The 72,089-nt window shown below is 37.6% G+C and overlaps 1 protein-coding gene across 3 annotated transcripts; it reads left to right on the plus strand.

The window, feature by feature from the left end:
* Window positions 1-591: 591 nt before the first annotated feature.
* On the plus strand, window positions 592-35,003 carry ADSS2 (adenylosuccinate synthase 2). Of its 3 annotated transcripts, XM_058165371.1 has the most exons (13): window positions 593-943; window positions 18,111-18,213; window positions 20,422-20,490; window positions 21,374-21,424; window positions 22,808-22,874; window positions 25,368-25,475; window positions 25,689-25,770; window positions 28,050-28,176; window positions 28,975-29,129; window positions 29,862-29,986; window positions 32,809-32,906; window positions 33,367-33,516; window positions 34,467-35,003. In XM_058165371.1, exons 1-13 carry the CDS (start codon window positions 608-610, stop codon window positions 34,517-34,519), a joined length of 1,524 nt encoding a protein of 507 aa, XP_058021354.1. In that variant the 5' UTR covers window positions 593-607; the 3' UTR covers window positions 34,520-35,003. The 3 variants fall into 3 exon arrangements, with proteins under 3 accessions (XP_058021373.1, XP_058021364.1, XP_058021354.1); XM_058165390.1 differs by lacking the exon at window positions 25,368-25,475 and having other exon boundaries at window positions 592-943; XM_058165381.1 differs by lacking the exon at window positions 20,422-20,490 and having other exon boundaries at window positions 592-943.
* The last annotated feature ends 37,086 nt before the right edge of the window (window positions 35,004-72,089 follow it).

The following is a 72,089-nucleotide window of genomic DNA, read 5'->3' on the forward strand; positions in this document are numbered from 1 at the left end:
ATCTGAAAACCAAGACGCTGGTATCTTTGCTTTAAGTAATGAAAATACGTAGAATTCACAAAAAGGTAGAGTGATCATGTGACTGTAAAAGGTAGCTGAAAAGTATAACTTATAAACAGAATTTATACAACACATCCTTATTGGATAGTCCTCAATTATGCCGCCTCTTAGCTCCCACCTTGTTCAACTACAGGCTGAGCAGCAACGAGTTAGCTCAAAAAGGGAGCTATTAACAACCCCATATTATTATTAACAAATTACGGTGCTCCTAAAAGTCTTATTTTTTCCCCAAAAGGGTCTGTTTGAGATTGCAGTAGAATGTAGCCGTATGCTCTTTCTCCAATGGGATGCACGCTAGTATGTACCAGCAGTGCCCCTTGAGATTCTCTCTAGGACAAATTTTGCACAAAAGAACTCATGAACACAAATTCGGCATCAGGACTCAGCAACTACGCTTCCCAGGATGACCCGCGGCGACGTTAGCCCAGTAGCACTCTGGGCAGCGTAGTCCCTTCTTCTATATATGGGCATGAAGCGGCATCCTTTTCACGTTATGCAGATGAGGAGGCGGGTCTCTGGATCTCGCGTACAAGAGGGCTATCGAAGAATGACCAATAGGCGGCGGGCAGCGCAGTTGTCGGATGCGGCAACGGTGTACCTTCTGTATGAGAAGGCGGGGAAGAAGGCGCCTTCACCGGCCGCGCCGTTTCCTCCTTTCCTCCTTGCATGTGTCTTGCAAACGAGGAGGGAACAGTCGCCTGCGGGAGCCATGTCTGAAAGCGGCTCCGCGTCCGCCGCCGCTACCATCCCTAATGGCGGGGGCGCCGCTCGGCATCCCGGCAACCTAGTGACTGTAGTCCTGGGAGCACAATGGGGCGACGAAGGGAAGGGCAAAGTGGTGGATCTGCTCGCGCAGGACGCGGACATCGTCTGCAGGTGCCAGGTGAGCGCCCCGATGGGCCGAAGAGGGGCGTGTGTGTATGTGTGTCACCTTGAGCCTCCTGGAGGCGAAGCCGGCACAAGACAAAGGCGGCAACGGCGGGATCCAGAGGCACCTTTGGAGCCTTTCCCGCCTTTAAATTGCGAGCAAGGCTGCCCAGCGCTGGGTCGATTAATTTTGCCCCTCCATCTCTTCGCGCCTTGCTTGTCCTCCGTCCGCCGGCCCCGCTTTTCTTAACAACGGCTACATTTAGCCGGGTCGCCGCAATCTTGCAGAAGATGCCCCGCGCGCGAGTCCCCGTCTTTCCCATCCATCCACCCACCCCCGACGACGTTGCTTTATGACGGGACCGGGATCGCGGTAACCTCTTCCTCTTTCGGCTTCTCCCACGGTGAGCCCGTTACCGCCATTTCCCGCCTGGGGAGGGTCAGGGATGGCTTTGCCGCCCGCCAGAGTCCGTTGTCCCTTGTTCCTGCAGTGCAGTAGGCGCGCGGTGTGGGCGAGGCAGAAAAGCCTTTGCGGGACCAAACGTAGGAAGAAGGAGTAAGGAGAGCGATGGTGACGGCTGAGGCCTTTGCTCGCCCGTTACCAGGGATCTGCCCTTGTCTCGCTCCCATCCTAAACTCGCCAATGTGCAAAGAATGAATATTTGGGTTCCGTTCCCGTTGGGCATCGATTCCATAGCGAGCAGCAGGTTTCCCTCCCATCTAAATAGGCAACCAGGGATCCGACATGTCTTTGTTTTTTTTCCCTTCAGGTGCGAAAATGTACCGAGATCCCACACCTCCCTATTTGTGATCTTTCTGATGTTATTCCTATCCCTTAGTTACACTGAGGTGTTGTGGAAGTCATATAAGAGTAGACGTTGCAACCCATCAGGATTAATCTTAAAAGAGTTGTCTGCAGTGAGATATTTTGCAGGAATTGAGTTAGTCCATACATAGATCATCAAATGAAATTACAATTTGCAATAGAATTTACTTCTAGACTAAACTCTAGGCTAATATTCAAAGCTAAATCCATCTCTGCCCAAGAAATTTGTAATTTTATTTTCACCGGGTTCCCTAGTCTTCAAAAATGATAAACAGGGGAGATGAATACCTGAAAATTTATGCAGGTTATAAATACCTGAAAATTGATGCAGGTTCTGTGCCTAAGCTGTCATCTGTTTATTTAAAACAGGCTGAGACTAGGAAAAGGTTGTTAGTCATAAGCAATGCAGGGAAATAGTAGTTTCATGCTTTTTGTTTGTTTGTGTGTGCACAGGTGCTTGCGCTTGTGCCCGCCTTTGAGTCAGAGTTGACTTCTGGTGATGCTTGGATTACTCCCTGTGGTTTTCTTGGCAAGGTTTTCTGGAAATGATTTGTCCTTGATTCCTTCCTAGGGCTGAGAGAGAGTGACTAGCCCCAGCTGGCTTTTTGCCTAAGGCAGGAGTAGAACTCACTGTCTTCTGGTCTGTAGCCTGATGCCTCATCCTCTTCACCAAAGTTAGTTGTCTCTCAAATTTCCTGCTTAGAAGTTGAAAACTAGATTGCCTACAATATCTAAATTAATTTTAAAAACTGAGTAGGCTTCATTGTTTGCTTTGTATATCTTAGGACAAAACCTTGACACCCTTTTTTGTTTGTTTTTAAAGAAGAAACAAAAACAAAGCACACAGGCTTGTTTAGGAACACTAGTCTGTTTCGTCGGAGTCCTCTACTTTATGGATTTTTGGCAGTATGGTTGAAAAAAATTCTGTAACTTTACAGAATTGTAGCACTGAAAACTATGGACATTTTGGCAATAGAAACAAAGATCAGAAATCTAAAGGATCAGTTTGAATTAGTCTTTTCTTGTTTGCAGCATCAAGATCAAGCAGGTAATAACGTTTAAAGAATGGACTTAGATATTGGTTCATGTAAGAAATTTTTAATACTTCTCTTGAAAAACATCTCAGAAGGTCAGAGAAGCTTCCAGACCTGCCAGAGTTTTTCGTGTTAATGCAGAAAAGGAAAGAATGTAATTATAATAATGAATCCAGTTTAGGGACCTTGGCATGGAACAAATTTGTGAAATTCTTCAAGGATAAATCACTTGTATAGATATTGACTGCAATGTTGCTTTCAGTACATTGCATACCAACTACAAAGTCTCCAGTACTTTTTGTTTGTGAGATTGAAATATGAGATTGTTTTCAGTTTTTGAAATCTAAGAATGTGTCTGGTCTACCATATGCTGTGTTGACTTCTGATCATTTTGACTTAATAGATGAAACGATGTCTGCATGATGGACTGATAAAGGTAGTATTGATTTGCCCATACCTGTATATGCCCTCTGGCACCAACTTTTTTTTGCTATCCTGATAATAAATACCCCCCTCTTCATCTTTTTGAGGAAATTATACTATTTGAAAAAATGTGTAATGTATTTGTGCAGCTATAGATGTTCTTGAGGAGCCTTGATATAGGTTCAGACATGGTTTGAGGTGGAATCAGCCAAGCCAAATAGTGTACTTCCTGCAAGGTAGAGTCAGAGATTATGTTATTGATCTTACTTGGTCTCTTAATAACCATACCATCTGTTATGCTGTTCTCTGTAAATTACACAGACTGCACTAAAATTAATCTACTACTACTACTTGCAGGGATATCTCAGAGATCAGTTATTTGGCAACTGTCTGCATTCTGGCAACAATCTATAATGTGTTGCAAATCACTGCTTTGTCCCCACTATTATTTAACATCTATAATCAAGCTGCTAGTGGAGACGACTTCCGGTGTCCAGTGGCAACGGACGTCTGGAAGGCTTCTCCTGCCTCCAGCGCCCGAATCCGGCCGCCGCCGAGGCCCTCAGGGGCCAGGTGTTCCGAAAAGGACACCTGCCGCACGGACGGCTCGCCAGGGGTCTCCCAGCCGACATACAGGACTGTGGGGACCGATGCTGGCGCGGCCCTAGGCTTGGCGGGGTTTGAGGCCACAGGCCGCGCCATTATTTTGGTCGCCGCTTGCCGCTGTGCCCGTGACACCGGGCATTGATTTATAACTGCAGCAGCCTGGTGGTGAACAGGAACGGAGAAGAATTGAGGAGGAGAAGGAAGGGAATATCGGTAAACGTGAGTGGAGTGCCCGGAGTGCGGGGTTTTTCTCCCCTGCGGTTGGAAGGAGCACGAGTTATTCTGGAGAGAGGAGAACTTAAAATAAGAAGATTACCGGTTTTGTGGAGCTCTGGAGAGAAGAGGTGATGGAGAAATTTAGGAGGGAAGGTTTGAGGCCCCTCCTTCTGGGGAACAGTGGTGGCGCCCAGCTTCCGCCTTCACTATGAGAATTTTGATGACATCACTTCCCTTCGGCTTCCTGGTTGACTAACTGTACTCTGGACTCGTTGCTCCTGTGAGTGCCCCCTGGTGGATCCGGAGGAAATTACAAGGATACCGTGCCTGCCTGAGGATTTTGTATTTTTTTTTCCTTAATGGCAAAAGGTCAGAGACCAACTGCTGGAGAGATGGAGAGAATTTTGGAAAAGTTATCTAATATGGACAAGAAATTGATGAAATAAGAGCAGAAATTGTGACTATCCAAAAGGATTTAAAGGATACTCAACAAGTTTCAGCAGAAAACAAGCAGAAAGTGGAAGGTTTGAGGGTGAGATGCGGCAGTGCAGAAAAGAGAGGAGACGACAGGCAATGCTGTGCTTGGACCACAGATGGATAAAATGTCTTATTTCCTTAGGTTTCAAAATTTGGAAGAAGTGGACCAAGAAGACTTGAGAGATGTTGTGACTAAATTGTTGGGAGAATTTCTTGGGAGAGGTGTTGATTTCATGAATTGGGATGTGGATCGAGTTTATAGAGTTAATTCGCAATATGCACGCACGCATGCAGTTCCCAGAGAGGTTCATGTCAAATTTGTGAGAAGAGAGACGAGAGATGAAATTCTTAGAAAACATAGGAGTGGGGCACTGATTTACAGGGGCAGGGAGATAGCCATTCTGAGGCAGATTCCCAGACAGGTACGTGAAAAAAGAAAGAAATATTATTTTTTGTCAAGCAAATTGTACCAGAAGGAGTGGGCTTCAGATGGCTGATGCCAGAGGGATTGATGATTTTCCGGGAGGGCATTACGAAAAAATCAGTACAATTATGGAGGCTACGGCCTATGTGGAGGAACACAAAGCCTCCTGGAATCAGATGACCCAGGAATTGAAGAAGGGAGGTTATAGATCATGGGCGAGCGGCTGCCGCTGTTGCGGCCCTGGAGTTGGGTCAGGCTGAACCCAGAGTTCTGAGATCCAAAACTAGGAAGTGATAAAGATATTTGGGATTGTGTTGGTTTTCCTTATTCTCTTTTGTACGATATTCTGTTTATTCTTGACCCTTCTTTATTACGATTTAAAATTTGTAAACTTAGCTACTTCGTGTCACCTGCTTGCCATATGGCTGTTGTATGTGTTAAAAAATTTGAGTAAAATTCTTATTTTAGATAAGAAAAATGAAAATTTACCATACCTGATATGTATTTGTATAAACCTTTTTTGACTAATAAAAACTTTTTGAATAAAAAAAAAAAAAAAAAAATATAATCAAGCTGCTAGAGATGGTTGTCAAGAGTTCAGGGACTAAGTGTAATCAATATGCCAATGATACTCAGTTTCCTTCTTTCCTTCCTTGTACAGGAGAGACTATATGTGTTCTGAAACAGGATAAGTGATGGGGTGGGATGTGAAGTAAACAGTTTGAATCTTGAGAACATGGAGAGCTCATGTGGGTGAGTTTAGGAATTCTAAATGGGATTGCACTTCTTCAGAAAGTGATAAGTAGTTTGGGCATGTGTTTGAAGTCATTGTCATTGGAAGCCTAGGTGATCTGTGCAGCCAGAGATTGCCTGTCATCAGCTTTGGTTAGGGTAGTAGTAATTGTTGTTATAGCAACTTGGACAGAGGCAGCCTAGGCTAATGTTTACACATCAGTACCCTTGCATTTGGATTATTATGCTGAATGCAGAGTTTCCATTTGATCAAATTGTAGCTGTTTGGAATGCAGTAGTAGTCAAGTTGTTGGATGGGACACTTGCCTATATTTTAGTCATGTTACACCTCATTTGAAGCAACTGCACTGACTTCCAATTAGCTATTGAACCAAGTTCAAGGATTTTTTTAATAATATATACTTCACTAAGTAACTTGGGATTGTTACAGATTTGGTTAATCATTAAGATCATTTGGGAGATCCTGCTCTTTGTTAGAGGTCTATCATAACATCTTTTAGATGCTTTTTAAATGCCTATCTCTTCACATTGGTCTTGTTGGAGCATAACAATCAGATGAGTTAATTCTACTTTATTATAGAACTACATTGACTGAATTTTGCAAATCTGAAAATACTTCCCCCCACATCTTCTTTACTGTATGAGAAACTAGGGAGGATCTCTTCTAGGTTCTTGCCCCACCCGCTATCCAGGTGTCGGCTATGCTGTTTCTTATTTGATAGCTCCCTTTATCCTGTCTCCTAACATTTCCACATACCACTACAGGCCCTTTGTGAATATTCTCATTCTCTCTTCCCCCCCCCCTCTCTCTCACACACACACTCATACTCACATAGAGTTTTATTACAAGGTTTTATAGTAAAACACTTTAAAATGCAGTTGTCTGGAAAGGGCTATATAAATATATTTAGTATGTAACATATACATATGATAAATTTGTTCCTGCCATTCTGTCTTTTATCCATTAGTGTATTAGTGGGTTGATCAATCAAATCCTATTGTTGAAATATTTACTTGGTTACAATACTTTTTTTCAATGTTTGCCCTTAAATTTTCTTAGTGTTATTCAATACTTCTTTTGGAATTATTTAATCAATTGCTAATTGAAAAGAATTTTGGTATGGGAAGGCCAGTCTTTTTCTATTCAGTTATTTTGAACAATTTCTATTCAGGACTGCAGTTTTCTTATAGAAGTGATTTGTTCTTGCTTTCTCATGTTTTTTCCAACTTCCCAATCTAGCCTATAATGGTCAGATTCCCAGCCATTCTGCCATGCAAATATTAATCAAAATTAAGCCTGCTTAGCCTCTGATATCAGCCAGAGTCACACGTTTTAAAATGATTTCTGAATCTACAACCTGATTTGAACATGGAACTTAAAAGAACTTGGAAATTAGAGAAGGATTATATTTCTTTTCCAAAAATAATGTGTTATTCAAAGCAACATTTTACAAGGTTATTTTGTCTTTTTCAATTTCAGCTACTTCATGATAGTACTCCCTCTGAATGATATAAATATGCTTTGTTAAAAGTTAGGAAACAAAATTGAGGTGCCTATCCTCTTATTCAAATTCTTTGGAACAAATTTGAGCAGGAAATAACAAGCCATGTCTACGATCTTGTGGAGTTTATTTTGGGTTGGGTGTGTATGTGTTCTTATTTTTTAGAACAGCTCTCCCATATCTACTATCCTATTATAGAATGGTGTTTCATGCAACATTGCTCAAGGACTCTAAATCGTTTTTAGAAATTTACCATAATTATCTTGGGCAATCAATTTTTGTCTGTTGAATAAGATATTAATATTGTACTTTTTTCTTTCATAAAACTTGGTTTTGTAATTCCAAACACAATGTATAAGAAACTGCTATCAGAGGTAAATGATGACATTTTATGCTTTATTTGCCTTTAGTTATTCAAATAATTTTATGCCACGCACTGCTGATAACTCCTTTTCTAATGATACCTGAAACTTTATTATATGCTTGCCCTGAAAAGCTTTTTAATATACTGATAATTTAGGCTGAAATCCAGAATGTTATTTAGAAATGAGCCCTAATGAATACAGGGAAAATATGTATTTCTAATGTAAACATACATGGACTTTGCACTTTACGATACGGCATGCCAATAATGAACTTATTTTCTGTTCTAAAGTGTTAACCTGTGAGATTATTAGATCATTTTCCTTTGAAGCATATTTATGTAACAGTTGTGCATGCTAATGAAACTGGATATCTTAGAACTATCAAGGAGTGTTCAGCTTCTTCAGGTCTAGCAATCTGAGCCAACATTATTTAAAAAAAATGGTTCTGCCAATGTAGTCATAAAGCAAAGCTTTACCATAAGATTTTTTCTTATTAAAATGACATATTAAAATAAATGTGATAGTGCCTTCTAATCAAAGATTGCCTTTATTTAATTGCATTCCTAAGAACTGAGTATGATTATGAGAGTTTTGTTCTAAATTCCAGAGATTTACCGTCTGATATATTTTTAATTAGAGTATCTGTTATGGCTTACAAATGTTATACAGTAGTTGCAATGAGAGAGTAGCTTGTTCTCACAGTTGTATTTCTTTAGATTTGAATTTGGCTATTGATCATTTTAATGTCTCCTGATTATGTTAAACTGATTGCATATAAGTATATGAACTTGACAGGGAAAAGAATTTGGGGATGTTGTCTCAACATCTTTCTGATCCAAGTGAATCAAGCTATTATTGCAGTAATATCATCATTTATTCTCTCTCTCTCTCTCTCTCTCTTTTGCTAATCTACAATAAAAACTGTTGGGGATTCTTTGCATGTTAGGATTTCTATCTGCAAGACCAATATTAGTATCATATGTTAGGCATACATTTTGTGATATAACATTGTGGTCATATTTAGTGGAGAGATAGTAATTAAAAGGTTTCTAGTTTGATTTTTTAAAAGCATGATTTTAAAAGTATAACTAAATTTATTGTGTAGTTTAATAGTTTAAGTTTATAATTTATAATTTTAAATACATTGGCCCCCAACCTTTTGGGTACCAGGGACTGGTTTCATGGAGAAAGGTTTTTTTGTGGACAGGAGGGTGTGTGCTGCCTCCATCCTGCGAATGGGACTTTGCTTATTTGTGTGGACCGGTTGCTGATAGGACTGGGGTTAGGGAACCCGGTTTAATACATAAAATGTTGACCTTCTTCAATATGTCCAAATCTGGGGTGCAGTTTTTTGTTCTAGTGGTGTCAACTGACCTTTAGATTATATTTGGCTGGTACACTCAGAAAATGGAAAAGATTAGAACAAAAACAGACTTGATATATTTTAAATTTATAGTTATAGTTATAAAGCAATGGATGGAAACTAATCAATGAGAGAAGAAATTAGAACTAAGAAGAAATTTCTTGACAGAACAATTAATCAGTGGAACAACTTGCCTCCAGAAGTTGTGAATTCTCCAACATTGGAAGTTTTTAAAAAAAAGATTGGACAACCATTTTTCTGAAATGGCATAGGGTTTCTTGCTTGAGCAGAGCATTGGACTAGAAGACCTCCAAGGTCCCTTTTAACACTGTTATTCTATTCTAAATTAAACACATTTAATATGTGTGGAATGCACTCTTTCCTCTTTTTATGTTATTAATGTGAGACTGATAATAAAGGTTGAAATCTCCTTTCAGAAGTACAATATGGAATGTCAGTAGTTTTAACTAGCTTGCATTCCTCAGAGAGATGGCTAGATTAGACTGTTACTAAAAAGGAGTTAAATGTCATGTGTTTTGCTTTCGTTGTATCAGTGGCTCCACTGAGATTTCAGACAAGTTGCTTATTATTTATTTACAGCTCTTAATAGTTAATTCCTTTGTCTCAAGGAATTAGCTAGAATAATAAACATGGAGATATTTTCGTATGCATTGTAATATTTTTTGGAGTTCTAGCCAGTGAAAATGAATCAATAAAAATAATAATAATAAAAAACCAACCAGAAACCAGATATTTAATTTAAATCAGTTTTATATGTATTCAAGATTTTAATGTTTCATGAAAATAAATGTAGTTGAAAGCATGAAGGTCTTCGAGATTTTGTCAAAATGATGAAAAGAGTGGCATGCTGTTGTGTTATAAGCTCCATCCCTTTTGGATGTGCCTGCCACTTCATGTTGTACATACAAACGCTGTGGGAGTTTGCCACAACTGTGCAATGCTGCTTTTATCTTTCTGCTATCCTGTGGATATTTCTGGGTCAAGGATATAATCAGTAATATCTAATTACATTTTCTTGTACTTGCTATTATCAAGATAAATACATTAACAAACCTAAATTCTGGATTACTGCAATGCTCTCTACATGGGGCTCCCCTTGAGGAGCACCCGGAGGCTCCAGTTGGTCCAGAATGCGGCTGCGCGGGTGATAGAGGGAGCCCCTCGTGGCTCCCATGTGACACCTCTCCTGCGCAGACTGCACTGGCTACCTGTGGCCTTCCGGGTGCGCTTCAAGGTTTTGGTAACTATCTTCAAAGCGCTCCATGGCATAGGGCCGGGTTACTTACGGGACCGTCTGCTGCCACCGATTGCCTCTCACCGACCCGTGCGCTCTTACAGGGAAGGACTCCTCAGGGTGCCGTCGGCCAGGCAGTGCCGACTGGCGACACCCAGGGGAAGGGCCTTTTCTGTGGGGGCTCCCACCCTCTGGAACGAACTTCCCCCAGGACTTTGCCAACTTCCTGACCTTCGAACCTTTCGCCGCGAGCTTAAGACACATCTCTTTATTTGCGCAGGACTGGACTAGAATTTTAAATTTTGAATTTGGTTTTAATTGGGGTTTTTATGGTAAAGTATCTGGATTTAAGGTGAATCAGCAAAAGACAAAGATGATAACTAAAAATATGAATATACAACAAAAAGAAGAGTTAGAAAGAATTACAGGTTTTGAAATCGTTAAAAAGGTTAAATATTTAGGAATATATATTACAGCTTCAAACGTTAAATTATATAAAAATAATTATGAGGTATTGTGGCAGAAGGTATGGAAAGAAATGGAGAGTTGGAAGAAGTTACAACTATCCTTGTTGGGAAGAATAGCGGTTATAAAAATGAATGTTTTGCCCAGGTTTCTATTTTTATTTCAAATGATACCGGTGCTTAAGAATGATATCAAATTACAGGAATGGCAAAAGGGGGTTAATAACTTTGTATGGATGGGCAAAAAACCAAGAATAAAATTAAAAATAATGCAGGATACAAGGGAAAGGGGGGGTCTTAAAATGCCTAACTTGAAATTGTACTATGATGCAGTTGTTTTAACTTTAATTACTGATTGGATTAATTTAACTGAGGAAAGAGTTTTGAATATAGAAGGTTATGGTTTGTTATATGGGTGGCATGCCTATTTATTATATGATAAGAAAGTAGATAAAATATTTAAAAATAATATAATTAGAAATGCATTATTGAGGGTTTGGAGGAAATATCAAAATAATTAGATGGAAAGATTCCAATATGGGCAATCCCGAGACACATGATAGAAAATATAAATATATATCAAAAGATGGAGGTAGTTACCTATAAAGAACTTCTTTGTATGGAAAAGGGGGAATTACAATTAAAATCTAGAGAAAAGATGGGGGAAGAAGGGAAAAATTATACATGGTTCCAATATGGACAATTACAAGCTAGATGGAAATTAGATCAAAAAATAGGTGTTAAGCAAATTGAGGATAATTTGTTAAAACAAATGAGAGATCAAGGCCAACAGCATATTAAGAGGTTGTATAATGTATTAGTAGAAATAGACTCAGAGTCCGAACTAGTTAAGGATTGTATGATTAAGTGGGCACAAAATTTTCAGCAACCAATAATGTTGGAAACTTGGGAAAGAATTTGGGTGAGGAATGTTAAATTTACACAAGCGCAAAATATGAGAGAAAATTTTATAAGATGTTTTATAGATGGCATTTAGACCCCAAAAGTTGTCATGTATGTATCCTAATGTACAGGCTAAATGTTGGAGATGCGATTGTGAAGATGCCACTTATTACCATATATGGTGGACTTGTAAAAAAGTTAAAGCATTTTGGATTAAAGTATGGTGGATCATGCAGAATATTTTGAAAAAGATTAAGTTTACTCCGCAGTTCTTTCTACTAGGAATAATTATGGATTGTACAGCTATAGAGACTAAATTGATTTTGAACTTAATAACAGCCGCAAGACTTTTGATTGCTCAATATTGGAAGAAAGAAGAATTACCTACAATTGAAGAATGGACACTTAAAGTATCAAATCTGGCAGAAATGGCAAAAATCTCGCTTACTTGAAAGACTATACACAAGAAAAATATATTTTAGAATGGAAAATGTGGATTGATTATATTCAAAATAAGTATCAGATAAAAAATATCAATAGCATATGAGTAAATTTAGGAAATATTTTGTATTAGATATATTTTTGAAGGAGAGGGAATTGAGAGTGTGACTGTGTGGTGTGACTAGAGATTATAATTTAGGAATTATTTTAGATTATGATTGTTAGTTTTGATACCCTGCATTTTGTTCTGGGAAGTCGGGGTGGGGGTGGGGGTAAGGGGAGGGAATTGGGGTTTGGTAGAGATGGAGTGATGGTTAATGTACAGGGATTATTGAAGATGTATAAATATAATTAATGCAGGGTCGGGTCTGCCCAGTTACCATTTTAGAACGGTGGGGAGGGAGAAAAGAGAGAGTAGGAGGTAGGAAAGAGGAGAAGAGGAAGGAAGAGGGGTAGAAGAGGGAGAAGGAAGGTGTAGGGTGGAGGGAGGAAAGGATGTAGATAAGAGAAGGAGAGGAAGGTCTGGAAAGTAGAAGAAGGTAGAAGAGGGAAGAGTGTTAAAAAGGGGGGTGGTGACTGGGCAAGCCCGACTAATTGTATATAACTGTACATTGGATGAATTATTTGATATGATTGTAAAAATAAAACTTTTTATAAAAAAAAAAAATTGGGGTTTTTATTATTTTTATTGCTATTTTAAATATTCGGCCTTATTTAATAAGTTTTTTAATCAATGTTTTATTCTGTATTTATATGTATGTTTTTTTATCTGGCTGTAAACTGCCCTGAGTCCTTCGGGAGATAGGGCGGTATAAAAATGTGAATAAATAAATAAATAAATAAATAAATAAATCTTAATTTATCTTTCTATAAAAAAGAAAGAGAAGAAGATCCCTGAATACTGAATTTGAGGTGACAAGAATATTCTGGACAAAGAGGAAGTAATCAGATTCAGGGAAAGTCTTTGTTAAATCAAAATTGATTCCTAGTGAGTTTATAGTCATTTCGGTATAATCTTGGGAGAAAAACAACATGGAAATTGTTCGCTATTGCCACATTTTCAGGACTTTTGTTTCTACTTTCCATTCTAGCCTACAAACAATTTACTTCCAGGTGAACTTCTATCCAAAAATAATCAAGTTTGATTCTGCTTAGTTCCCTTAATCAACCAAGATTAGTTGGTTGGGTAAGGAAGAGTTTGAATATAAATCAGGGTGGATTTGATTTAAATCAAGTCAATTTAAATCATGATTTAAATCATAATTTAAATCACTAGTAAAAAAGCTTGATTTAAATCAACTTGATTTAAATCATAATTTTTAAAGAGCAACTGTCATTTGTGTCCCATAGTAGCTCCTCCTCTGACCCACTGTTGACTCACCGACAGTCTCAATATTGAAGAATATATAGCCTCATGCTACATAATTAAACTCCATTTCATGCTGAATAAACTAAATTATTAATGTATCTTAAATAGAAAACTATATTTAGATAGATTTTTACTCCAGAAACATTTTATGAAAATAAATGTAATAAAAATTTTAAAAATCCATTTTTTTAATTTAAAAAAAATCCACCCTGATATAAATATAAGGGCAAGGTAAAGCTAGAGAATATGAAATTAAAAGTAAGCAGGACACATTCCTGATGATTTGAGGAATATTTTTTTGATCCTGCAATGTATTTTCTATTAAGCATGTTTTTTTGACCATTTATTAATGAAATTCCTGGATGTTGGTATGTACACAGCAAAGAAATTCATATTGTAGCATGTTTACACATATAGAACTTTAAGCTAGTAAATATTTTGTTACTTTTAAGGTCTGTTGGTTATACATAATTGTTTTTGGATATTATTCTCAGAATTCTCATATTTGCTCTTAGAATCCTCATGTCATCAATAAAATGAAAAGTGGTACCATTATGTTTTGGTATTTGAAAAAAAATAATGGGAAAGGAGATGGACCATAGATTTTACCTCAGCAACCTAAGTTTCAGATGTGTTCAGCAGCAAATTCTGAAAAACAAGGCAACTATCACTTAGTTGAATATAAATAGAAAAATAATATTATAAAGAAAGACCTAATATCATAAAACAATACGATAGGTGACACAAATCTTCGGAGAACTCAACCAAATAACCAGTAATAAATAACCTCTTTGCTCTGTAAATCATACTCTAATGTTGATTATCTACAAATATAGTGTTCGTACTTGTAACAAGGAAAGCTTCACATGCAATGCTGTACTGTACATATGACGGCATTCACAGGAGTTTAGATTCTTATAGAGAGAAGAACTTCTTGCCACTGTTTACATTCTGAGTTCTGCCCTGGTCTATGTTACCTGAACAGTATTTTATGCCTGTGCTAAAATAAACAAAAGAGGATCAGTTTTGACATGTCTTCAGAGTGGTTAGCTGTGTTAGTCTTTTACATCAAACCCAATAAATAAAAACTCTTAAAGGTTCCCCATCTCAACACAACACTAACCATCTGAATTTGATGGAGCATGTCCATGGGATGTGGGGGTGAAATTATCATTTGGATCAACCTATCACATACATTAAGCCTCAGATTAGCCCTGCAGAGTGTCGAAGATTCTTATATTTGAATAAAAATTGAGTGTGGTATCAGTTTCATTTGTTAAATGAAAAAAAATGCTTCTCTGTATCTTGATACATCCATTTGTGAAATCTTAGCTCATATCTGTAGTTACAAACAACATATAATGATAGGTGCTAACAAGATTTGTGTGCAAGTGAAAATATGTTGATTTAAATAATTGAGAGGTCATGGACAGAAAATAATAAGGATAACAAGACAGCAAATGCTGCCTCTCCCGCAAACGCCTCAAATATATTAAAATTTTAGCTGTGTAACACTCTGATTCTGTTTGCTGAGACTATAAATGATCAAATGGAAAATTGCTCAAATAGCATGGAATTAAAAGAACATGGAGCAACTTTTTGTTTTTTTCTGATTTATGAGAGATTCTGAGGCAATTATAAGTTAGAAGAAATTTATTATTTATTTAGCGTTTTCAACCTAATTTTTAATTTCTCATTTTTCAGTTTGCCACACGCCAAGAGTTTTAACAAAGCACATAGCCCTAATGGAGGATTATCTCCATCTTTAGATAATAGTGGACAACTGTTTTGTGTGTGTGTAGGGGGGGGGGATTTACACTCTGGGTTTTTTGGATAGCACAACACATCCAAGCAGAATACTTCTGAGTTCCATGTTGGAATTAAATACTTTATTTTGGATAAGAGAAAATATAAAATGAATTAATGAGATTCTCAAATAAAGTGTAGACAAATGCACAAAAGACTTTCTGAATTACTTGTGGTATTAAAGCATGTCACAGATAATGTGGTCTATTTTTATAAATATCCCAGTAAACAATACTGTATTGAAAAATCGGCTTTAGAAATTTTTAGTACTGTCAAATATTCAATGCTTCTTTCTTGGCTTTCTTGGAGGATTTTAATGGCCATGCTGAAGTAGCTACTTACAAATACTCTTTGATTTAGGATCATAATTGAGCTTGGAATTTTGGTTGTAAGTTGTTGTAATAATTAAATGAGACACCCAAATGACCACCTAGCTCAATGACTACAACCCCAGGTTTCTCACTTGCAATTGTTAAGCAATTATGCAGGTTAGGCAAAATTGCTGCCTACAAAGGAAGGGTTCAGGCAGCTTTCTTCTATGGACAGAAGGAAATTGCAGCGTTGGGCTACAGAACAGAAGCTTGGATCTTTGTCATCTGAACTTCTTTTTCTCCAGCCCAGTACTGGAGATTTCTTCCCCTCAGTGCACAGAATGACTGTGTGAGGGTCGATGAGGGGCAAAATCAATCTGACAGGCAGTCCTTCCATTTTGAAAGACAACTGGTGGGAGAAGTCCATGCCAGATTGAATTTTGGCAATTGGGATTTATGGCAAGAAGCATTTGTTGCCAGCCTGGCTCCAAATGTCCCTTGCTGCAAGCCCCTCATGCCACACTCTTTGACAGTAACAGGGCTGCTGGCCAGAGGGACTCCATCTCATGTGGGCTGAAACCAGTCTGGAGGCAGACTCATCTTCCATTCCCAAATAAGCTGCTGAAAACAGTTTGTCCCAAAATGGATCCTGATGGACCTTTTTTCAGTTAGCCCCCTTCCTTCCCAGAGCCAGAAGGAGTCCTGACAGCAGATGGCAGTGGCTGCCCTTCCCTCATTGACCTTCTTACGGAAGATGGAAGCCCCTGGCAAGGAAGATTTCAAATGCAATCTTGTGATTACAGGGCGCTTGGAAATCCATTGTAAGCATGAAAGCTTGCCAAGAGCCCAGAGCTCACTCACCTAACTGCAGGGGCGCTGCAATGGCTGTAAACTTTAAGCATGGGTTGTAAGTCCATACTTTCAACGTCATCATAATTTCAAACAGATGTTGAATGAATGGTCGTTAAGCAAGGATTACCTGTACAAGCAATTCAGGAGTACCCCATCATGACCATGTAACCTTCCTTTTCTGGAACTCTGACACTAGTAAGCCCTGGCACCTCATTGATTTGGAAGGGAACTTTTCACCCTTTTGCCCTGAGTTAGGAACCCAAAACTCTAGGAGTTCACTGTTTAGTCTGGAAATTATTTCTTATTTTGCGTTTGGATTTCCCTCTATATCGCTTTTACCCATTGGTTCTTTCTGCCCTTGGATGTTATCTAGAATAAATCCACACACTTTTTGTTTCGAGAGCCATTCAAATAATGAAAGACTGCTATCCTGTCTCCCCTTAATTGTCTCTTTTGTAGTCTAAATGTACCCCTTATCAATTTTATCAGATGGTAGAGGACTTATATGAAGAACTTGGGGAGAGGGGTGAGAGTGCACTATATTGTCTATATTTCTTGGTAGGTCTTCTTTTTATTATTATTAACTGTAATATCCTTTTGGAAAGCGTGTTGAAATGGGATGGGGGCGGGAGCAGTGTTTTTACAGTTGTTTGGATCCTATCCAGGAAACAGTGGGGACTGTTTTTTGACCCGTGCTGTCTCGGCACATAGGACCTCTGTGAAGATGCAACTATTTTATTGAGCTTTTAACTGTTATATGATTTTAGTATTTGTTTATCTTTAATTTTAATTTATATTGATTTCATTCTGTTTTTCTTAATTTTTTAAGTTTGTCTTGAGTGCTTACCAGATCATTAAGGCAAGCTATAAATCAAGTAAGATAGCTATAAAAATAACTATTGCACTCTTCAATGTTTTTCTTTTCTTTTTTGGTTGTTGCTGTTGTTATTATTATGTGTGTGTCTGTGTGTCTGTTTGTGTGTACTTATCTGAGCAGAAATATTATATTTGATGGCATACTTGCACAAGTGGTTTACCGCACAGTCACTGCTGTAGTATTTGTGAAAAGTTGTTCTATTTTAATGCTGCATTAATTTGTTTATTTAGATGCTTCTCAGACAATAGATAAATAACTTCAGATTGACTCTTGCCAGCTCCCAATGCAAGATAATGTAAAAACAATAATCTACATAAAACAGTAAACAGATGTATTGTGAATGACAATTGTTAATGAGTAGCATGCTAATTCATAGTGTTAAATAGCACCTGGCTGACATCTGCTACAGGAATACTTAAATCAAATAGCAAATATATGCCCCACTTTACTGAGCATTATATTCAATTCTGATTTGCATAGACCACAAACTATAGGCAAAGCTTTTTGATTTTCTTTTAGATGTTTCTGATTTCTGGAGGAACCAACCAGAAATTCTTGATCCAAATGCATATATTTGAAAATATTAAATTAATGGAAGTGTCAGTGCTTTAAAGGATTAGATCTTTCTTTCATGAAAATAACCCACTAGAGTCCTAAATTTATTTCAACTTATTCTCTCCCGTAATAATTTTACTTCTTTATTAATACACATATAAATGAAAAGATAGGTTGGAAGAAGCAGTCAAGTGAATATCGGTGCATTCAAGAATATTCATATTCATATTTGTTTTTGTTACTGAGATACGTGTCTTCTAGCTGTAAAAAGGGACATTGAAAGATGTCATTGAAGTATCTTTAGTGAGAATTTAATTTTTTTAATATTTGTTTTTAAAGCTAACATTTTTATTTTTAACAGGGAGGCAATAATGCTGGACATACGGTTGTTGTAGATTCTGTGGAATATGATTTTCATCTGTTACCCAGTGGTATCATCAATCCAAAAGTCACAGCATTTATTGGTAAGTGATTTTTACTACTGTACAAACATACCATTCTTGTTAGTCAAGATCTTGAAGGTTTTTCAGTGTTTATGAAAAATTTGCAGTACATTGTTTAGTAACTACAGTGAGGAAATACATGTTACAATATTTATGCAATAAAGAAGAAAATACACATTTCTAGACACCACCCATGTTAGTGGTATCTATCGAAATGATTTGTTTGTTTTTGTTTCATCAGAGGACTACACTACTTGTAGTTCTACTTCTGATGTGTAGCTTTATTTATGACTAGATGCAAAAAGTTCTCAAGCTAAAACCGAGGAAAGAACAAAAAGTATCCATATTGTAGTCGGGTATTGCTGTTGTTTTTAATTCCCCGAGTGATACTAATGCTAGGTTTGGGAGAAGGCTTTTTTAGATGAAACAATTTGTTTTACTATTATGCAGTAAGTAGCAGAAGATAAGATTTTTTTCACCAAATATGCTCTTACAAGGATGCTAGGCAAAAAGAATTGCATATCTCTTGCTGTGTGCCACAGGGTGATCATTTTGACCTCAGAATTCAGGGTTGAATGAGTTACCATCTGTCTTCCCTAGCAAATGTAACTGCAATGCCATAGTGGGGAACAGGAGTGGGGTTTTTTCATCTTCTGAGTCATCCCATACATAAATATATTTTTATATCTGCTTTATACATGAAAAATCAAGTTTTTATTGGTTAAAGTGTACAAATAACAGGTCGTCTATGTCTAAGTTAGCTCCCCATGTCTGTTGGAACATTTATAAGTAAAAATCACGATACCCACTCATGCAAGTCTGGCAGTAGGGCAGGCAGGAACCAAATACATTCTTCAAATAGCAGATGCATTCAGCAACAATTTTAGAGGAACCCATCCTAACTTCACATTCCTTTAGCTATCCTGGATTATACCTCACCTTATTCTCAACCATCACAATAGAAGTTGCATTTTGATGAGTCTGGAGAGTACAACTTTCAGGAATACCTGCAAACATTATAACTTTTTCACATTTTTGAAATGTAACAGTAGTTACACCAGACAGATTAAGAAAACATGCCTTGCTTAAAATTCCCATAATGGCATCTGTAAGAACAAATGCTCCCATCTACCCTCCTCCTACACAATGAGAAGCTTGCACAGTATAAAGCAAAGAACTACACGATTAGTTTTATTTTGAGAAAATGTATTTTGACGTTACATAGATACTTTAGACATTCTTAGAAAATTAAAATGCCAGTTGGAAGGTTCTTGTTTGTCCAATATGAACACAAAGTTAAGTTGCTGCTTATAATTGTGAGGCTCATAAAAACAGGTGGGAAATTATGTCTTTTACACATTGGTTGTCACTGATCATATGAACCATGTGATAAATGACATGCCCCTATGTGGCAGCCATTTTGTGAGAGCAATCACAAAAGTCTTAGATGAGTCCTTCATTCCAGAAGCTGTGTGTGTGTTGAGGGAGTGGGAAGATCAGGCACATACCATTGTGGGAGACTATGGAATAGTATTACTGTGCTTACATGAAAGTAATATTAGATTATTTACCCCCAACATATGGGAAGGTTTCTCAGATTCTCCAAAGAAATGGCAGATTCATTTCTATTTATCTATTGGTTTTGGGGGGAAGAAAGTAGTTTTAAATTTGGGTGTTTTTTTTTTCAAAATTACCATTAATGTGGTAGTTTTAAATGTTGATTTCAACAACCTGGAAAAAATGGTATACATACCATTGAAGTAATTCCAGATTAAATTGTAAGCTCTGATACAAGTAATAAGTAGAGGTTAGTTCATATTAACCAGCTATAGTGTAAAAGTAAGATCTTCAAACTCTTTGGTCTGTATCCAATGGCTGGTTTATAGTACTTGAGACTGCTTACGCTTAGGTAAATTGGGTCTCTATATTTGTGTTAATCTCTCTACTGAATGAATAACCACCCTGCCATATCTGTATTATTCCAAAGGGTGCTTTAACTATCTCGAGCTCCAGTGGAGGAGCAATTGGGAGAGAGGGTGAGGAAGTAAAATGACAGCGTTTTGCCTTGCATGAGAAAAAGTACTTCCTTGCAAACCAAAATCACCAATACACGATAAAAATATGATGTGTGTAATAGCATTTGCATTATTTTATCATACTTCAAACTGTGATTTTTGAAAGAGAGCTCACATTATTCTTTAAAACCTTTTTTAAAATGTTTTTTTGCAGGAAATGGTGTAGTAATTCACCTGCCAGGATTGTTTGAAGAAGCAGAGAAAAATGTTAAAAAAGGAAAAGGTGAGAATACCTTGGTAAGCTACTATTTGAAGTAGTTCTCATGGTCTTCTCACAACAGTATACTAGAACTGAGTGTTTAATAAGGTGCTGTTCTCATTCAGTTGCTTTATATTCAATTAGCAATTTGATAAACAATTCCCTTTTGGCTTTTTTAAAAAAGTAAATATTTGTTTCGTGCAGCTAATATCTAGCGATACAGTGCTCCAAAATGGAAATGATGTTAGTATGATGCTAAATTAGATAATATTCAATAGCATATCGTGAAAATAAAAATAGAAATATAGACATTCGAAAAATACAGAAACACATATGTGGAAGAACAGACTTATCTGAACCAATCTTCTAAAGCATCCCACAGTGCTGTTCTCTAACTCCAACTTTATCAGCTAGGGAGATTTTTCAGTTTTGAAAGACATAGGATTTGTAAGAGAAGGAAAGGACGTCTCACTGTGTGAATACAAGTTCATTGATGTGACATTAGAAACTCCACCCAGGTGTTTGGTGAAAGTTCAAGGTTTAGAAGTTTCATTGTGCCACTATGAAAATGGCAATTTTTAGAATGGATTAAAAAAATTAAACACCTCAACTGCAATGGCAATATATCGTTTTCTTAGTAGCAATAAAGAAATGGTTTGCTGCTGTCTTTCTCTGGGATATTCCTTTTTCCTTTCTGCTGTAGCTTAAAGGCCTGGAATTCCCAAATGATCTCCCAACCAAGCACTAGCCCAGACTGGTACTTCATAGTTTTTTGAGATCAGCCCAGATGGTTAGATGGAATCCTATGCATACTTGAATGTAATAACCGTGACTTAGGGGAACGTACTTGCATTATTAAACACTGACAAATAAAATTAATGAGTATTACCTAATATTTCTTCAAAAGGTTTAGAAGGCTGGGAAAAAAGGCTAATTATATCGGACAGAGCCCATATTGGTAAGTAATTATATTAATTGCACTCACATCAATATATGTATACTGGTAATTCTTTACTAAGTGATGATTACTGGATGAACTACTTGTCAATTCTTAAAGTAATTTTGCAATTCCAAAGGCCATTTTTTAGAATCTGTAGCATCCTAGGACATTCAGGGGAAAATATGATTAAGTTAATGCCTCAAGCCATTTTTTTCTGATTATACTTTATCTCACTGAGATTTTGATTCTAAAATTAGCTTAGGGTTGTAGAATAAATGCTGGCTTTTGTCATATTTTCAGATAACTTTTTCAACAGGGTTATTCTTCTCTCCAGTTTGGCAACTACATTGCTCAGCCAGGGAATACTGCCTATTCCCGGCTTATTTCTTCATTCTCATTCTTAGCATCAGATTCACATAGCAAGTGCTGACTTTGATTACATTGCTTAACCAAATCTTGACTCAGACAGATATTTTTTCATCAGAGAAATTTTAAAAGTAATTCTTTAGCACCTTTCACTCATGCAATCAGTTGCAATGAGAACCTTTCAGGAAAAATAAACATTTAGTCAAGAGAAAAAGTGGTATTCTGGGAAATGTAGACTTCCAAAGGTGTCATTTAGTTATTGTGTACTGGGAGTACTATAATGAATGAGGAAGATTTGCCTGCTGGTACTCTAAACAGTCTCAGTCCCAAGATCATAGTTACCCACTTATTACTGATTATGATGTGCAGTCAGGTTATTTTAACCCTACAGATCACATAGATAGATTTTCTCCATGACAATTATCATTTCTGATAAGCTACATTAAAGATTTATTGTTTAACCACGGGTAAGGAATCAGCAGTCTGCCATCTGGAAAGCTTCTTGTTCTGTTTCGTGACATCTCACCCATACCAGTTCATTAAATAGGTTTTTAAAAGTTTTTCACTGGCACCAGAAGTTTTTTTTTAACCGAATAAATGGCTATGCAAGAATGATTTGGGTGTGGATCGTTAACTCTGGAGAAACTTAGAACTAAGCAATCATTACAGCCCGTGAAAGGTTTTTTTATAACTTTAATTTCAGAGGGTTCTTTGTGTTACCTTATGTTTGTATATGAAATTGCATAGGAAAGCCTCACCAATTTAACTCTGAGACTGTTCACAATTATCACATTCTGCTTGAGAAGGAGTTTAAAAAAATATTTGAAAATATATTTTTATTTGCAGCACAGTACAATATAGCTTACAATTGCCACATTTCCAGTCTTGCCAAATTAAAGTGTAGTTTATAAATGATGTTTCTTCTGGTGTTTTCTGTTGGATCTTTTGAACATTTAGTTGTTAATGAAAATAAGGAACTCCAAAATTTATATTTCTATAGAAGTCCATTCATTTTGTACTCTTGAAATTCCTTAGTATTTGACTTCCACCAAGCTGCTGATGGCATTCAAGAACAACAAAGACAAGAGCAAGCAGGGAAAAAGTAGGTTGTGCTTTATCAAATATCTTACTCTTTTTAATGTCATGAAAGGTCTTTTTTGTCAATTCTTCCAGAATAGTTTAAGGACATTTTATAATAAGACGATTTAGAAACTTTTTATAGGATGTCTGAAACATCTATAAATTCCTACTTATTTTTGTATATTGATGACGCAGGCAGTTTAAAGGTTTAAAAAGTAAGATTTTTCGGCAACCCAAATTGTACAACCAGAATACACACAAAGTTTGGTTTGTTCAGTATACTTGGGTTTAAATTATGAGTCTCAACCTAGAGGCTTACATATAATTCAAGGAATATATTAGAAAAACACACTTTTTTCTAATGTAGAACATGATTGTAAAGACCAGTTACCCGTTAAGAATATAAATCTTGTTCTTGATCAGTAATAGAAAATCTACCTGAACCAAGGGTGAAATCCATCAGGTTCTGACAGGTTCTGGAGAACCAATAGCGGAAATTTTGAGTAGTTCGGAGAACCAGCAAATAACACCTCTGGCTGGTCCCAGAGTGGGGTGGGAATGGAGATTTTGCAGTATTCTTCCCCTGCCACAGAACCTGTAGTAAAAAAATTGGGATTTCACCACTGACCTGAACTTCAGGTTAAGAATGCAACATGTTGTTGTAAACAGTGCATTCTAGAGATTAAGGACTCTGAACTAAACTTAATATATACAATCATGAAATCTTGATCAGAATCAGGAAAAAAAGCTGTTATTAAATAAAATTGTTTGAGTGTCTAACTCTGTGCCAAAGTGTTGAAATGGCAGCATTAATTATTAATGATGTATTCAAGGAGGAAAGGGACAGCACTTTTTGTTTGCTTGTTATTTTATTTGTGTATGTTTCTATCTGTCATGCCAAAAACAAATGATCAAATTTGTAGAGCTATTTTTTCTGGATATCTTCCTTCCCATACAGTAGCGCATATATATATATATATATATATATATATAATAAGTCTATTTAAAAAACACCATCGCCATCCTGATGGATTCCCTTTAAAGATGCAAAATAAAAATATGGAAAACTGCTTTTTATCACAAAATAGGAAGAGGTGATATCAAATTATTGGTGATGTGGTATTTTTTGTATCGGTGTTAAATCGTTGCAAACAAAAATCCTATATTAACAATTCTGGCTAGTTAATGTTTTTAATATTTGCTATTTTTTTAAATATAATTTTTATTTGAATAGAAAGCTTTTTAGCTATTGATATCAACTAATGAACAAAATAAAATCCAGTTGCACCTACAAATTGGCAAATGTATTTTTACCATTTGATTCCTGTTAGGCTGGCAACGCATTATATTAGTATACTACATTATTATTTATTAATTACTAAGATTTCTATGTTGGAATAAGGGTTCCCTGTGATCTCACGCTTAAAACTATAGAAGCACAGATAAAAGATTGGTTTTGGGGGTTGGGTTTATATCTCAAGTATATATTAACTTTGACTCAGTGGTCTAAACTAAAATTTAGTAACTGCAAACCCCAGATATTAGAATCTTTTATGCTTAATTTACACTGGCTTAATGCATTAAGCTTTTATTGAATATTGGTAGAGAATAGCTGAGTAATATAGCATTTTGATGCAGAGTATAGTGAACTCTTTCTGCTTTTTATGTACAGCAGCTGAGATCATACATTACATTAATTCAGTATGCGCTTTGTCTGATTGAGGCTTAGAATGATGTGTGAATTCAGACATTGTGGTTTGAAAGACCCAACATTTATATTTTTTAAATGTTGGTTTATTCAAATTATAACTTAAAAACCTTAGTTTAGTACAATATATAAACTGCTTCCTTTATTTGTGGTTAGAGGCCAAAAGCTGAATAGTTTGAGGGTCAGGTGAGGATATAGATAACAGATATAGATGTATGTCCTATATATTGCAGGTCTTAGGACAACAAAACTTTACTTCCAACTGTGAAAGAAGTTTTTTTGACAGTTTGAATGATATCTATATAGTTTTAATTCAAATAACCTTAAAATTTAGCAATATTGCAATTTTTTACACACCACTTTATGTTAAAGCAATCTGTAACATGCTAATAATCATACTATTTAAATTCAGTGAAAATCATGTAAAATTTGTGTAAATTTTCAAGTAATGTAAAATAAATGTGTATTTTTATGTTTATCATTTTTAACAACAGAAAGTTAGTTATTTAAACTGTGCGTGCATACCGGCACACACCTGCATACACATACATACATTTAAATTATTTAAGTCTGCCACTGACAATGGTTGTCTGCCTTTTATCCCAGTTGCCTGCATTTTCCCCTTTTTCAATCCTCCCCTTAGATGCTCACATGAGAGCAATTTTAACTTCTATGAGTGGCGAGTAAAAATACATCAAAATGAATTTTATTTTAAAAAATATTAACAAGAAATCAATTATCACATTTGAGAGTCAATCAGATTGTGTAGTATGTGTGTGTTTTTTTTTATTTTTTTGTGTTTTAAAGCTTGGGAACCACAAAAAAGGGAATTGGTCCAGTGTATTCTTCTAAAGCAGCTCGAAGTGGGCTCAGAATGTGTGATCTAGTTTCTGACTTCAAAGAATTTTCAGAAAGGTAACAATTTCTCTAGTGTAATGTTACATTCTGTGTATATTTATTACTAGGGCAACCAGTTTTCTTATTTGTAGATTCTTATTTTCATACTCCTTGCTGGATTTCTCACCTATAATTTTCTCTCTTTTCACTTTCTAAAAGCAAAGTCTATATCAAAGTTTTGTGTGAATGTTTTACACATATAATAGAATATAAACTTTTTTTACCTTTTAGATTCAAAGTGCTGGCCAATCAATACAAGTCTGTTTACCCTACATTAGAGATTGACATTGAAGGAGAATTGAAAAGATTAAAGGTAAAAACACAGAAATGGCCTGTTAGCTGATGGATTTTCTATGAATGTTTCCTCTAATCAAAGGGCTTTAAAGAAAACAGAAAGCTGCAACAGTAATAAATATATAAAGATTTCAGAGATGCTATGAAAAGATTGTCATTGTATGTTGTTGTGAAAAGGTATTTAGTAATTAAATTGTTTTATAATAAATTCTCTTCTTCAGACAAGTTCGTTTGAGGAAGTTATCTCTTAGAAGCTCATATTTCTTGTAAAAATCTGTGATTGAAATCTTAGGATCCATGTCTTATGGATGGATAGGCATTTTTTTTATAGTATCAGAATACTATACAATCCTTTATAATATTAGAACCCAGAATCACCTAGTGGAGTTGACTGGTAAAAAATTTGGTACAACAAAGTCTGTTTGAGTCTGTCATTTGTACTTCTATAACTGTCTGGTTTAATACAGCAACCAAACAGAACAGGTACAGACTCCAAGAGATCATTAAGATTGCAGAAAGAACAATTGCAACCAGCCTGCCTTCCATAGAAGACCTATATATTGTGCGGGTCAGAAGGAGGGCTGAGAAGATATCTGGAGAACCCTCACACTTGGACATAAACTGTTTCAACTCTTTCCATCAGGATGGCGCTGGAGAGCATTGTATGCCAAAACAACTAGCCCCTGGGACAGTTTTTTCCCTCATGCCATCGCTCTGCCAAACACCCTAATTCTCACAATGCTATCTAATGTCTGTATATTAACTCCTGTAGTGTGGTTGTAGTATTATTTATCCTTCTTATTTTGTTCTTTACTGCCCCCCTTTATTGGTATTATTATTCTGTTACATTTCATGTACGGTGAGTGCTTCTGTACCGGAAACAAATTCCTTGTATATCTAATCTCACTTGGCCAAATATAGTATTCAATTCAATTCAATTCAAGTTTGATAATCCTAAATGGCCAGGAGGAGAAATTGCAGAATTAGAAGCATAACTGACCAATATTACCCAACAGTAAACTTCAGCTCTGAGCCAGGAACCTCATTAAACTAGAACCCCATGAATGGGGCTTGAAAAGACAACCACTGCTAAAAAGAGATTAATACCCTCCTTAGAATAAGATCATTATAATTCATTATATTTTTCTACTGATGGAGACAATGTGTATTAATGAAGATAACTGGGAAGTGACAAAGCACTAAGTTCAAACAGAAGAGTAATAAGGCATTCCACTGTTCTTTAAGAAAGAGGAATGAATAAAAAGCAAGTCCTTAGAGAATGTAATGCTGCAGGATGTGGTGATGACCATTTACTTTAAAGATTACAGGTCATATTTATTAAAGAAATCGAAAATGTCTATAAGATGACACTGAAATCTGGGTTCAGATTTAGAAGAAAAGTACCCCAAAATATTATTTACTATGAGTCAGAGGGGAGGGAATAACTACCATATTTTTCGGACTATAAGACACTCTGGACTTATAAGTTGCACCTAGCTTTTGGGAAGGAAAACAAGAAAAAAAATCTGCCTCTGCCTCGAAAATTGGACACGTGGAGCCAAAAATGGGGCACGCAGGGGCGGTGCTAGGTGGCAGCGGCGATGGGAGCGATGGGCGGTGGTGATTCCTACAGCCTGGAACAGCTGATAGGTGGTATTCTGGGAGGCAGATCCAAGCACCAATCCTGCTAAATCAAGCTGTGCTGAAGCTGATCAGCTGTTTGCTGTTAGGAGGTAAATTGCTGGGAGGTGGAGACCGAAGGGGGGAGGGGGCGGGTAGGCTGGGCTTTGGCAACATTCAATGTATAAGACGCACAGACATTTCCACCCACTTTTTTTTGGGGGGGGGGGAGTGCGCTATACACTGAAAAATACGGTAATTGCGTTCCTGTTGTTTGCAATTTTGTTGAGAGTATTTGATTGGCAAATATTGTTAGTTTGATCATATAGACTTTTTATTTGACCCTGTGGGGATGTTCTTAATTTTTAATACAAGAAAGAACATACTTGTTTTCTTTAAATATTTTACTATTTAGTCATACTCATACATACCTATTTCTTTCATACAAAGAGTAACTCATTGGTGGCATACATAACTTCATTTACAGCAGGGCACTTAAAACAGCTTTCGCCAAACTGGCACAATCCAGTGCTCTGAATTTCAAAGGATATCTTGTTGGGAAGACATATGACTATTATTATTATATTTAGCGCAATGTCTACATTGCATTTTACTATTTATTGCACATCACAATGTACTAATTTAATTCTAATCTGTGCAACACTCTTATTTGTCTAGGGCTATAGTGAAAGAATCAAACCGATGGTGAAGGATGGGGTATATTTTATGCATGAAGCTTTGCATGGCTCTCCAAAGAAAATTTTAGTGGAAGGTGCAAATGCAACATTATTGGACATTGATTTTGGTAAGTATAAATAACAAAATGTGTTCTGAAAAGTGACTATTATGTAAATAACATCTCAAATTACTTTTCATGTCCTTAGGAGATGAGTGGTTTTATCCCACACAGGATAATGTATTCTATTAAAGCTTATATTACAGCTTAGTCTTTAATGTGCCATAGAACTCTTCATTTCAGTAGTATTATAAATTCTAAGTAATGTAAATAGTTTTGAAAAACTTATTTTTAACTAGAACATATTGAAAGTGATTGTTAACTCTGTGATTTTTTTTCCTATTCTAATGATGATAGAGATGAAAATACGCTTTAATAAAATTGTCTAGAATTTGGAATGTAAAATGTTGAGATGAATTTCCTCAAATGGAACTAGTCTTGCCCTTCAAATTTAAACCTAGAAATATACTTTAAATATCCTGCATTCCAAAAGCTGAGAAATAGATGTACCATTCTTCTGATAGATACTGTGATGATATGATGGAACATAATTAAATACGTGCATCAGTTAGATAGCACATATAATACATGTTCAGATAGTGCACATAACTTAAAATTTTTACTAGAAAGCATTTCTGAATTAAGCAGAAGTGTAAAAATATCCTTGCAGCTGTAAATTTTGTATGGAATAAATAGGTGCTAAACAAAGCATGAATAAGAGCTACAGCTATATATCTCAGTGGAAATGTTTCTTGGTGTAAAAAGCAGCACTGTGAATAAGACACAATTTATGCACTGTTCAAGAGCTTTTGTTGTAACAATACAGATCTTACAATTTATGTACCCTTTATTAACCTGTGTTGATAGGCACTTATCCTTTTGTGACCTCGTCAAATTGCACTGTGGGAGGTGTTTGCACTGGCTTAGGTATGCCACCTCAGAATGTGGGTGAAGTATATGGAGTTGTGAAAGCATATACAACTAGAGTTGGGATTGGTGCCTTTCCTACAGAACAAAACAATGTAAGTATAACGTTAAAATAAATATACATGGCCTCAAGTGTCATACATGTCATTTTCCATTAAATTAAGTAAATATTTTAATAGCCATCTCCCCAATAGTAAAGATGTCTGTGAAGATTCTCAGTCATGCAAGTCATGGTTGTCCCAAAGACAACCATGTTGTTGAGGCCACTTGGAGGTTTTACCTTTACCCTCAGGGACACCTAAATCAGAATGCGAATGGGACTGCTTCTTGAGACTGCTGAAAAGACTGTGTTGTAGACAGGGAATAAGTAGTGTCATACCACCACCCCACGTTGAGAGAGGACTGTTCGATCTTAATAAATTTGGCCTCCTTTCCCCCTCTTTCAAACCAGTGGTCCCCTCTGTCCAGAACCTAGATTTTGCTGTCTTCAAAAGAGTGACTTTTGTCTTTTAGAATCTTGTCCCAATTGAAATGTCCCATCAGGACAAGATTCAGCAGCCCATTTAAATTTGAAAGACAAAGGTCACTCTTAGTATATAGACATTAAATGCAATTAATAGCTTTGTGAGAAAATTGCTTATTCTGCTAGTATTTTTAAATTGCCTGACATTAATAAAGGTAGCTTCTATATTTTTATCTTGTTTCATATATGTTAACTTGGGTAGAATGTAAAATATACTTTATTTTGTTACAAATAGATTGGGTTTATAAGTTGATAAAATTGTTCCAAGATAGTATCAATACTGTGTTGTTGTTGTTGTTTTTAGGAAATTGGGGAATTGCTACAGACACGAGGAAAAGAGTTTGGTGTGACCACAGGCCGAAAGAGAAGATGCGGCTGGCTTGATCTCGTATTGCTTAGATATGCTCATATGATCAATGGATTCACTGCGTGAGTAATGTGTACTGGTTTATACGGCCTTATTGATGGATATATATTGTATATATTACATGTTTTGTAAAATATTCCAAGGGGACGCTCAGTGGCTAAGACAGTTTGAATCCCTAGTGCCACGTAACAGGGTGAGCTTCCGTTACTTGTCCCAGCTTCTGCACAACCTAGCAGTTTGAAAGCACATAAAAAATGCAAGTAGGAAAATAGGGACCACCTTTAGTGGGAAGGTAACAGCGTTCTGTTCACCTTTGGCATTTAGCATGCCGGCCACATGACCATGGAGATGTCTTTGGACAGCGCTGCTCTTTGGCTTTGAAATGGAGATGAGCACTGCCCCCTAGAGTTGGGAACGACTAGCACATATATGCGAGGGGAACCTTTAGCTTAAAATATTCCAAAGTAACAGTTGAAAATAATCATTACTCCAAGTAAGAAAATTCCGGTTTTTTGAATGTCATCGTAGCAACTCGTGATTTAAAAATGGATGTTATTGTAAGACTTTTGTATGTACACTAATTTTACATATTTCAGGGTGGAAATGTAGTATAGGTAGTCCTCGACTTATGACCACAATTGAGCCCATAATTTCTGTTGCTGAGATAGTTGCTAAGTGAATTTTGCCCCATTTTACAACCTTTCTAGCCACAGCTGTTAAGTGAATCACTGCAGTGGTTAATTAATTAACATATGTAATATGTTATTAAATATGTTTATGTAGTAATTTTTATGTAGATTTTATGTAGACATATTTAGTAATATGGAATTTAGTTGTTAAGTGACTCTTGCTTTCCCATTGACTTTGCTTGTCAGAAGGTCGCAAAAGGGGATCATGTATCCTTGGGACACTGCAGCCCTCATAAATATGAGTCAGTTGCCAAGCACCTGAATTTTGATCACATGACCATGGGGATGCTGCAACAGTTGTACATGTGAAAAACAGTGATAAGTCAGTTTTTCAGTGCCATTGTAACTTTGAAAGGTCACTAAATTTACTTATTTATTTATTTATTAAATTTTTATACCGCCCTTTTCCCGAAGGACTCAGGGCGGTTCACAGCCAGATAAAACAACAAATATGTCTTCAGCTCGCAGCGAAAGGTCCGAAGGTCAGGAAGTTGACGAAGTCCTGGGGGAAGTTCGTTCCAGAGGGTGGGAGCCCCCACAGAGAAGGCCCTTCCCCTGGGGGCCGCCAGCCGACATTGCTTGGCTGACGGTACCCTGAGGAGTCCCTCCCTGTGAGAGCGCATGGGTTGATGGGAGGCAAACGGTAGCAGTAGGCGGTCCCGTAAGTAACCCGGTCCTAAGCCATGGAGCGCTTTAAAGGTGGTAACCAACACCTTGAAGTGCACCCAAAAGACCACAGGCAGCCAGTGCAGTTTGCGCAGGAGTGGTGTTACATGGGAGCCACGAGTGGCTCCCTCTATCACCCGCGCAGCTGCATTCTGAACCAACTGGAGCCTTCGGGTGCTCTTCAAGGGGAGCCCCATGTAGAGAGCATTGTAATGAACTGTTGTATGTTGTACATTAATAGTGGACTGTCTGTTTTGAATTTAGATAGGGAATTGTTATGGTGACAGGGCTTTTGCAGATTGGTTAATGATATTAGCAGTAGCTGGTTTTTTTTTAAGTAGTTAATTATATCTAGCTCTATTTTCTATCACTGAATTTCTTTTCTGAGTTTAAGTTTATCGCTAGGAAAATGTGATTCACGTGAATTGATAGAATTCAATATAGATGAGAACATGTCTTGCGTTAATTAAAGTGTTAGGAAGTTTTTGGATTTTTTTCCAATTCATTTAAGTTTTTCTTATTATAATATTGTTCCTAAAAATGTGTTCTAGAAGAGGAATAGTAGTTATTCTGAAAATGGAGGGTACAGCGCCAGAGTTAAGCAAGGGGACATATTGGTTGTATGTCAGCCTTATGGGGTAGACCAGACAGAAAACACGACCGCATGAGCCAATTCTTAACTGTAAGGTTGTATTAATAGAATCTTACAAATCTGAAATCTCTCCCCAACTAGCATCTCCTTCACAGCTCAAAAAACGGGGGTGGGTGGATTTCTTCTGATCCTTCTGTTCAGCCTACATTTCTGCTGCAAGCTAAGCTGCCTTTTATCTATCTATTCCTTTGGTTTTGTCTGGTTGCCCTTTGTTCCAAATCATTCCCACATACCATTGAGTTCTCTACTAAAATAGGACTTGTTTCGTTAATAATATAATTATAGAAATTTTCAAAGGTGATACCCACACCAGTAGTGACCTCCTGTTCTGGAATCTTTTTTAGGTAAATATATATTTTAATGCTTCTAAGTCTTTTCATATAGTAAATATTTTTTAAAAAGTATCATGCTGATTTTAATCAAAATTTGTTAATAATTTTGTTATTCCATTTTCCATTCCATTTCCATTTTTTCTCTTTAGAAATAATTATTGTGTTGTTAGTTTTTGTTTTTAGTTTAATTTTACATTTTGCCTCTTAAAATTGTTTGTATGCTGCCCTAGCAAAAAGAATTGCTTTTAAATGTACTGTATATTTTTGAAGAAAAGTAATAGCAGTAGCTGTGTGCAGATTCTAAAAAAGGAAGCTGCCACTTCTCAGTGGTACAATTGGCATCATAGAATATTGAACTACAATTACATCTGCAGGCAGCTAACTGGTGCATCAGCTCTAGTGATTAACTGAAATTTATTTGATGTAATTTGATATTCAGTCAAATACTGAGTAAATGGCATTTTAAGAAGGTAAATCTCAGTTTAAAATCCAAGAGTTTATATTTGCCTACAAATAACTAAAATTCGAACATTTGTTTTAAACAGACTGGCTCTTACCAAATTGGATATTTTGGATGTCTTTCCTGAAATTAAAATTGGGATTGCCTACAGATTAGATAATAAAATCATACCTCATTTCCCAGGTAAGAAAATTTAAATATACCAAATATGTTCATTCTACAATGTTACTGCCACTAAAAATATATGGTTACTATTAGATGTGCTCCACTGCTTCAGTAGGTTTTATTGATACAATTCCACATATTTCATCTATAAAATGCAGTTCCCTGCATTACTTACTTGGGATGCAAAGAACTTTCCCCTCTTTGATAGATATAAGACTTTGGTTATTTATTTTCATTCATTTTGTAAACTACCAAAGGAATGATTCAGTTACCATTTAAAGATGGGCTTATATTCTACAATTCGGTGATTTGGATAGCTAACTTTATTTTTTTGAATGTTTTTATGTGATCAAAACAATTGTTATAAACCCTTAATAACTAATTATTTGGTTATTTCAGCTATAGAAATTCCTGAGCACGATAATTGATTAGTATTATGTTGTATAATTCTATTAGTCTGGTTCTTTTTTCTTCTCAGCAAATCAAGAAGTCTTAAATAAAGTAGAGGTGCAGTATGAGACCCTCCCAGGATGGAAGAAAGATATATCAAATGCAAGGACATTTGATGAATTGCCTGTAAATGCACAAAATTTTGTTCGATTTATAGAAATGGAGCTCGGAGTTCCAGGTAAGTGCAACACAACTGCAAGTTTGAAGGGATACTTAGGGAACCATACTTTTGTACAACAATTCATATTTTTGTTGTTAGCTACTTCTAGCAATCAAATCATCTTCTGTAAATCTTAGGTTTATGAATAAGAAGCACTAAGAAATCAAAAATAGAACATATAATGTGCTTTTTTTAAAAAAAAAGGCAATTGTTGTATTTAATAATAATTTAAACTGATCGAATGAAAAGTTCCTTTTGAATTTTGAGCAATTAAAAACGATTGTCCTAATATTAAAAGAATGGAATTGTATCCCCAAATGTGTTTAAGCTTTAAGAAGCACAATTTATTATTTCATTACTTGATAAACTGGAAAAGTTCATACTCCACACTTACATTAGGTGACATAAAATTTTTAAATGTACATTTAAAAGAGATCGTTGATGGAAAGTACTGAGCTTTCATATATTATATTTTGCACCCTCCTCCCGCTATGACAAAATTACTAGTTTTTCTAGTTATTGTTTTTCCATGCATCAATACTGCAGAATTCCTAGGAAAAAAGAAGATCCTAATCAGTAACACAAGGATTAAGGAACAGGGCATCTCACAATTCACTAATCACACTATTGACCAACTAGTTCAATGAAACGACTAATATAAATTATCTGTAAATAATAAATTGGCATAACCAAATTACCAAAGGACTATTAAATATTGATTACATTTAAAAAGTGTGTGCCAATCTGCAAAAAGTTGTGTGCCAGTGGTAAAGTTGGTATCTGGTGTAGTTTGAGCCAGCTGATTTTCTTGAGAATTAATCACAATAAAACTTGCTTTCCTGACTAGCTTTCATGTGGTAATTAAAATTTTAAGCAATAATGCTTTCTTCTATTGATTTGCATATGCTTTAGTTCATAAGAAAGACTTCCTTCCAAAATATGATGTAAAAATGTTTTTGTTTTTGCAGTTAAATGGATTGGAGTAGGAAAATCCAGGGAGTCGATGATCCAGCTCTTCTAAAGATATTGGATAGTTTGAAGAAAGGAAAGCACACTCCACAAAGACTGCTTGTTCACATACACATTCACGCAGACACATGTGTCTTAACCCAATAAGCAATTATTTGGATGAGGAAATTGGAAACATCTTGTAAAACAACAATGTAAAACAACTAGAGGTAGTCTGGGAAAAAAAACAGTTGTTGCTATAAAACGTTGACAGATCAGTATCATTTATCTTACTTTGTCAAAAGTTCTAGTGGCAAGTAATGCCACCATTTGCCACTGATACTTTTTCTCCAGATGTATCCCCAGGCCTTTTTTCTGTTTATGTTTCTGACTCTACTGTACGTCTGCTTTTGGTGGTATTACTTCCTGAAATTTTGGATGCTTAAGATAATGCAGTTTTGCACAGAGTTTTACATCTTCATTTGTACTCCTAAAGCTGTTATACCTTGTATGGTTGCTGACGTAGTGTGTGATTAAAGAGAGGGGTGATTTTATAATGATGACAAAACTAATTTTTTTTTGTTACAGTTTTTATTAAAAGAATAATGAACCATAGTTTAGATGGGGTGCTTAATATGTATACAGTACAACTTAATTTATAAATGATAATATTGGAAGTGTTTATACCCTCGTATGGAGTTCATTCTTTTCCCCTCTTATTGATACTTTTACATTTCAGAGTTTCATCATTCAGTTCAATTCCTCATTTCATTGGCCTATTGCCCAATCTATTCAGTAACACCGATTCAGAGGGTGATTGGAAAAAGGATGACCTAAATATCACTCAGTTAGCTTCTTAACACAGAGAGTTCTCGTGGGTTAAGATGACTTGGCTACCCTATGTAAATAGGCATCAGAAACAATATTTATGTAAATTGACTTTTTAAAGAACTGAATTCATCCTTGGCAGATATTCAAGACAATATATTCTGTAGTTTCTAGTTGTGCTTTGCTAAAGACTTTTTCTTTTGAGTGTATTGTATGTCTATATTGAACTAGCTTGTAGAAATCGAAGTAATTTCAAGCCAATAATATTCTTTAACCTTAACACCATTCATGACCTTTTCTTACTATGTGGGCATTATTTTGTAAGATGAAGAATGCTGATTTTCACTCTGTTTCTATGTAATTCTTCTGTACTTTTATTCCTGCAGTATTTTAGGAGGGGTGAGCCATGGCTTCACGTAGAATGCAATAATTGAATGTACATGTATATTTTTAACTGACATTTTATTAATAGGTTATATCTAATAGCTGTCTTACAGCATAGTATCTAAAAACAAGATGCTAACATCAGGGAATTTAACTTAAGTTTTCCAGTCCTGTTCATATTTGCAACGTATGCAATCATGTCATTTGAAGTACATTTTCCAGAATGTACATTTTCATGATCGTTGTCGTGAGTTCTGAAAAATGTATCTTGGAGTGTGAACTCTTAAAATAATGTATTAATTCCTTTTGATAAAATGTGAGGATGGAGGGGAAACAGCAGCTTTTAAAAAATTTCTATGAAAATACCACCTCACTTTCTGGGAAAGTTAGCAGTAAGCTTTAGACCGATATAGATGTTGCATGAAGAAACATGATAAAGTTCTAACATACATAGAAAATCCTCACTGTAAAATAATCATGATTCAACACTGTAATAGCTGTTATTTCTTTTACTTTGGAGAGGGTTGTTTTTTTTTTTTTTGCACATGGAATTTTATTTTGAAATAAAAGCAAATTTACAGTCAGCAAAAAGGAGCACACCAAGATTATCAGAATAATTTTAGACAGTTAGACTAAGCTGTCTATGTCAGAAAAATCATAGGATTCAGTGACTAGAAGTTTTGAAGATGTTCCCGACAAGATAAATGGAAACTCTGGTGCCACAATGCCTTTTTAGAAGATTGCTTGTTGTTAAACATGGCCTTGCAAAAATTGTAAGTCATCTGTTATTGACAAGATAAAGTATTTTAGAAAACCAAAGTTTTCAAAGTTTTCTTTGTACTCAGAAACAAGTATGTTATTCCTAGTATTTCTGACCCAAACAAGTGCCAGCCTTAATGCTCTTGCTTATAAATATTACAACAGTGATATTTTAAATGCTGTCATATACACCTTTTTCTTTAATGTTACCCGGAGCCAATTTGTGTCAAAGATTCATTTCCCTGATTGCTGAAACTTAAAAAGTATATAAATAAACCCTCAGCTCTGCATTTAGACTTCTTTTCATAGAGCAGAATTATGTTTTGATCCTAAACAAGGCTTTGATAATTATGCTTTCAAACTTACCACTGTTCACATTTTGGAATGTTTGCTTCTTGTATATCTGGTTTTCTTACTAGACAACATATTCTGGTACTGTCTTTAAGATTTGATGCCTATCACTGAAAGAAATACACTCAGCAAATTACTACTTTTCTTACTCTAGTACTTTGTATTTTGTGTTTTCTGTGTTCATTGAATATTTGAAAGTGGAGTGAATAATGCTACTGTATATTAGTTACTGGAACATTTTTATATTTTATAAAATTTAAGGTTTTACTTTTGCACATATGAAGGAAAAAACCTCAGACTTTTAGTTTACTGCGCCCTACACACATTTAAGTTCTGTATCTAGATTTATCAAGTTTCTTAGAGCTCTGTCAAATAATGTATGTGTTTGAAGAGCTAGTATTTTTAAGAAGCACCAGTGTTCCTACTGCTTGTTCTTTGGGGGCCATGTATGACATCACAGATGGTACAGATCCCTTAGAATATCTATAACAACTTTACTGATTACACATTTGTGCTTGTCCCAAGTTTTAGATTCTAACCAATTATGTTTGGGTTAAACAGTTTTTTAAAAAAACATTTGCTTTCTAAAGAAACTGAACGGAAGAAGCTTCTTGGATGAGAAGGGAAATGTTTTCAAGGAATGCAACCCAGAAAGTCCAGTTGGCTTTTGGAAAAGCACCTTTGGGACAACCATGACCTGGATGATTGAGAATCTCCATAGACATTTGCTTTTAGAGCTTTGGTTTTGTAATTATAGAGAAATTAGAGTGACTCTGTTCTAATAGAATAATTTTTCCTGTTATTAGTGTTGTTATTAGAAAATACATGTCCTGACCATTTCTGTCATTTGTTAAATTATGTTCTGGTTGGGTTATTGAAGGGTGGCCATGATCCTCACATCCAACTGAAAAAATGTAAACCAGAGTGAAATAAGCACACATTCCAGAAAACATTCAAGGAGCATATCTGTTTCATTTTTCATTAAGTTAAGTTGCCATGGAAGTGCTTGTAAAGTGGTTTAAAGAATGGCACAAATCTGTACTGCTTTGTTACGTGAAACATAGACATATTTTCTCAGTGTCTCTTTTCCTTATTTTTATAGGAATACAACTTTTCACTAAGATGTTTGGCAAGTTGATCATATATATCCTTAAATTACAATGGTAATACAAAGAGAAAGCAAACAATGCACGTAATTAATTACAAATCTACAAAGCTGCCAATATTTGTTGTTCATGTCTATTGTGTGCTGGAACACTTCTGTGATTAGAAAAAAATAAGACTGAACCAGGCACCCAAAAATGGTAATAACAGTTCGGTATTACTTTTTGATTATTTTGCAAAATTATTCTGTGTTCTTAAATGATTTGCCTTCAGTGCACTAGAAAGTTTCTGGAAAAATATAAATAAAAATAAATGGTGCCAATAACATTTTTAAATGTTCAAAATGTGTGGTGACTCCATCAAAATCTTTATTAAATTATCCAAACAGATGGTTTAAAAAATGTAGTAATAATCATGTAGTGACTGAAATAGTGAGGAAAAAATTGTTTCTTGGGATGTTGAAAACTTTAATTTTGTGTCTATTTGAGACAAAATAAAACATTTTTCATAAAATGTTTTTTATGACAATGACTGCTTTTACTACAGTGAGAGGCTGCAATGCTGCTTCTTAATCTATTATTTTGCTGAAGTTCCATTTCTTAGACTGAAATATTTTTTATCTTTTCACTATTTACAGTGGAATTTTAGAAGGGTTCTATAGTCGAATCTAACCAGCTTTGCTGGTACATTGTACATTGTACAGCTTTTGCATAGGATTAGCAGTCATCTTTAGTACATTTGGATTAGAAGAAATCTAATAGGATCCTTTCATATTGCTGCTTTAAAAAAGAGAAGAACTTCAGAAGTTAGCAGTTATCCAAAACCCATGAAAGAAGGTTTAATTCTCTCTTTCTTCATAGCAGATGTACTTTTCCAAAGTGATAGTATTTCAGCATCTGATCTGTGGCGATAGCTATCTGCACTACCTGTAATTTTAAAAGAAAAAAAATGTTTTTGCTCCTGAATTTAGAAAACAAAATTCAAATTTGACAAGATTTGGTAGCAACATGTAACATTTCCATTATCTACATAACGGTACTAATATATAAGCAGACTTCAAATTCTCCAGACAAATATTCCCCTTAAATGTCTTGTCCCCTGTGCTCTTCAGTGATTTGTCTTCTTTTTTAATTCATGATTTGCCATGACTGATATATTTGCATTTTCTCATGTGTCTGGGCGTGGAATTGAGAGTTGGGAGGTGGGCTGGATTAACACCAAGGTCACACTTTGGCCTGGTTTTCATTTTTGTGGCATCATTCCTTGCCATGGATAGATTGCTCCCTTCTAGCTCTGGAGTACTCTGCCTCCTACTGGAGGTAGGAAGGACCTATTTAATCAGTGTACCCCAGCCAACTGATAAATCCAGTGGAGTTTTAAAGGGAATGCGGGATTATTCCTGAAACACTTGCATGTTCCGGTTGAGGTATAGTTACTATTTGGAATGTGCAAGTGGCAACAGGCTTTAGATCAAATCACACTTATGTGGATTCTGTGACCTGGGATCCCATGGAACTTCCTGATTTTCTAAGGAGTTCTAGGATATGAAGTATCTTAAGACAAGGATTTTAGGAGACTGATTCTGCCTGTTCTGAACTGGCCAGTGGTCTGTTCCCCACCCCAAAATGTCCTTTGACCTAAGAATACTGCACAACTTTCATCCAGGTTCCAGCTTTCCTTTTTAAGGGAAGATTGTTGAGAATTTTGGTACTTCCAAAATTCACTGGTAACTTATTGGTGCCCTACTGCTATTACATGATCTGTATTGGTTTTGGTTATTTGTTTCTTTAATAGGTTATAAGTTTTAAATTTTAATTCAGCTACATGTAATGATGCTTAGCTGGTCTAGTGATTTCGTACACCTAGTTGATTTCGTACATCTTGTCTACTATAATTGAAAATACATGTCACTTTTTCAATTTCAGGATATGTCAAACACCGATGGAAAAATATGTCAGTATAGTAAATCCAGAATAGATTTTATTTAAAAGTCCAATACACATCATGCCTTATTGCAAACAGAATATTTTTCTTCAGCTGCATTTTGAAAAGGTCTGTTTCAAAATTCTATTCCGGTGTGCTGACAGAATATATGTTTGTATATGAAATGTGTGTTAGCAGGATATGAATTTACCCACCTGATTTGAAACATGGTAATGTAAATGCTTCTTTGTATGTAGTTTGTGTGTACCAGTCAAGGACCTTCATCTTTGCATTTTGATAATGAATATACTGGTGCAGTATTAAATAGTCAAACTCATGTGGATATATGACTTCTTCTTTTTTGGGAAATGGTGGTAGCTTTGTAAAAGGTCTAAATGAAAAGCATAAATAGTTCAGTGTTTGTCAAAATAGTCTAATTTGCTAAACTGTAGACTACCCAACTGTAGACTACCCATGTCCAAACCTTTGTCTAAGGATCTTAATGAATACTATGCTGCCAGTGCAGCAAGCTGTGTTGTGGCTTACAAATGAATACAGATAATTTCCACCTGTGACCATATTTGGAATCAGAATTTCTGTTACCAAGTAAGATGGTTGTTAAGTAAATCACGGCTGATTTTATGACTTTTTTTTTGCTATGGTTGTTAAGCAAATCACTGCATTTGTTAAGTGAATCATGTGGTTGTGAAGCAAATCTGGCATTTCCCATTTATTTATTTATTTATTTATTTATTTATTTTTCAGATTTATATACCGCCCTATCTCCCTAAGGACTCAGGGCGGTTCACAGGCAATTAAAAAACAAACATATAAATACAATTTAAAATCAGACATAAAAAACTTATTCAATAGCCAGATTAGTAAAAAACAATATAAATACTAAAAACCCCATTAAAACCAATAAATTTAAAAGCTAACCCAGCCCCGCGCAAATAAATAGGTGTGTTTTGAGCTCGCGACGAAAGGTTCGGAGGTCCGGAAGTTGACGAAGTCCTCGAGGGAGTTCGTTCCAGAGGGTGGGAGCCCCCACAGAGAAGGCCCTTCCCCTGGGTGTCGCCAGACGGCACTGCCTAGCCGACGGCACCCTGAGGAGTCCCTCTCTGTGAGAGCGGACGGGTCGGTGAGAGGTACTCGGTAGCAGCAGGCGGTCCCGTAAGTAACCCGGCCCTATGCCATGGAGCGCTTTAAAGATTGTCACCAAAACCTTGAAGCGCACCCGGAAGGCCACAGGTAGCCAGTGCAGTCTGCGCAGGATAGGTGTCACACAGGAGCCACGAGGGGCTCCCTCTATCACCCGCGCAGCCGCATTCTGGACTAACTGGAGCCTCCGGATGCCCCTCAAGGGGAGCCCCATGTAGAGAGCATTGCAGTAATCCAGACGAGACGTCACGAGTGCGTGAGTGACTGTGCATAAGGCATCCCGGTCTAGAAAGGGGCGCAACTGGCGCACCAGGCGAACCTGGTGGAAAGCTCTCCTGGAGACGGCCGTCAGGTGATCCTCAAAAGACAGCCGTTCATCCAGGAGGACACCCAAGTTGCGCACCCTCTCCATCGGGGCCAATGACTCGTCCCCAACAGTCAGCCGTAGACTCAGCTGACTGTACCGGGATGCCGGCATCCACAGCCACTCTGTCTTGGAGGGATTGAGCTTGAGCCTGTTTCTCCCCATCCAGACCCGTACGGCTTCCAAACACCGGGACAGCACTTCGATAGCTTCATTGGGGTGGTCCAGTGTGGAAAAGTACAGCTGGGTGTCATCAGCGTACAGCTGGTACCTCACACCGAAACCACTGATGATCTCACCCAGCGGCTTCATATAGATGTTGAACAGAAGGGGTGAGAGAATCGACCCCTGCGGCACCCCACACATGAGGCGCCTCGGAGCCGACCTCTGCCCTCCTGTCAACACCGTCTGCGACCGGTCGGAGAGATAGGAGGAGAACCACCGATAAACGGTGCCTCCCACTCCCAATCCCTCCAACCGGCGCAGCAGGATACCATGGTCGATGGTATCGAAAGCCGCTGAGAGGTCTAATAGGACCAGGGCAGAGGAACAACCCCTATCCCTGGCCCTCCAGAGATCATCCACCAACGCGACCAAAGCCGTCTCAGTGCTGTAACCGGGCCAGAAACCGGACTGGAACGGGTCTAGATAGACAGTTTCATCCAGGTGCAGGGGAAACTGATATGCCACCATACTCTCTACAACCTTCGCCGCGAAGGTTGGAGACCGGACGATAATTACCTAAAACAGCCGGGTCCAGGAGGCTTCTTGAGGAGGGCCTCACCACCGCCTCTTTCAAGGCGGCCGGAAAGACTCCTCCAACAAAGAAGCACTCAGAATCGCCTGAGCCAGCCTCGTGTCACCTCCTGAGTGGCCAGCACCAACCAGGAGGGGCACGGGTCCAGTAAACACGTGGTGGCATTCAACCTACCCAACAACCTGTCCATGTCCTCGGAGCCACAGGGTCAAACTCATCCCAGACAATATCACCAAGACCGCCTCAGATGCCCGCCTGAATCGCCGCAATTTTGGTCCAGACCGTCTCGGTTGAACGATTTTATCGTATAGATAACCGTTAAACTCCTCAGCACGCCCCTGCAACGGGTCTTCCCGCTCCCCTGGTGAAGGAGGGAGCGGTCACCCAAACAGGGTGGCCGGGCGGTTATCTGCCGACGCAATGAGGGAGGAGGCGAGCAACGCCGCATCCTCAGTGCCACTAGGTAGGTTCTAGTATAGGACCTAACTAGTGTCCGATCAGCCTCTAAACGGCTAGACCTCCAAGAGCTCTCTAGGCGTCTTCTCCGCTCCTGGTGAAGGAGGGAGCGGTCACCCAAACAGGGTGGCCGGGCGGTTATCTGCCGACGCAATGAGGGAGGAGGCGAGCAACGCCGCATCCTCAGTGCCACTAGGTAGGTTCTAGTATAGGACCCAACTAGTGTCCGATCAGCCTCTAAACGGCTAGACCTCCAAGAGCTCTCTAGGCGCCTTCTCCGCGTTTCATCCCCTCAGCTCCTCGGAGAACCAGGGAGCCGGTTGGGATCTGCGCCGGGTCAGAGGTCGCAGAGGCACGACACGGTCTAAGGCCCCAGCCGCAGCCCGCTCCCAGGCTGCGGCTAGTTCCTCCGCCGTGCCGTGAGCCAGACCTCAGGAAATGGCCCAAGCTCCGTCCGAACCTCTCCGGGTCCATCAGGCGCCTGGGACGGAACCACCGTAACGGTTCCGTCTCCCTGCGGTGTTGAGTAGCGGTCAGAAAGTCCAGGCGAAGGAGAGAGTGATCTGACCATGACAAAGGTTCTGTGACTACATCTCTCAAATCCAGATCCTTCAACCACTGACTAGAGATGAAAATAAGGTCCAATGTGCCTCCCCCGATGTGAGTGGGGCCATCCACTACTTGAGTCAGGTCCAGGGCCGTCATGGAAGCCATGAACTCCCGAGCTACTGTCGATGACGAGCCGGCAGATGGCAAGTTAAAGTCCCCCATAACTAAAAGTCTGGGGGTCTCCACTGCCACCCCGGCAAGCACCTCCAGGAGCTCGGGCAGGGCGGCTGTCACGCAGCAAGGAGCCAGGTACGTGACCACCATTTACCTTGCTTGTCAGAAGCTGGCTGGGAAGATCTCAAATGGCAGTTGCAACCATCATAAATGCTTGCTAATTACCAGAGTGGATTTGATTTAAATCAACTCAATTTAAATCATAAATTTTTAAAGAGCAGCTGTCATCTCTGTCCCGCAGTGGTTCCTCCTCTGACCCGCTGTTGACTCACCGACAGTCCCATTCACTTTAATGGGATGATTGGTGATGTGGCAGTGACACAAGGTGGCGGGCAGCAGGTGAGTGAAGGCTCGCTAACAGCCACTGCCATGATCAATCTGAAATGACAGGTGCACTTTAAATGTAAGGACTCATTCTTGCTAGTAGTTAGAATTTTTAATATTATTATTTGCAAACAAAATAGAAGGTTTCCTATTTAGCATGCAGAGCTTGGATTCATCGAATGAGTTTAACTCCATTTCATGCTTGTATCTTCGGATAGATTTTTACTCCAAAAACATCTTAAAATAAATTTGATAAAAATAAGGTCCAATGTGCCTCCCCCGATGTGAGTGGGGCCATCCACTACTTGAGTCAGGTCCAGGGCCGTCATGGAAGCCATGAACTCCCGAGCTACTGTCGATGACGAGCCGGCAGATGGCAAGTTAAAGTCCCCCATGACTAAAAGTCTGGGGGTCTCCACTGCCACCCCGGCAAGCACCTCCAGGAGCTCGGGCAGGGCGGCTGTCACGCAGCAAGGAGCCAGGTACGTGACCACCATTTACCTTGCTTGTCAGAAGCTGGCTGGGAAGATCTCAAATGGCAGTTGCAACCATCATAAATGCTTGCTAATTACCAGAGTGGATTTGATTTAAATCGATTTAAATCACTAGTAAGAAGGCTTGATTTAAATCACTAGTAAGAAGGCTTGATTTAAATCACTAGTAAGAAGGCTTGATTTAAATCACTAGTAAGAAGGCTTGATTTAAATCACTAGTAAGAAGGCTTGATTTAAATCGATTTAAATCACTAGTAAGAAGGCTTGATTTAAATCACTAGTAAGAAGGCTTGATTTAAATCGATTTAAATCACTAGTAAGAAGGCTTGATTTAAATCACTAGTAAGAAGGCTTGATTTAAATCACTAGTAAGAAGGCTTGATTTAAATCACTAGTAAGAAGGCTTGATTTAAATCACTAGTAAGAAGGCTTGATTTAAATCACTAGTAAGAAGGCTTGATTTAAATCACTAGTAAGAAGGCTTGATTTAAATCGATTTAAATCACTAGTAAGAAGGCTTGATTTAAATCGATTTAAATCACTAGTAAGAAGGCTTGATTTAAATCACTAGTAAGAAGGCTTGATTTAAATCACTAGTAAGAAGGCTTGATTTAAATCGATTTAAATCACTAGTAAGAAGGCTTGATTTAAATCACTAGTAAGAAGGCTTGATTTAAATCAACTCAATTTAAATTAAAAAATCTAATTTAAAATTTAAAAATCCATTTTTTTGATATATTTTTTTAATCATCCATTTTTATCCACCCTGCTAATTACCAGAGTGGATTTGATTTAAATCGATTTAAATCACTAGTAAGAAGGCTTGATTTAAATCAACTCAATTTAAATTAAAAAATCTAATTTAAAATTTAAAAATCCATTTTTTTGATATTTTTTTTTAATCATCCATTTTTATCCACCCTGCTAATTACCAGAGTGGATTTGATTTAAATCACTAGTAAGAAGGCTTGATTTAAATCGATTTAAATCACTAGTAAGAAGGCTTGATTTAAATCAACTCAATTTAAATCATAAATTTTTAAAGAGCAGCTGTCATCTCTGTCCCGCAGTGGTTCCTCCTCTGACCCGCTGTTGACTCACCGACAGTCCCATTCACTTTAATGGGATGATTGGTGATGTGGCAGTGACACAAGGTGGCGGGCAGCAGGTGAGTGAAGGCTCGCTAACAGCCACTGCCATGATCAATCTGAAATGACAGGTGCACTTTAAATGTAAGGACTCATTCTTGCTAGTAGTTAGAATTTTTAATATTATTATTTGCAAACAAAATAGAAGGTTTCCTATTTAGCATGCAGAGCTTGGATTCATCGAATGAGTTTAACTCCATTTCATGCTTGTATCTTCGGATAGATTTTTAACCCTACTATGTATCCCTTCCTTTCTATGATGCATGAAAAAGTAATTTGAGATTTGTAATTAGACTGCTTCATTGTAATTAGTTTAATGTTATGTTTAGTAAGGTGACTTAAATAACCTCAAAATAATCATTCTGAGATCCTGGATCAACCTAGAGGGATTGTTTTTTTATATATACTTTTACCCTGGAATGGTCTCTGGTGCTGGGTCTATAAACTGTCGTAATTTTATTGCTGCAACTTGTCCTGCCATGATAATTCCTAGAGAAAAAAAAATACACTGTAATACCTACTGCTACTAATTCAATATTTACTCAATATATAAAATCAATGTCTTTTACATAATATTGTATACATAATATACAATATTATGTATACTCATGTAGAAGCCCACCCACGGATAAATTAATCCTCATACTTTTACTCACTATACTATGAAAAAACACCATTCAGGGATAAGCCAACCTACAATTTCCATTGCGTTTTATATATATATATATATATACTTTATTGAACTTTTTTACATTAAAAGCATAGAAAAAAAGGAAAAAGAAAAGCTTATATCATTTAACAGCTATTTGTGGTGTTTTTCATCTAACAATAATCGTGCAATAATGACAAACATTAAATTATACATATATGTATTCTTATTTTATCTATTGATTATACTTAGTAACTAAATATTCCTATCTCCTTTCCATCCATCCATACCACCGTTCCCATATACCATAAAATACTGATGTCTCTTTATCCTTCAGACTCAGAGTTAGTTTGTCCATTTCTGCGCAATTCATAATCTTTTGTATAATAAGTCTCTCTGTGGGCACACATGACTATTTCCAACATTGAGCGAAGGCCATCCTAGCAGCAGTTAATATATGTAGTATTAAATATTTTATACTCTTCACGTATTTTTTTTTTAAATCCCCAATAAAAAAGTTCGGGTTCTAGATCCAAGTGTTCATTCGTGATTTCTTGTAGCCACTTTTTAATTTTTAACCAATATTTACAGGATTCGGGGCAGGACCACCACATATGGTAATATGTTCCCTCTTTATTTTTACATTTCCAGCATATGGGAGACATTTTGGGATACATTTTTGCTAGTCTCGAAGGGGGCAGGTGCCACCTGTAGAACATTTTATATGCATTTTCTTTGTATGCTGTTGATTTTGTTAGTTTATAATTTCTGTTCCATATTTTCTCCCAATCTGATAAATTTATATTATGTTCCATTGCATTTTGATTAACCATTCTAGAGAAGGCTTATCTGTGCATGGGCTAATAAACAAATGCCATACACAAAAAGATAAAAATTGAAATTACATGGCAATCTGTTACTATGCTTACTCTCTAGAATAGGTAATCTCATAAGGGAATAATATTTCAGCAAAAATCAACATGGCAAAAGCTTATTAACAGATGGAAGCAAAGGAAAATTCCAAGGTGTTTCTTAGTATAAATATCCATAACAAATTATAACTTCTTTTTGGAGTAGTACCAAAGAAGGAGAATATTTGTAGCTCATGGTTGAAATACAGTGTCCTTGATGCTCTCTGAGCTTGGTTGTTTTCTTGCAGATGTTTCATTAGCTAAACTAGGTAAACGTCATGAGTGCTAGATGACGTTACCTAGCACTGATGGTATTACCTAGTTTAGGTAATGAAATGTCTTCAAGAAAAAAGCTCAGAGAATACCAGGGACACCTCACTTTGGAGTACTATCTGCACAAGCTTATGTTATTTGCATTACATTATTGGCACTGGAGAATGTGATGAAGTATATCTTGGAAACTTCAACAGAGCACTGCAGCAATTGGATGACTTGGCATTTGAGTACAATGCAACAAATCAGAGTTCATTAAACATAATATTACATATTATGATGTGACCATAATTATGGTCACATCACTTATGCACAAGGCCTAACCAAGTGAAGTAAGCACATTCAAATAGTTAGCATGCTTCAAGTCCACAAGAACTGTCATAGCTAGGATATTTTTAGACTGGTTAATTATTATACGTTCCTGCCAAATTTGACCACCCGCTTTATCTTTTGAACACTTTACTACAAATGGGGAGGGGTATGGCAGTGGAAAACCTCCCTGCAAATAAGCTTCCAGAGAAGCAAATTATAATACTAGGCATTGTGCTCAAACATTATACCCATAATGATCATCCAGGTATAAATCCATTGCATGAATATCTGGAAAAACACGTTACATTGAATCAAAATTTGCATATTATAGCACTTATTATAACACATTATTATAGCATAATGAATCAAATGCCAACAATACAATATTGGGCTGTACTGTGTATTCTAACTGGATTTTCAAACCTAAATTGAGAAGTGTACAAGACAAACAGCTGAAATAAGATGAGAAATCTATACCGAAACATAACTCCATTTTCCATTGGACAAATTGAATTAAAAGAAACTACAGAGGGGAGTGTAAGTGGACAACAAGAAGCTTAAAATAACAGCAGCAGCAATAGGACCTCTTTATTATGTTGTAGAGATTGTTCCTGATAACACTCAGAAGAACACATTGAAGTGTAGGAATTTAGCACCCACCCCCCTCCTAGAAGAATGAAATATTCTAGGAAATATTTTAAAAAACAGAATATTATACCTTCCTGGATGAGAAAAGGAGAAACATGCTCTTGGAAAGCGGCCCCCACCTTTGTTAATAGCCCCAGAAAGACAAAAGACATCTTATCTACAACACAGAAGACCTTCAGCTCCAGGGTGATGGGATTAAGACATGGCCCTCAGGACATGATAGGATTAGCCTCTACCCATCTCACCACATGGCACCTGGGAAGATTACATCAGCCAGCAAGACTCAGGCAAGCTTGAGGGACAACCTACAATGTTAGCTAAGACTCCCACCCCCTGGGAGTCTGACAACCAATCAGGATACTCTTCCTGTGCCCCAGAAAGGTCAAAGCTCAGAAAAAGCATAAAGCCAAGGAGCACACAGGATCTCGGCCCTTTTCTGTTCAGGATCTCAAGCCATGTGATCCTGACCACCATTAAACCATCTTTCCAAGCAGCCTCCATGTTTCCAGTGTCTTTGTCCCCACTTGGAACTGAACCCAGATGGATATTTCTTCCAACAATTGGCACCCGCAGATGGGACTCCAAGCTAACCTAACCAATGGACCTGGCCCAGGTAAGCCTCCCTTGCTAGCAGCAGACCCATTGAGTCTGTGGGTAAGTTTTCCTGGACCTTGGCCATTTGGAACTAGGTTTTAAAGGGGTTTTGAGTGTTGAGCTCAAAGACTGCTTGGAAAGAAGGTGAGTACCTCTAAATTTTAATTTTTTAAGCATGGAAAAGTATGGGAAATATGTGTATGCCTGCATGTGTGTGAATGAGAGCCCTTCTCCCAATCACAGCTGGATCTTGCATCCTCTGTGCATTTCCTAACCAGAAAGACCAAAAGTCTGGAGAGCATGGGGTTTTGCCAGAGCACAGGACCTTCTGTTAGGGAAGGAAGAAGTGTGTGTGTGGGATTCCACCTAAGGAAACAGTCTGATTCCACCTCTTTGAGCAACCTCTAGCCGCACCTCTGCCTACTGCTAGCTCCACCGAGCCGTGACCGGTAGGATAGAGAAAGCAAGGGGGGGAAGCCAAACGTGGAACTTTGTGTTTATTGGGAACGGAAGCCGAGCGAGAGGAAAGTAAGTGTGAATGAAGCAATTAAGAGAGTAAAAAAGGAGAAAAGGAGAAAAAAAAAGGAAGCAGGAAATCTGCTTGGGGCCCTGGATGCCCGGAGGCTGCCAGTTTTGCCTGGTATGCGAAAAAGGAAGCAGGAAGCAGTGTTGAAGAGGTGCTCGTACCTACTGGCAGGGCAGTAGGTCCTCTGGGATCACCTTTTTTGATCCAAAACGGAAGCTCCCTTAACAGGAAGGTGCTCATACTTCGACAGAAGGGAGTCGAAGTCCTTCCCAGAACTTTTTTTTCTGAAAACTGTAGGAGGGTCCACCCGGCTAAGCCAAAGTGAAAAATAAAACCTCACATCGGAGAGGGAAACATGGGAAGCTGTAGCTCGAGGGTAGAGGGAAATCCCCTGAGAGACATGCTTGGGGCCCTGGATGCCCGGAGGCTGCCAGTTTTACCTGGTATGCGGAAAAGAAATTGAGGAAATTGTGTAATAAAGATGAGAATAGGAAGACAAATTTGGCTAAATAACGGTACTTAAAAGAAAAGGGAAATATATAAATAGGAATATTGGGGGTTTTGTTTGTTTTGTTTGTTTGTTTGTTTGTTTGTTTGTCTCTTTCTCTGTCTTCTATGCAACCACATGGTATGTCTGTTAAGATTTGTACCTTCCCTAATTTAACTAAGATTTATGGCGGGAATGATCAAGGGTGCATGTAAATCTCAGAGTTTTGTTTTCCTCTCTTTGTCCTCCTTATTTTTATGTGTGTATGTCTGTCTTTGTGGGCCCTTGAGGTAATTGTAACTGTAAAATGTATCTGATCTCTAGAGACAAGAATTTTAAATTGTTAGGAAAACAAAACAAAAGGTTGAAGCAATAAAATAGGGAAAAGAGAGAGAGAAAAGAAAGAAAGCCTTTGCCCTATTTTCGTGTGGCCACAGAATAGGGTACAGAACTTTTCATTTCTGCTTTTTTCTCCTCCTCTTTATCTTAAAGTAACAACTCAAGTTTATAAGGAAACATTTTAAGTTCACTTACAAGATAAGTTTATGAGGAAATGTTTTAAGTTCACTTACAAGAGAAAAAATTCAGTCTTGCATTTACTGTGTGTTTAAATGATTTTACCTGTTCCTGAAGCATGTGAATCCAGTTTTTTCTTTCTCATCAGTTGTTGAAACTGCATTTTGTTGAAACTGCATTATCTTTTAGTAACTGCAATATTGATGTGTTGTTTCTTTTCAAACTCTGCCTGCAAGATATCTACCCCCCCTTTTAATCCTGTTACAATGCCTTTCCTGAGAAGATTACCCACAAAAGTGGGGAGGAGATCCTGTTCTAATGTCTTTCAGCCCTGAAAAGATGACTCTGCAACTGTGGAAGCAGAGCACATGGTTCCAGATGCTGCCCCCAGAGGAGACCTTCCATTTGTTGGAGCCAGGAATTGAGTTTGAATCCAGCCCCCACTGAAAGTCATCACAGCAACCAGATTGGAGCAGACCTTCCAAGCCTGACTAACCAGCCTTATTACCAAGCATGCTACCCATTAGACATGAAAGAAAGGACCCTGAGATGTATAAGTAAAGACTAAAAGACTCTTTTCTATTCCCAGAAGACAGCTGGAAAGACTATGGGGGAGGTGGAAAATTCATTGTAAAGTTTTCTGTCTTGTCTCATTTATATTGTAATCAGTCTAAAGTACTCATGTAAGGATTGTATTTGAGTGGCTACCACAGCAAGTTTTGAACACCTTAGATTTTTGTCTGGTGGGAGGGAAATATGTCCAAAATGTTTGTATTGCCTGTATTGTAAAAGTAGCTGCATACACAGGCACACACAGTGAGAGGCACCATTCAGAATTAGACTGAAACTATTCCCTTCACTTACCTCCACACAAGACTTCTCCTAGGTTGATATTGCTCTGTGGCACTAAAAGCCCAAGGAGTCAGATCTCCCTGCTAATTCCATGGGGGAGGGGCATCCCCCTCAGGCAATTCCTCTCTTGAAGAGATAGCAGAAAAAGTGATATCCAAAACCCAAGCCCTGACTATGACTCACAAATGATGCTGCCCAGTTGCCCAGTAAAGCAAGATATGTTGCACTGGTGGTCTCATGAGTAGAAGTCCCAGGGCTCATTGTGCGTAATTTAAAAAAAAAAAAAAGAAAGGAAAAAGCCTGGATTGGAAATGGACAGCCTGTAATTTAAAGGAAAACCATGGCTGTGAAAATTTTGGGATGTGTGCTTGCTTGACCTGACTGGAAGCTCTCAGAAAGTGATATCTAACAGCTGAAATTAATTGGCATAGAAAATTGGATACTGTAAAATTCTTACCAGAACTTTTCCCCTGGCTGCTAGACCTTCATGGTTGAAAGCTTTTGGGAGCCACTGAAGGAATCTTTTTTTCTGTTGTCTCTATCAATGGCTTCCTTTGCATCAGGAAAATTAAAAGCACCCACTGATTTGATCAATTTTAATTTTTGCCAAGAGCATGTTTCAAAACTCACGTTTTGAAAAAAAAAAAAAAGTAGGGATTGTAGGAATTTAGCACCCACCCCCCTCCTAGAAGAATGAAATATTCTAGGAAATATTTTAAAAAGCAGAATATTATACCTTCCTGGATGAGAAAAGGAGAAACATGCTCTTGGAAAGCGGCCCCCACCTTTGTTAATAGCCCCAGAAAGACAAAAGACATCTTATCTACAACACAGAAGACCTTCAGCTCCAGGGTGATGGGATTAAGACATGGCCCTCAGGACATGATAGGATTAGCCTCTACCCATCTCACCACATGGCACCTGGGAAGATTACATCAGCCAGCAAGACTCAGGCAAGCTTGAGGGACAACCTACAATGTTAGCTAAGACTCCCACCCCCTGGGAGTCTGACAGCCAATCAGGATACTCTTCCTCTGCCCCAGAAAGGTCAAAGCTCAGAAAAAGCATAAAGCCAGGGAGCACACAGGATCTCGGCCCCTTTTCTGTTCAGGATCTCAAGCCATGTGATCCTGACCACCATTAAACCATCTTTCCAAGCAGCCTCCATGTTTCCAGTGTCTTTGTCCCCACTTGGAACTGAACCCAGATGGATATTTCTTCCAACAGAAGAAAATGGAGATACTGAAAGAAGCAGTGACTGATATAGATGGAGACTCAATTATAAGTCCTGAATTACCCACCTGAGACAGTTACCCCCAAAGTACCCACATTCTTGTTTTTTGGTAATGAAGTAATAAAGATTATCCCATTATCGTAAAAAACTAGTACAATTCCCAGATTTATAAATACAACAGCATCTGTATCTTGATGGGGTTGTTGATCATGTCAAGTTGTGGAATATTCTTAGAACAAGAACCTCTCATTGGCTTTACTCAAAAGCTATAATCAGTCAGAAGCCGCAGAATATGATAAAACAGACTAGTTTCAGGTTGCAAAATAAGGCTGAATACTCTCCTTTATTTATTCAACCTATATGTGGAATATTTATTGAGGGAAGCTGGATTAAAAGATGAGCATGGTTTTAAAATTGGAGGCAGAAACATCAATAACCTAAGCTATGTAAATGACACGGCTCTAATAGCTGAATAGGCAAGGGATCTTCTAGCTTTAGTAATGGAAGTCAGATAGCATAGTGAAAAAATGGGACCAAGATTAAATAAAACGAAGACCAAGGTAATAACAAAAGATACAGCAAATAGACCTAGAATGGATGATTAAACTACTTTTAGGATAAATTAGTAGCAGCAAAGGAATCAGCAGTCTAGAAATACATTGCAAATACTGTTTATTTTTAATTTTATTTATCAAATTTGTGTGGCTACCTGTCTCAGCAAAAGTGTCTCTGGGCAGTGTACAAAGATACAAACAACAAATATAACAATATAGAAACACAGAAAACTGCTGGAAGAAAAAGACCTCGTGGTCCATCAAGACTGCCCTTTGCGGCGTTTTTTTAAATTATAATTATAATTATATATATATAATTATAATTTAATTATAATTTTTGTTGGATGATGGACATGTATTTATCGTAAGCATGTTTAAACTCAATTTAAACATGATCATTGATCCCCTACCTCCACTGGAAGTTGGTCCAAGCTTCCATTACTTTTTCTGCGAAGTAATACTTTTTAACATTATATTTGACTGTTCCCTCTTGTCAGTCTCAGGTTATGTCCCTGTTTATTTTTTTGCTTAATAATGAAAGTACTGCCTTCTAGAGTCTTATTCACACCCTTAATATATTTATAAGATTCAATCATGTCACCCCTTTCCCTTCCGTCACTCAGGCTCTACATATTCAGTTCCTCCAATCTCTTCTGATGTGTTTTGTCTCAGACCTTGCATCATTTTTGGATTCATCAATCTTATCAATACCTTTTTTTTAAAAAAGTGAGCTCTCTAGAACTGGACACAGTATTCAAAATGGAATCTGATTAAAGTCCTATACCAGTGTTGGCAAACCTTTTTGGCACCAAGTGCCGAAACGGAGTGTGTGTGTGTGCGTGTCCATGCTGGAAACCAGAAGACCAGCTGGTTTCTGGAGTGTGCATGTGCACCGGTGACATGGTCTTCTTGTTTCTAGTGTGCATGTGCACGCCAGAAACCAGAAGATCAGCCGATTGGAGTGTATGCACATGCCAGGAAGATGATCTTCCAGTTTCTGGTGCACGCATGCGCACCAGCCAGCTGCTCTTCATGCACGCATGCACACTGCACAGTTGTTCTTCCAGTTTCCGGCGCAACTGTGTGTGTGAAGACCAGCTGGCCGGCGCACCAGAACCTGGAAGAGCAACAGGCGGCAGCTTGCCTGCCCAGAAAAATGGCTCTGTGTGCCACCTCCGGCACGTGTGCCATAAATTCACCATCACGGTCCTATAAAGAGGGATTAAGACCTCCTTTTTCCTGCTGCTGAGCCATCTATAAAAACAATTCAAAAGATACATTAAAAAGTAAATACTATAAAACAGATATACAAGCCCTAGACAAAGAAAGGATCTTGAATATTAATGACAGAATTGGAAAAGATTCAACTATTATAACATGTCCATACTTACAAAGATCAGAATCGTGCAGGCAATTATTTCCTCTGTGACACTGATAAAAATAAAAGTTGAAGGAAGCAGTATAAAAAGAGTATTTATACTTTTGAACTTTGGATGTTCATAGATTCCTGAGAATACTGTGGATAGTTAAGTCACTATGCTAAAAACATGGCAGACTGAGTTCTTGTCCTATATTGGACATGAAAGCCAGTCACTCTGTGCAACCCATCTCACAGGGTTGAGGTTGTGGAGGAAATAGGAAGATGAAGGAGTGTTATGTATGTTTGCCTCAAGTTATTTATAAAAACTAAAAGTGATGCTTATTTGAGACCCATATTAAGTGAAGCCTACTTCTGTTGAAAAGACAAGAATGCTAGCAAAAGTGGAAGGAAAGAGAAGAAGAGAACAGGGGGAGAAAGATAGATAGACTCAATTGCAACAATTCTGGGTTTACTATTATTTTTTTTATTTATTTATTAAATTTCTATACCGCCCTTCTCCCGAAGGACTCAGGGCGGTGTACAGCCAGAATAAAAACACAGAATATATACAATTACTATTAGGAAGGTCTGAACGATCAGGTTGAGGACTTATCACAGAGAAAATTTATCTGTGTGGTTATTAAGAATCAACACTAACCTGATGGCAGGCAATAAAAAATGCTTGATGAGGAGTGGTATTTTGTACTGGACTCTTGATATTATGAAGTATGTAAACACACCTGTTTTCACCTTATCTCAGTTATCTTGGCCTGTCTGTATATGTTACAATTCTTAGTCTCATTGGAGTTAGTGCTGTTATAAATTTCAGTGAAGCAAGCAGCAAAAACCCCTATTCAAGTACTTTTTATTTGATCAGCAGGAACGACACAGCAAACAAGCATTTGAAAAACATTATAAATTATCTGTCAGCAACATGGATAAGTTATGCTTTGGTTATTCCATGACAAGAACCACACGGTAACATACTGTATAAATCTAATAGCTGAGTGAGTCAGAGACTGAGCAGTAGAAAATTCCATGTTTCTGCCCTAAGTAAATAAAGTCACTCCCTTTTTTGTCTTTCAATAAAGATCTACTTGACCTTTGCTTTGACACACTTATTGTGTTTATACACCATTCAATTACCATACTTTTCTGGACACTTTACAGTAAAAAATATTGCTGGAAGCTATCTCTCTAAAAACACTTGAAAACACTGAGTGCTAGTTATAATTAATTTATCAAGTTATATACTTTGCCGTCTTAACAGTTGAATGATCATAATAAAGCTTACATGATATTATTGAATGGAATGCAACTATTGTCTAAAAAATATTTCAAGTCTTCTTGGTCAACCTTAGAACATCTAGCAGGATAGTATTCAAACCTGATGTTTCTGTTCCAACATACACAAACCCTGAACTGTTGAGACCTGCTGCATTTATCAACACTTTCATATTCATTTTTTCATATTCTTGCTAGCCAGCAAGATGTCTTCGTAATTTTCATTAATGAGCTTTCAGTTCTGCATCACACCAAATATCAACATTTCTGAACTTAGCTCCTACCCTTTTCCTGTAAACTGTTGATTTATTGATTGGTCTTCATAGTCAACTTTGATATTTTATGTATTGTACATTCATATTCTGGTCATGCAAGTAAAATAAATGTCTTTCAGTATAAATTAAATTTCACCAACAAATAGGGGTATTTGAACTTAAAAGCTGGTGTTTATGAAACTGCACCCACATTTCTACAGTACTACATCAAATTTTGAGATTTATGTCAGTAAATTTATGAGAGTAGAAGGTGGAATCCATTTAACCCATTCTAGAACTGTCAAACAAGCTTCTACAATGGTATTTGGAAATGACTGTGGGACAGGACAAAGATCTATAGTCTGTGCAACCATATGATAAGAGGCAGCTCAGTCTGCAGGTGGGGAAAAGGCATGGGAATCATTTCAGAAGGGATCCTTCTTAGTTCTCCAGAGACTAAAAAGAGAGAAGAGGAGCAATACTTTCAATCCTAGAAAATTCTGTTAATGTAACTTTAGAATAAAGTAGGATTAGTTCATCTGGGTATGTTTCTTGTACAGATTACCTTGCAAGGCTGAAATCAAGGTTGCAAGACTGAAAATGACAGAGTGGCAGTCCTGACCCAGAATCCAGACATACTTAAAGTCTGGATGGAGATGAACATAGGCTGAACCTGTGAAGAAATATGGGTCTGACTCAGTGGTGGGTTTCAAAAATTTTTACTACTGGTTCTGTGGGTGTGGGTTGGTGGGCGTGGCATGGCATGGCATGGTGGGCATGGCAGGGGAAGGATACTGTAAAATCTCTATTCCCTCCCCACTCCAGGGGAAGGTTACTAAAATCCCCATTTCCTCCCAATCAGCTGGGACTCAGGAGGCAGAGAATAGATGGGGGCGGGGCCAGACAGAATTTTTACTACCGGTTCTCCAAAGTACTCAAAATTTCTGCCACCAGTTCTCCAGAACTGGTCAGAATCTGCTGAAACCCACCTCTGGTCTGACTTAAAGAAGGAGGAGAGGAATGCTGAGCTATTACAAAAAAGAATATCTGAATTCTGGGAAAATGGAAACCAAGAAAAAGAAACTCAAACAACTCTGTCTTCATTGTAAGTTGACATAGAGAAAGGAAAGACTTCGACGGGCATTCAAGATTCTATTATAATATGCCAACCACATTGAAGTATATTTCTGGTTTCTTGCTTACCTTGAAGGGCTGACTGAGCCTTAAAAAAGACAAAATGGCTATAGACTCAAAACCGTTCTGGATCTAAAGATGATGGCTGTAGATGGGGTTGTATTCCTACATGGGAGCTAGTTTGGAATCTGGGATTTCTCCCAGAATTGGAGGCCCTGCTGAAAGAAAAGTGGTGGCCATGACTTTGTACAGACCCTTGTGGGTCAATTGGATCCCTTCCTGGATCAGGAGTTGTTATGCATAATCACCTGTGACCTTGTTACTTCAGGGTTCAACTGTTACAACTCAATCCATATGGGGATGCTCTTCAAAGCTCTTCAGAAGCTTGTAATGTTTTAATGTTTCACTTTCTTGTATGCTTCTCAAAGCCATTTTGGAATGGGACAGCATAAAATCTAAAAAACACAGTTTAACTGACCAAAAACCTGATGGGTAGGGGGAATCAATAATGAGCAAATCTAGTGATGATTGTGCCATCTGGTAGTCTGTGACTTGAAATATAAGAGAAGTAATGGTAAGCAGTATAAATTAACAGTGTTTGCGAAAATAAGAAAAGAGGAAGAACATCATACAACTGAATGTAAGTTGTTTGATCTTCTGTAGAGGTGTTGAAGAATACATGAAAGAAAGTGAATGTGTACTGTATTGTAAATGAGAATTAATATGGATAGCACAAAGTAGGACTTGTTATCGTTCTGGTTGTTGTGGATATACATGGATCCATTAGTTGCTGTGAGCTGCTTGTTATATTCCAGTGAATGATGATAATGGAGAAACCAGAGATGAGTTTTGGGAAACATTGTACAACAATCTGAATGAATGGACTGCAAAGGAAAAAATGTACTCTATAGTGTGGCTGAATAGAACACAATGAGAGTAGGGGTTATTTGGACCCCAAATGAATGAGAATGGTGATTGGTGAATATCTACTTTGAGAAAATCTGTTTATTTCAGTTACCTGGTTTTGAAATAAGCCCATTCATATGGAACAAAGGCCTGAATACAAATCTAAAAACATATTCTTCTTACAGGTGGCAGTACCAGCTATTTTGAGAACACAGTGAGAAACCATTTCCTTATTACTGCCAAAAATATGTTATGGACCTGTCCATGTAATCGCTAGGAACTAAACCTGACTTGAGGGGCTATTTAACTTTAAATTTCAGAGGTCCCATTGTTCCAGTGGTGGGTTGCTACTGGTTTGCCCTAGCTCAGAGAACTGGTAGCGGTGGAAGCAGTGCTGGGATTCAAATAATTTAACAACCGTTTCTCTGCCCTAATGATTTCTTCCAACAACCAGTTCACCAAACTGCTCAGAAAGTTAACAACTAGTTGTCCCGAAGCGATGCAAACTGGCTGAATCCCACCACTGGGCGGAAGGCTGTGCCCACCTGCCCACACTTCTGCGCATGTGCAGAAGTGTTGCGAGCACGCGGGCATGAGCAAACCAATAGCAAACTAAATTGAAACCCACTACTGCATTGTTCCCTTGGGAAATCAAAGATCAAGAACTTGTACCAGAGTCTTTTTGATGTGGTTAAGGCTTTGTATCTGTTCTGTATATACTGTAGTTAAAATGCTACATTTATTCAAGCCTTAAGTTAAAATGCTAAATATTCCTAAGTATAGGGGCAAAAATGTTTTAGAAAGTATATTGAAGATGCCATTATGGACTCTAGGGATATTTTATAGTTTGAAATCAAGGGATTATCATTTACTTAAATCCCAAAATAACATCTGACAGTTTAATACTGCAGTTTTTATACATAGATTCTTAATTTTGCATTCCACCCTCCAACTGTGATGAACCACAAATTCCAGTAGGAGCAGATTGTATATTCAGGTGACGCAATAGTTAGATCAGAGGAAGTTTAGAAGTTTACGCAGCTGGACGGTGGCAGATTGTAGTTATAATCTCTAATTATTTAAATCTGGTCATAACTTCACTTGCCCATTTTATTTCATTTTATTCTTCATTTTCTAATACTAATTCATGATATTGCTATGATTATCAAATCTTTCACTGGTTATATCATGAAAAGAGGGTGTTACTAAATATTGGTTTCAGGAGACATCTCCTATTACAATAATATTATTTTACTAAAGAGTTGCCACAGTTTGAATGCTATGATGAATTGCTTGGGAGAAAGCTCTGAGTTATGTGAGGCATAGTTCTGAATAGACATATAAAAGACTGCATAGTGACATTGAGTTCCATCTTTGTAATTGCAATGTCCCAAAATCTCGAGTTACGTTTTTTCCTTCTCCTTTCCTACCAATTTAAATGGGACTAACAAGAGTTAACTGATCTATGCTTAGTTTCAGTATTGAAAGTCAATGGGGGAACAGAAGAACTCTTTCCACATGTTTGCCCCAGAGGTTTAGTCCTTGATAGAATTAAGCAAAGCGTGGGGAGAGAGAAGCTTGTTCAAAGGATGTTGGAAACAAAACTACTCATGTCAGCTTGCTGAGGACAAGCTCATTGTCCTAAAATAATCCCCTCTGTGCTGATTCACTTCTATTATACAACTGGTAATACTACTGCCAATAAAAATGCTTAAAGAAAGATGCTGACAAATGAAACATCTTTTCCAGTTTAATTTGTAAGAGGGGATTTCTCACATTGTCCTTAAAAGAGTTTATATTATTAGTTTTTTGTCAGACCTACAAAGACTTAGACATTATATCACCTTCCAACATCAAGGCCAAATTCTGGGATATGGAAGACTGAACTGTCCATAGAAAGAACTGGATACATGTCCTTCAACACTAAAGATGAAACCAAAGGATATGGAGTGTCTTTCCCCACCTGGAAATATTTTTATTGGGGGCACCAGTTGGACAAGGCTCTCAGACAGACTTCAGTTTTGATATCTATTGGTTTCTTAGTAATTTACTACTAAGTTCCTACAATTTAGCTAAGAATATATCTAGCCAGACCAATACATACAATTTTCTAAAGAATTATTTCTGGATTCTAAACTAGACTGGGTATAAATAAGAACTTACCTGCTCTGTTTTAGCTTTATATAGCTAATTATATAGCTCTCTAACTTTATCATGGGTTACTTGAAGGAGCACCCTAGGAATGAAAACAATGTGAACCTAATGGAAAATTCCCATGTCAACTGCTTACTGCAACTAGAAAGAAACAATAACTTTGTCTATATCCATAAAAGCCAGCTGCACATTGCATTATGATGCGGGTGAAATTGTGATGCGATGTGTTTTAGAAATCCATCTAGGAATTATCAGGTATTGCTGGGAAGAGGTTCCAAGGGCTCCTACAGTTACAGTTTAATCAAACAGATCTGTGAGACTGACAGGATGTTTTGGCTCTGAAGAAGAAGGCTGGTAATTGACACCCCATTTTAAGGAGTTTATCTTATTCCAATTGCAGCTTTTACAGGGAAAGCTCTGTCATCTGAGATTTTTCCAAAATATATTTTCTCTCTGTCTCCTATCACAACTTAAATTTTTCCTGTCAGCAGTTTATTTATTTCAAAGATTTATATGGCCACCCATTTTAAGCAAGCATTTCTGGGTGGCTAACAACAACAATTAAACGATGAAATAAAATAACGGTAAAACAATAAAAAAGGTAAAACTGTAAAACAAACCCCTGTGTCTTAATTGTCCTCTTAGGTTGCCCACACCAGGCTCAGTTGCCCTTTCCATACTAACAATATAATTCTATCTCAGTGCCTATTTAAAAAATTGGGTCTTAATGGCCTTCCAAAAAGCTAGAAGGGTGGGGGCCTGTTGAATCTCCAGGGGAGGGTGTTCCACAAGGTGGTAGAAGCCATAGGAAAGGCACACTTCAAAGATCCTAGTAGATGGCAAGATTTCAGGGAAGGGATTTGGTGCATGCCCACCCTATGTGATTTAGAGGGATGGAAGATGTGCTGGATGTAAACTAATGAGCAGATATTTTGGGTGGAAACTAATCAAGAAGAGAAGCAACCTAGAACTAAGGAGAAATTTCCTGAGAGAACAATTAAACAGTGGAACAACTTGCCTCCAGAAGCTGTGAATGTTCCAACACTGGAAGTTTTTAAAAAAGAGATTGGACAACCATTTGTCTGAAATGGTATAGGGTTTTCCTATACCTGAGCAGGGCATTGGACTAGAACGGGGTCACCAACCTTTCGGACCTCAGGGACCACTAAATTCATAATTTTAAATCCTGCGGACCACTAATATGATCTGCCTAATGACCAGCTGGGTGGGCATGGGTAGGTGGTCATGTGACTGGGTGGGCATGACCAACTCCTTGCCTGCCTGCCAGGGCTCTTTAGGGCCCCAACAGGAAGCAGTTGCTGGAGCTAAGCAGTCACCACAAGAAAGAGTTGGCAAAACAGCTCAGTTCAAATTGGATCTGACCAAAAAAGAGGCTCAGTAGGAGCACCTCACTGTAGGGGCCGGTTTAGCTCACGCTGGTAAAAGCCTGTTATTAAGAACACAGTAGCCTGCAATTACTGCAGGTTCGAGCCCGGCCCAAGGTTGACTCAGCCTTCCATCCTTTATAAGGTAGGTAAAATGAGGACCCAGATTGTTGGGGGGGCAATAAGTTGACTTTGTAAAAATATACAAATAGAATGAGACTATTGCCTTATACACTGTAAGCTGCCCTGAGTCTTCGGAGAAGGGCGGGGTATAAATGTAAAACAAACAAACAAACAAACAAACAAACAAACTGAGGACTATGAGCATAGGCTTTCCAAGTAGAGGGAAGACCTGCAGGAGTGCAAGGCAAAGTAGCAGTGCCTGGAGGCTCATTGGCCGGGATGGTCAGCCAGTTCCAGGACATGATGACACCCAGCTGTACTTTTCCACACCGGGCCACCCCAACGAAGCCGTTGAAGTGCTGTCCCGGTGTTTAGAAGCCGTACGGGTCTGGATGGGGAGAAACAGGCTCAAGCTCAATCCCTCCAAGACGGAGTGGCTGTGGATGCCGGCATCCCGGTACAGTCAGCTGAGTCCACGGCTGACTGTTGGGAGCGAGTCATTGGCCCCGATGGAGAGGGTGCGCAACTTGGGCGTTCTCCTGGATGAACGGCTGTCTTTTGAAGACCACCTGACGGCCGTCTCCAGGAGAGCTTTCCACCAGGTTCGCCTGGTGCGCCAGTTGCGCCCCTTTCTAGACCGGGATGCCTTGTGCACAGTCACTCACGCCCTCGTGACATCTCGTCTGGATTACTGCAATGCTCTCTACATGGGGCTCCCCTTGAGGGGCATCCGGAGGCTTCAGTTAGTCCAGAATGCGGCTGCGCGGGTGATAGAGGGAGCCCCTCGTGGCTCCCGTGTGACACCTATCCTGCGCAGACTGCACTGGCTACCTGTGGCCTTCCGGGTGCGCTTCAAGGTTCTGGTGAACGTCTCCAAAGCGCCCCATGGCATAGGGCCGGGCTATTTACGGGACCGCCTACTGCTACCGAATACCTCTCACCGACCCGTGCGCTCTCACAGAGAGGGACTCCTCAGGGTGCCGTCAGCGAGACAGTGTCGTCTGGCGACACCCAGAGGAAGGGCCTTCTCTGTGGGAGCTCCGCCTCTGGAACGAACTCCCCAGGACTTCGTCAACTTCGGACCTCGAACCTTCCGTCATGAGCTTAAAACACACTTATTTATCTGCGCAGGACTGGATTAGTTTTTAAATTTGTGGGTTTTTTTAATGGGTTTTTATCATTTATTCTAAATTTTTAATCTCGGCCAATTGAATAAGTCTTTTAATTGTATTTTAATAGTATTTATATTGTAATATTATTGTTTATTTTATCTGGCTGTGAACCGCCCTGAGTCCTTTGGGAGAAGGGCGGTATAAAAATTTAAATAATAAATAAATAAATAAATAAGTCCTACTGGAACGAGGCCATCTGGCTCTTCGCCACTAGCAGCACTTCCCTTCAGCCTTCGCCCAAAGCTCCGCAGCAGGAGGCCGAAGCAGACCCCAAGTCAGAATTTCTGCCCCCCTTCGACCCACACAAAGGGGCAGACTCTCTGCAACAACACAAATATTCATTGCACATATCTGGCCCAGGGTCCATAGTATGAGGACCCCTGATTTAGTGCAATATTAAAAATGCAAATAATTTTTCTGCAGACCACCAAAATTTTCTTGTGGACCACCAGTGACCGCTGGGCTAAAAGACCTCCAAGGTCCCTCTCTACTCTGTTATTCTTAGGAGAGACAGCCCTGCAAATAATCAGGTTCCATATCATATAGGGCATTAAATGTGGTAACTAGAATGTTGAATTGTAGCTGAAGAAAACTGGGAACCAGTGCAGCAGGCGCAATAAAGGTATAACGTGAGTGAACCTATGGGTATCCAATACTGGGTGCACTGCTGCATTTTGGACTAGTTGTAACTTACGAGTGGTCTTCAAGGGCAGTCCCATGTAAAGCACATTGCAATAATCCAATCAATGAGTTAATATATAAGAGATTTTGAGAAAGAGTAAATTGGTGTACAAGATGGATCTCTGCAAAGACTCCCCTATCCGTAGCTGTCTCCTGCTCATCAAACAGGAGTTATGAATCCAGGAGCTGGTCCAAAAGGATACCATGACTGAATACATATAGTTGTATTCATTTTATGTTTTCAATTTATGATTATATATATTATTTAATATGTATTTGACTAAATAAATAAATGGTATAAAAAGCTGCTGAGAGATCTAGGAGACAGCCAAGACAGTTATATCACCTAATGCTGTTTCAGGGCTAGATCCCAGCCTGAAATCAGACTACGGAGATCCAGATAATCTATTTCATCCAGGCCTTCTGAAGCTGCATGCCAACCACTCTCCTAACACCCTTCCTCCAAAGGAAAGGTTGAATATTGAGCAAAAGGTATCTAACATAGCTAGGTTTAAAAATGGTCTCTCAAGAGGGAAGCACACCACTACCTCCTTCAAGGCAAGTAGTACTAGCCCCTCCCTCAAAGAGATATTAACCACTGCTTGGACATGTTATCTCCAGGAGGCCTTAACCAACCAGTAGGGGCATGGGTTCTGAGCACAGGTGGCAGACCTCACAGCTATAAGGCTCCTGTCCATTTCCTCAAGATCAACCAGCTCAAACTCCTCCCAGCTCAGACATACATTAGAATCAGGGCTCTCCAACCTTGGAACTCTAAGACTTGTGGAATTCGAGACTTCCTGGTTGGCTCCGTTGGCAATGGAGGTGATCTTTTTGGTCACCAACCTCTGGATCGTGTTGGACTGCTAAGACAGCGACAATCAGCTGTCCAGAGGTTCGGAACTCCCCCTCTTCGGGCAAAGAAGAGGAGGTGAGCAAAAGAAGCAGAGGTAGAGCTTCCCTAGAGCTCCTGGAAGATACCAGGGGGCTCGAAGGGTTAAGCCCCCTCAGAACTTCAAAGTGCTCCAGATCTGAGACTTTTCTTCCTGCTTCGGCAGACCTAATTGCCGCGACCAACTGCCGGGACCAATTTTAACTTAAAGAAGATAATACCGGACTGAACAGAAACAGGAGAGCTCTAATTATAAAAGCAAGTAATTAATCAATTCCCTGTTATTATTTTTTTTAAGTTTTGGATTTGACTTTAAAGCGAAAATGGCGGTTGTTCTTTAATGAGCTACGCAGTTGAAAACGAAAGTGTTACAATTCTCACTGTCTGCTGTTTATTGCTGAAGGCCAGCTGGAGATTTTTTAAAACATTGTACTGAGAAGGGAGAAGAGATACTGAGACTGTTTTAAAAAAAAAAAAAAGACTTAAAAGATTTATACGTAACATTAAGTTAAAGAGAAATTTTAAGAGATGGCAGCAAAACAATTAAAGTCAACTGTTACAAAAACCCCAGGAACATCAACACCAGGAGTCTCTCCAGCACATACAGCAGATACAAAATCACTAAATTTGGAAGCACTTCAGGATAATCTGAAAGTTTTTATGAAAGAATCTCTTAACGATGCTATGAATTGGCAAACTTCCCAGATAGAAGATAAGTTTAAATTAATTACAGAAGAAATGTCAGAGATGAAAAAACAGATGTTAGAAATTCAAATTGGAAATAAAGAAGTCAAAGAAGGTTTGGTGTCAGCAGTACAGGGTCTGGCATCAAATGTGATATTACTGGAGCAGGAAGTAGAAGAAATAAAGAAAGTTAATTTAAAATTGGAAAATAAGATTGAGGCAATTCAAAGTAAAATGGATAAAGTTGATGATGAAATTGTTTTGATACAATATAGAGCTATGGAACTTGCTTTACGAATCCATGGTCTGAAAGAATGTAAACATGAGAATTTGAAGCAATTTTTTTCGGAGGCCTTTGCAGAGATTTTGGCAGTTCGGCCAGTAGATGTGGCTTTTCATATTGATAAAATTTATCGTGTGAATTCCTGGGTAGCAAGACAAAGAAATTTTCCGAGAGACATTGTTATTTATTTTACTACTAGAACAGTGAGAAATGAGATTTTACAAGCTTCTTTTAAAGGAGACAAGATTCAAGCGGCTGGCCAAGATATTTTAATACTAAAGGAAATTCCCCCAAAAATGTTGAGAGGTAGGAAGGAGTTTGCTTTTTTGGTGAACGAACTTAAAAAACATCAGATTGAGTATAGATGGGACATCCCAACTGGTATAATAGTTTACTATGAAGGGAAAGCACATCGTCTTAATACAGTCAGTAAAGCACGAGAGTTTTATGCTTATGTGCTTAAAAGCTGAAGTCCACCATCTCGGATGGTAGGAGAAAGGAAGGTGAAATTAAAGAAAAGAAGTGATAGTAATGGAAGAAGACCTTTACAAGCGTTGGATGTGTCTAAGATGGGATCAGAGATTCCAAAAGAGCCAAGGATGACAAGAGCGGCTGTCAAATGCAAGGAACAAGAAGAAAAGGCTCAACAGGCTCAATCTGCTATTACCAAGACGGAAACAGTGGAAGGAGCAAGGCCCAAAGAAAGATATGATTTGCGGCTGGTGCTTCAAAAGTTTCTGATTGCTGATAATGGCAATTAGACTTTTATCTTGGAATGTTAATGGATTAAACTCACCACAAAAGAGAAGAAAGATATTTCATTATTTGAAGCAATTTAAAATGACATTGTATGCTTACAAGAAACACATATTAGAACATTAGACCAGAAATATTTGATAAATTCAAAATTGGGAATACATTTTGTTGCATCTGCTACAGAAAAGAAGAATGGACTAGTTGTTTATATAAAGAGTAATTTATCTGCAACATTAATTGAGGCAGATAATTAAGGAAGATATATTGCTATTGAACTTTTATTGGAGGGGAGAAAATACTTTTAATAGGAGTTTTATGCACCAAATCAACAACAAGAAAAATTTTATAAGTTTTACATAAAAGAATAACATCTTGGGATTATAAAACTTATATATTAATGGGTGATTGGAATGGAGTGATGGATATCCAGAAAGATAAAAGAAGTCTTAGAAATATTTCCAATCGTGTAAAACTGTCAAAGGCCTTCTTTGATTTGATGGAAGATTTAGAATTGAAAGATGTATGGCGAGAACACAATGAAAAAGAGAGAGATTTTACATTTTTTTCTGACAGACATCAATCTTTTTCTAGGATCGATTTTATTTTAATTACTAATGATTTGTTTTTCAGAGTGAAGAAGACAAAAATTTGTTCTAGAACTTTGTCTGATCATAGCCCGGTATGGATTGAGCTAGATCGGGGAAAAGAGGCCAGGAGGTCGTGGAGGATGAATGAGAACTTGTTTAAATATGAACAAAATGTAAATGAATGTAAAACTCTAATGAAGGAATTTTTTTCTTTGAACATGGATAAAGGGACACCTATAGAGATAATTTGGGACACCAGCAAAGCTTATATGAGGGGAATTTTATTAGAGACGAATAATAAATATAGAAATAGACTGTACAAAAGGCGAAAAGAATTAGAAGAGGAAATTAAAAGGAAGGAGCAGTTATTGGTATGTAATCCAGGAGATAGTAAAATAAATGTCTTTCAGTATAAATTAAATTTCACCAACAAATAGGGGTATTTGAACTTAAAAGCTGGTGTTTATGAAACTGCACCCACATTTCTACAGTACTACATCAAATTTTGAGATTTATGTCAGTAAATTTATGAGAGTAGAAGGTGGAATCCATTTAACCCATTCTAGAATTGTCAAACAAGCTTCTACAATGGTATTTGGAAATGACTGTGGGACAGGACAAAGATCTATAGTCTGTGCAACCATATGATAAGAGGCAGCTCAGTCTGCAGGTGGGGAAAAGGCATGGGAATCATTTCAGAAGGGATCCTTCTTAGTTCTCCAGAGACTAAAAAGAGAGAAGAGGAGCAATACTTTCAATCCTAGAAAATTCTGTTAATGTAACTTTAGAATAAAGTAGGATTAGTTCATCTGGGTATGTTTCTTGTACAGATTACCTTGCAAGGCTGAAATCAAGGTTGCAAGGCTGAAATCAAGGTTGCAAGACTGAAAATGACAGAGTGGCAGTCCTGACCCAGAATCCAGACATACTTAAAGTCTGGATGGAGATGAACATAGGCTGAACCTGTGAAGAAATATGGGTCTGACTCAGTGGTGGGTTTCAAAAATTTTTACTACTGGTTCTGTGGGTGTGGGTTGGTGGGCGTGGCATGGCATGGCATGGTGGGCATGGCAGGGGAAGGATACTGTAAAATCTCTATTCCCTCCCCACTCCAGGGGAAGGTTACTAAAATCCCCATTTCCTCCCAATCAGCTGGGACTCAGGAGGCAGAGAATAGATGGGGGCGGGGCCAGACAGAATTTTTACTACCGGTTCTCCAAACTACTCAAAATTTCTGCCACCAGTTCTCCAGAACTGGTCAGAATCTGTTGAAACCCACCTCTGGTCTGACTTAAAGAAGGAGGAGAGGAATGCTGAGCTATTACAAAAAAGAATATCTGAATTCTGGGAAAATGGAAACCAAGAAAAAGAAACTCAAACAACTCTGTCTTCATTGTAAGTTGACATAGAGAAAGGAAAGACTTCGACGGGCATTCAAGATTCTATTATAATATGCCAACCACATTGAAGTATATTTCTGGTTTCTTGCTTACCTTGAAGGGCTGACTGAGCCTTAAAAAAGACAAAATGGCTATAGACTCAAAACCGTTCTGGATCTAAAGATGATGGCTGTAGATGGGGTTGTACTCCTACATGGGAGCTAGTTTGGAATCTGGGATTTTTCCCAGAATTGGAGGCCCTGCTGAAAGAAAAGTGGTGGCCATGACTTTGTACAGACCCTTGTGGGTCAATTGGATCCCTTCCTGGATCAGGAGTTGTTATGCATAATCACCTGTGACCTTGTTACTTCAGGGTTCAACTGTTACAACTCAATCCATATGGGGATGCTCTTCAAAGCTCTTCAGAAGCTTGTAATGTTTTAAAGGGGGGTGGTGACTGGGCAAGCCCGACTAATTGTATATAACTGTACATTGGGAATAGATTTTGCTGCATCTGCTACAGAAAAGAAGAATGGACTAGTTGTTTATATAAAGAGTAATTTATCTGCAACATTAATTGAGGCGGATAATCAAGGAAGATATATTGCTATTGAACTTTTATTGGAGGGGAGAAAAATACTTTTAATAGGAGTTTATGCACCAAATCAACAACAAGAAAAATTTTATAAGTTTTTACATAAAAGAATAACATCTTGGGATTATAAAACTTATATATTAATGGGTGATTGGAATGGAGTGATGGATATCCAGAAAGATAAAAGAAGTCTTAGAAATATTTCCAATTGTGTAAAACTGCCAAAGGCATTCTTTGATTTGATGGAAGATTTAGAATTGAGAGATGTATGGCGAGAACACAATGAAAAAGAGAGAGATTTTACATTTTTTTCTGACAGACATCAATCTTTTTCTAGGATCGATTTTATTTTAATTACTAATGATTTGTTTTTCAGAGTGAAGAAGACAAAAATTTGTTCTAGAACTTTGTCTGATCATAGCCCGGTATGGATTGAGCTAGATCGGGAAAAAGAGGCCAGGAGGTCGTGGAGGATGAATGAGAACTTGTTTAAATATGAACAAAATGTAAATGAATGTAAAACTCTAATGAAGGAATTTTTTTCTTTGAACATGGATAAAGGGACACCTATAGAGATAGTTTGGGACACCAGCAAAGCTTATATGAGGGGAATTTTATTAGAGATGAATAATAAATATAGAAATAGACTGCACAAAAGGCGAAAAGAATTAGAAGAGGAAATTAAAAGGAAGGAGCAGTTATTGGTATGTAATCCAGGAGATAGTAAAATAAAAGAGTCAATAAATATATTAAGAGGTCAATTTAATATGTTAATGGCAGATCAGGTGGCAACTAATTTACAATATGCAAAACATAATTTGTTTAATAATTCTAATAAACCTGGAAGGTGGTTAGCATATTTATTAAGAAAGAAACAGATACGACGTATAATTGATAAAATAGAATATAGAGGTAAGGAAGTATATCAGCAAAATTTGATTAAAAAAGCTTTTTTAGAATATTATACTAAGTTATATTCTAGAGATGTGATTAATGATAAAGATATAGATAGATATTTACAGGACCACGGTATTTTAGAAATTACAGTAGATCAAAGGGAAGAGTTGAATCAATTAATTTCTTCAGAGGAAATAGTGTTTGCAATTAAGCAGCTTAAAGCGAATAAAGCACCAGGTACAGATGGTTTGACAACTACTTATTATAAAAAATTGCAAAATGAAATGATTGTACCACTTAAGGAGTTATTTAACAGAATACAAAGGGAGAAGCTCCTCCTTCATGGAGGACAGCTTTTATTTCATTAATACCTAAAGAAGATCGAGATGGTGTTAAACCAGAGAATTATAGGCCAATATCGCTTTTAAATACTGATTATAAGATATTTGCTAAGATATTAGCGAATAGATTGATGCCACTGATGAATCAATTAATTCATAATGATCAATCAGGATTTATTAAGGGGAGACAGATGAGATATAATATGAGACAAATTGTAAATTTACTTGAATATTTGGAAAGAAACAGCCAGGTCTCAGCAGCATTCTTCTTTTTGGATGCGAAAAAAGCTTTTGATAAATTGGATTGGCAGTTTTTGTTTAAAGTAATAGGAAAAATGCAATTTGGGGATTATTTTATTCAAGCAATTAAGGCTATATATCAAAAGCAAACAGCTCAAATAATAGTAAATGGTGGATTAACAGAATCTTTCAAGATTGAGAAAGGGACTAGACAAGGATGTCCCTTGTCACCATTATTATTCATTCTAACTTTGGAAATATTATTGAGTAAGATACGTGGTTTAGATCGAATAAAAGGAATTAGAATTAAAAATCAAGATTATAAATTAAGAGCGTTTGCAGATGATCTGGTTGTTTCTTTATCTCAACCAATACATTCAGCTGTATATTTGATGGAGACAATTGATCAGTATAGTAAGGTATCTGGGTTTAAAGTGAATCAACAGAAGACAAAAATGATAATTAAAAATATGAATACACATCAGAGGAAGAATTAGAAAGAATAACTGGATATGAAGTAGTTAAAAGGTTAAAATACTTAGGAGTATATATTACAGCATCGAATGTAAAATTATATAAAAATAATTATGAGGTATTGTGGGGAAAAGTAATTAAAGAAATGGAGAAATGGAAGAAGTTACAATTATCATTGTTGGGAAGAGTGGCAGCTATAAAAATGAATGTTTTGCCTAGATTTTTTTTTTGTTTCAAATGATTCCAATATTGAAGAAAGATGCAAATTTACAAGAATGGCAAAAAGGGATTAATAATTTTGTATGGAAGGGTAAAAAACAGAGGATAAAGTTAAAAATAATGCAAGATGTTAGGAAAGAGGGGTTTAAAATGCCTAACTTGAAATTGTACTATGATGCAGTTGTTTTAGCTTTAATTTCTGATTGGATTAATTTAACAGAGGAAAGGATTTTGAATATAGAAGGTTATGGTTTGTTATATGGATGGCATGCATATATAATATATGACAAGAAAATTGATAAGACATTTAAGAATAATCTGGTCATAACTTCACTTGCCCATTTTATTTCATTTTATTCTTCATTTTCTAATACTAATTCATGATATTGCTATGATTATCAAATCTTTCACTGGTTATATCATGAAAAGAGGGTGTTACTAAATATTGGTTTCAGGAGACATCTCCTATTACAATAATATTATTTTACTAAAGAATTGCCACAGTTTGAATGCTATGATGCTTGGGAGAAAGCTCTGAGTTATGTAAGGCATAGTTCTGAATAGACATATAAAAGACTGCATAGTGACATTGATTTCCATCTTTGTAATTGCAATGTCCCAAAATCTCGAGTTACGTTTTTTCCTTCTCCTTTCCTACCAATTTAAATGGGACTAACAAGAGTTAACTGATCTATGCTTAGTTTCAGTATTGAAAGTCAATGGGGGAACAGAAGAACTCTTTCCACATGTTTGCCCCAGAGGTTTAGTCCTTGATAGAATTAAGCAAAGCGTGGGGAGAGAGAAGCTTGTTCAAAGGATGTTGGAAACAAAACTACTCATGTCAGCTTGCTGAGGACAAGCTCATTGTCCTAAAATAATCCCCTCTGTGCTGATTCACTTCTATTATACAACTGGTAATACTACTGCCAATAAAAATGCTTAAAGAAAGATGCTGACAAATGAAACATCTTTTCCAGTTTAATTTGTAAGAGGGGATTTCTCACATTGTCCTTAAAAGAGTTTATATTATTAGTTTTTTGTCAGACCTACAAAGACTTAGACATTATATCACCTTCCAACATCAAGGCCAAATTCTGGGATATGGAAGACTGAACTGTCCATAGAAAGAACTGGATACATGTCCTTCAACACTAAAGATGAAACCAAAGGATATGGAGTGGCTTTCCCCACCTGGAAATATTTTTATTGGGGGCACCAGCTTGGACAAGGCTCTCAGACAGACTTCAGTTTTGATATCTATTGGTTTCTTAGTAATTTACTACTAAGTTCCTACAATTTAGCTAAGAATATATCTAGCCAGACCAATACATACAATTTTCTAAAGAATTATTTCTGGATTCTAAACTAGACTGGGTATAAATAAGAACTTACCTGCTCTGTTTTAGCTTTATATAGCTAATTATATAGCTCTCTAACTTTATCATGGGTTA

Source organism: Ahaetulla prasina, chromosome 1 (genome assembly GCF_028640845.1).
Source record: "Ahaetulla prasina isolate Xishuangbanna chromosome 1, ASM2864084v1, whole genome shotgun sequence".
In the NCBI taxonomy this organism is placed as follows: Eukaryota; Metazoa; Chordata; class Lepidosauria; order Squamata; family Colubridae; genus Ahaetulla; species Ahaetulla prasina.

Excerpts from the sequence above, each read along its gene's own strand:
- ADSS2 (XM_058165371.1), top strand. The coding sequence starts at position 608 with ATGACCAATAGGCGGCGGGCAGCGCAGTTGTCGGATGCGGCAACGGTG. Across the intron at positions 29,130-29,861 it reads TTCCTACAGAACAAAACAAT|GAAATTGGGGAATTGCTACA; the intron begins GTAAGTATAACG and ends TGTTGTTTTTAG. Across the intron at positions 29,987-32,808 it reads ATGATCAATGGATTCACTGC|ACTGGCTCTTACCAAATTGG; the intron begins GTGAGTAATGTG and ends TGTTTTAAACAG.